Here is a 72,089-nt window from a genome sequence, read left to right as displayed (position 1 = left end):
TAGTGCATATGGTAGTACATTATACTGAAAGAGATATCTAAACATAAGTTGAATCCATTCCTTATAGTAATTTGGTGTCAAGTAGATCAAATATGACTCTTCCATGATGAACCAATCAAAGAAACCTCCAAAAAAATCAAGGTACCCCCCCCTGAAAAAGATGTTGTTGGCACTTGAAAGCCACTTGCCAATTTAGGGCCTATTTCTAAAAGTAGTATTTCTTTCTACAAAACCTATAATGTGATTGCAGATCTAGAAAGTAGACAAAAAAAATGCACTTTCAAAAAAATGGAACCTGGTTTGGAGTCTAGATGAGCCCGTACCAAGCATTTTAAGCGGCAAAATTTGAGATTTTGGAGTTGCAGAAAAATTTAGAAATAGAGATCTCAAACCACATGCACCAATGTGTAGATCATGAAATTCTACCCCAAAACAAAAAACTGGCTATAGATTTTGCCTCAAATGTCCAATTTGGATGAAACAAAATCTGATCTAGGGGTTTTTGGACCTTCTGAATGTGATACAAATATTAGATTTGTACCAACAAACTTTAATCTTCACCTGCAAAAAATCTCTCGAATGGCCCCATGGCCAATTTTTTTTGGAAAATGATGCAGATCCAAAAAATATAGTAGAGATGTAGATGAAAAAAAGTAAATTTGAGAATTAAATGTATAGATCTAAAATGATCATACTAATTCTGCAAATTGGTCCTTCGGGTGCCAGTTTGTAAAAAAAAATTTGCCTCACAATTGACTTTGGCCCAGGGTAGGTAGCTTTGTAGCCAATTTTCACTGAATTAGTGTTCTAGATGCAATGGTGAGGTTAGATCTGATGCTGGGCACTCCCAACTTTTGCGATACTTCAGAGTCAGGCTACGACGATGAAGCAAGATGATGGTCTCGAAATGGTTATGTGATGAGAAAATCTCCAAGTTTCTTTGATACCATGTAAGAATTTTCCTAAGGGAAAAATTCACCCAAGAACTAAGAACTCAAACACAAGCACACAGCAGACCAAAAATGGATATGATCAATTAATCAGAGTATGTCCGAATACATTGCTCTGTTCAGAATGTGATGTTCAAACACACTAGGAGTGCTTGTATATAAAGGCCTCTTAGGAAGCACCTAGAATGTATCATAATCAACACCATGATGTGTCATACAACCAAGCACATATCCACCAGATATGGTTATCCTCCATTAAGTAGGGAAGTAAGTGTGGTGATGAGAGGATAAGCCAACAAGGGTCTGACACACAAAATAGTGTTGTAGATACCATGTGCTTAAATAGAGTTTCGTACTCCTATGCTGTCTACATGACAACTCAAAAGGTGTACAAACTCCTAAGTGTCTCACAAATAAAAATAATAAAAAATAACTAAATAATGTATAAACCTAAGTAAACTTAAGTAAGTGTAATAAGTAAATACTTATTTACACCAACAAATAGTTCTCAAAATGGATAGAATACCCTTGCTAGAAGAAAAGTAGTGTGATTATCTTGACCTATTATGGAAACTTTTATTTTTGGTGTGATTGTTGGGGATGGTGTCAAACTAGGAACCTTCATGAGTTCTATGTTTTTAGATTACTTATAAACCACAAGATTGAGTGCTTCATTCACAAGTCACAAATTCAATTGCATGCATCGAAGAGGAAGACTACGAGATGAATATGGGAGATTTCTTCCACCGAAGCGTATTAATCTGAATGAAGAAATTGAATAAGAAGTTGAATTGCCTTTCTCAGAAGCAAGCCCTATTTTTCCTACAGAATTATCCTCAAGAGTAGAACCATTGGTTACAAGTGGCCTTGAACCTTTTGTTAAAATTTTGGCCAATTTTATTCATAGTACTACTCCAAATCCACTAGTTGTTAACAATCCAGTGCCCAATATCCCTTTTTAGCAGCAACCTCATAATCAAATACCTCCAGTAATGACACAATATACTTTTCCATTTCCTCTCCGAAGCCTTGTAACCAATGCTAATCTAAAAAATATACCACCAAATGTTCTTCAAAAGCTTTATGGCCTCACAACTCAAGATCCTGATACTTTATTATTTGAGTTTGACATACTCTATTGTAGCTTTGACTACAATATTAATTCCCATAAGTTCAAACTATTTCGAGCAACACTAAAAGAGTCAACTTTACAATGGTTCATGGGCTTAGGAGCCAATGTAATAGCTACTTGGGACAAAATGCAAAACTTTGTTTCTAGAAAAATATAAAGAGTATTGCAAAGAGAATGATTCAAGAGGAGATGATATGTTTAGAATATCACAAAAGGAGGAAGAAATATTAGAAGACTATGTTTCACATTTCTTGTAGACACTGTAGAAGGACCCTCAGGATGTGTTGTCCGAGGATTCACAAAAGCTAGTCTTTTTGAGAGGTGTGAATGATAGTTGTCTAGAAGCATTAGACTTGATGGTTGGAGGAGATGTGTATCAATCTTCTTGGGATGACCTCAAGAAAATTTGTCTTAATTACTCAAGATCAACTATGAAGAAAGGAAAAGGACACTAGACTACAACTATTAAAGGAATTAGTCAAGGCATTTCAAAGCTAGAGATATCTAATCTACTCTTAGATTTTAAGTAGGACATTATAAATGATGTCACTACACATCACGATACAATGAATGCAAAGAAGAAACACAAAAGTTGAAGTACAACTAGTTGAGTATTGCCTCCATTACTGGAAGCAAAAGAAAAATTGCTAATGTAAACTAGTCACTAGCATGGAAAACCAACATCTTCTACTTGAATACATCAAGATAGATGGAGAGAATGAGTGAGTATTCTTTGTTTCTCAATGTTGGCCATGGGCCCAACGTCAAGGTATTCCTTAGGGCCCTTTGCAAAATACAAATCTATTTGGTAATTAGTGGCAAAACTGTAATTCCCAAGGTCTTCCACAATATAGTCAACCTAATTGGAATAATGCTTGGCAAAATAATCCACAACAACCCTAACAACCTTAGGATCCCCAACATTTCTAGGCCAAACCAATAGAATAATCAATGGAAAAACCAATAGAACCAATGGCAACTACCTTGGGGGAATCGACAGTTTAGAAATCAATGGAGAGGACCTCAATAGTGGCCTAACCTAAAGACTGGTACTCCACAATTACCACCCCTAGTCCAACAACGTATACTAATGCCACCACCTATGAGTCTTGGACCTCAAAAGTAGACCTAGTTACCTACACAACCTCAGCCAAATCCAAATAACTAGTAGTCATAATAACCCATGTACTCTGTTGATGCTCAATAATATCCTGCTTATGCTCTGAATGTTGCAAGCATACATTTGAGATCTAGTACAACCATACCAACAACTAAACCACCTCTTATAACTAAAATACTAGATACTGCTACAGTATTAGAACCCCCAATTTCTAAAGAGGTTGACCTAACTAATGTCACTATTTGAGCTCAAGCCCAGCTAGTAGTTGAACCTCATTTTCTAGAGAAGCTCATACAAAGTAAACCTGTACAAACAAAGGAACAATCTTTAAATATTGTTGATCAGTTAAAGAATGTGCATGTCCAAATACCCCTATTCCAAGCTTTTAAAAATGTTCCCATATATGTAAAAGCCATTAGAGAAGCCTAATTAAAGAAGCCTGGGAGGAAGAAAAAGGACCCAACTACAATCCATGTTGTAAGACAATTGGCTGACACTATGTTAGGAAAATTGATCACTCCTAAATATTCTCATCTAGGTAGTCTAGTTGTGAATGTGATTATCGATGGTTAGTCTATTAAAAATGGTTTAATTAATCTTGGTGCTCCTATAAATGTGATGACCAAGGAGTTGAAAATAGAAGGATTAAGGGCTACTCCAACAATTTTGCAACTTGTAGATAGTTCTACTATCACTCATGATGGGATGATATAAAACATAGTTTTTGTTGAAAAATAATCAATAACCTCAAAACTTTTGATAAAATTCATAATCCCCTCTCATGATGGGATGAGAGGGGAGGGGTGAATCAATAACCTCAAAACTTTTGATAAAATTCAGCACTTAATAACATAATCCATTCACCATTAATAGATCTAATCTATTGCATGCATGAGAAACTAAAAAAATAAACATTCATGGTACATGAACACAATATTTGGTGACCTAGAAACCTTCCAAATAGAAAGTAAAATTGGGGTGGGAATGATACCCACAAAACTTCAATACTATAGTATAAAGTTGGCTTGTTAAGGCTTACAATGATCAATTCTGATGATCTTCCCTATTAGGAGCAATTAGGACTGCTAGGTCCACCTTGTTAGAGGTTTTACAAACATACAATGAAGTATGCACTTGGTTAACAGAGTTAAAGAAAAGACTGTTAAGTCTACCCTATTAAAGAATTTGAATTTGATTCACCTATTAGGATGAAATAGTAGATATGACTTACAACTAAATTTTTGATTTAGATCCTTGAAATGTTGATCACCTCTTTGTGATAGATGTAACTTGATTGCTCCTGATTTGACCTTATTGTATGCCTTACTCTATTTCTAATTCACATTCACATGTTGATCATAAAATTCACTTTTAATCTTCACAAAACATTACTTCATTCTTATAAAATTGACTATGATAAAATACATTACATATATACCATCCAAATTATCATACTTACATGGTCAGCCAAACATAAGTTAACAACAATATTATTGAGTCAGCTTAAATGTAGAAACTTGGGTTTTGAAAGATGACTTGGTGAAGTTTTGATACTTAGTGTCCACTACATTACTTGGCATCATCATGCATTCGGTAGAAGTAGAGGCTTAGTCCATACTAATCACTCAATGTAGCTTCAAACATGGTGAACACTGGAGACTCGGTAAATATAGTGTCACTTAGTAGAAACTAAATTCCATGTTTACCTTGCTTGCACTCGGTAAACACTACTCATTCCATCACTCAACACTAGCTTCATATCATAGGAACTAATGACTTGGTAGACACTGCAAAGCTCGATAAGAATTGAACTACTTAGTCTAAACTGGTAGACATTGTATTGTCTGTATTCACTTGGTAACCACTGGAATGCTTAGTATGAATTGTGAAACTTGGTAACCACTGAATTGCTCAATAAACACTGGAGATTGAATGATGAACTTTGTAATCATACAGAATCTGAATAAGTGTTGTCACTAATAACAAACACAACTTAATGCCAACAATCTCCCCCTTTGGCATTTGTGACAAAAATAATTATTTGCCAAAACTTCTATACAATGTAATGCTAATTTTTGATTTTTCAAAAATTTTCTTTGTAATTCTGCTATATATACACTTGCACATATCTCCCCCCTACAATGTATTTATCATATCATAATATCATGCAGATTGTATATACAAATATCTGTTCTTCTTAATTTCTCCCTCTTTATTATTATGCACAAGTCTCTCCCCCTTTTATTCTATACATAATGTCTCTCCCCCTTTTTGACAATAATACCAAACATTTATACACAACATACTTATATAGAGAAACTAAAATGTGAGAGAAACTCATAATGTACCTTAAGAATAAGAGCTAATGTCTTGTCCTAGTTTTCTTGAAAAATTTTGTAGGTTTGGAGTGCAAATTGGACTTCTACTGAGAGTTTAATCATATGATCTGTAATTGAATTTTTTTTGTCATGGATCAATGCTTTTGAATAAGCAACATTCTTCTGCATTGTATCCATGATAGGAAGGATCATGTTTTGGATGTCTATTAGTGTAGATCGGATCCTTGCTTTCTATCTCAATAGCTCAGCCTACATGTCTGATAGGAATTTGACCCTCATGTGATGTGCCAAGTTTGAGTTGGGGTCAAGCTACAACTTTTGATCACTTGCCTTTAGCCTCATCTATCTTATTCAATTGTTCCTTTATTTCCTTTGTATACTTAGTAACATCACATAGCTTAGAAAAAAGAGATGTTACATTCATGAAACCATTTTCAAGATTAGCCAAAATTGAGGAGAGCTCTACCTGATGAATAGCAATATACTGAGCAATGTGCTCAAGCACTTTATTGTCAAACTTTTTCTCTACCTTTTCTATCAACTTATCCTAGCCAATAGAATCCTCATTGAATTTATTTACTACTTCTTATAACTATAACAAAATATGTTGAGATGAATCAACATCAACACCTATAGCTTCTATAAAAATATTCTTGGCACTCTCTATAATTCTAAATTCTCTATCTCGTTCTTCTCTAAGTTGCTTCTACTTAGCCTTCTATTGAAGAAGTTGGCTAACCAATCTCATCTGTTCAACAATAGCATTATCAAAATCTAGCTTGGGTATCTCAATTTCCTTATCCAAATCAATATAGTCCTCAATTTGTTTTCCACTAATAAGAATTTTAAGTGGTTTCTTTGGTTCAACTTCTGACATTACTACTTTGGACTTTGAAATAGAAACAATGGTAGAAATAGTAGGACTTGCAGTAAAAACTTGAATGGTGCCTACTAATGAAATGCTAATTGGAGCACTAAAAGAATCCAAAATTGATGTACTATGAAAAATTGATGTAATTACAAGTGGAACACTAATAGAAGTACATAAACTAGGAGCACTTATTGGAATACACAAAATTGAAGTAGATAAAATTGTAGAATTGGATGCTGCACTTACTGTTGATGTTCCTGATTTAGGAGCTGAAGAAGTAGAAGGCTGCAACTTTTTAGATGAAGTGGTAGAAAATTCCATTAGAGATACCTAGAGCTGAGAGGGAGCATAAAGTGATTGAGCAGATCATGTATCTGTTGTGATTGCAATCACACTTGTTGAAGTTGTCTCCATGCCTGATGATGTTATAGTTTTTGGTGGAGAGTAAGGAAGGGAGGCTATGACTTCTACAACTATCTTGACTAGATCACTTTCTTCTTCTCCTTCTTCTCCCCTATCTTCATCCTCAACTTCATCCTCTTTCCCTTCCTCATCATCCTTCATCAATTCCTGATAATCTTCAGCATCAATAGTGACACAGGGAGTATTATCTTCTTCATTGTCTTCATCCTTCTCACTATCATCATCGTCATTGATTTCCACTAGATTCTCACTAGGTTTGTCCATATGATAAAAATTCTTCCACATGGATGTAGCATTCTTGACTACATGCTCAATATCCTTTATCAAAATTAAACAAGTGTGAAATTTGATTGTCACATTGTCTTCATTCTTCTTCATTGCTTCCTTTACCTCTGCATTGGTAAGACTTGGTAGCAATTGTCTCAAAGATTGGTCACATATGTCCTTTGTATTTTGCATAGTTGATTCCCATCTTGGTTTCAACCTTGCTAATAATTCATTGGAAATTTGAGGGGTAATTTGATCAGGGGAATATTTCCATTTTCCCATCTTTGTCAACACCAACACCTCAATTTGCATCTTCTCTACATTAGTTCTGGTTTGATATTTCAATGCTTTAAAACTTTTAATACCTACACCTTCTTCTAATTTCTTCAGTCTTTCTTGAAAGGTGAGAGGGGGCTTATTGAACACAACTTCACTGCCTCCTTTCTTCTTAGATCTTATGGTGAATACAACTATAGAGGCCTTGGCTGGCTTTGTGATAATCACCTTGCCTTTCTTTCTCACAGACTCTTTTTCTTTTTCTAATTCTTCTTCTTCATTCTTAGATTCTTCATCTTTGCCTTTTCCCTTGGTAAGCATAAGAGGGGCACTTACTATTTTCAATTTTGAAATCCTCCTCTTACCTTTATTTACTACCTATGGAAGCTTGATTTCAAGCTCTATTCAAGCTTTTGCTTCCCCATATGTTCCAAAGATAGGTACCTTTGGATCTACAAGATCATTCACCAGGGCTTCAATCATATCCTTTGTTTCATCAATATTTACCTCATAAGGAAGAGGTTTCACCCATACTATTCTGGGCCTAACTACCTAAATGTACACTCTGTCATAGTCAACCAAGAAAAAAAAATCATCCTTGTAGTCTTCAACCAATTTTGATGGAATTTGGAACTTTTTGTTCATCTTTTCCAAAAATTCTTGAAAATAGTTGTCCATTATGCTATCAAAATTCTCACCCATTTTTGCAATAAAATCATTAATTTGATACAAAATTGGAGTGTCCTTTCTCCATACCACTGTGCCTTTGGAGGGGAAAAACTTTTGAACATAAAAGAAAAAACAAGTCAATAGAGAATCAAAGTTACATGGGCTATTCTTGGAGGTTCTGATGCTTTCCATGTTCTTATTAAGTTGTTTCAACATTAAGTCTGCTAAATCATATTCCAAATTATTCTTAACAACCTTGTATGCTAGGTCCACAACCTCACATAACACACTATTCAGTTGACTAAAACTATATATCTTGTGAGTAATTATATGAGTGCCAAACCTAAGTTCCACATTAGATACATTGCTGATTTTCACATCTCTACCATCCCACTTGGATAGGGTTTTCTTTTGAAGCTCATCCTAACCTAGGGTTTTAGTAACTTTGACCTTGTTAAGCATAGAGAGACTCAATTCTATGAATCATCTTCTTCATAATAAAAAATAGCTTCTCTAACCACAACTAACCATTATGTATTTGGCTCAACATATACCTAATTCATTTTATTTGAAAGTTTCTTGGCAGGTACGAAATGTGGGTTAAGCCTTTCTCCTCTAGATGTTTATGCTTGGGCTTAAGAGTTCCATCTACACACAATTTAACTAGGGTACTATCCATTTCCAAGGTTCCTATTTATTGCACAACACATTTCAAATGAATATGAATACCTTTGGTGGAATTCATGACTAAGCTCCATTGGGGTTGAATGATTCTACAATTGTTGGCACTAGTTTGAAATTTGGAGCCTTCCATTCAATGTCTCATACCAACATCTATGATGATTTATTTGTCTTTCTCCTACTAGTGGATACCATGATTTCTCGGTAGACTGAGAAAATTTCTTTGAAAAAACTTTTCTGCAAACTCTACTCAAGATTGCTTGAATGCTTTGCAAACCGCTTTGCTCTAGATATATTGAATTCGTGGTGGAAATGAAATCAAAATTCTACCTTTTTGACAAAAATTTCCCGTTAATTCTTAGTATAATGAGAGCCATAATGACATGTACTTGATAGGCTATCGTCCACTATCTATGCAAATTGCTCGGTAGAACCTTGTAACTCAATGACCAAACACAAATTTGTTTCTCCTAACCTTGCTCGGTATGACCTAACCTCACTTGATGAATATTGATACTAGACTTTTGAGATCCCTCTATATCTGGAATACTAATTTGGATATTTTTCTTACTTCCATTGGAACTGCTTGAGATGTGACCTTGAGAATATACTTCCAATTCTTCCATAAGAACTTAATTGGAAATGGTGGAGTCACCCACTTTTTGAGTGACATGACCATCATCACTTGAACTAGCTTGCTTGGTAGATTTGGGAACCCACTACTATCTCATCTGCTTCCTAATTTTATCAACTTTTTCTTTCTTTTCATCTTGAACTCTACCTATATATTCATGCAATTCTTAGCTATATGACCAAGTTTAGTACATGTGTTACATCTTATTGTAGTATCCTTTCTTCTAAAGTGATGCCTAGCACAATTTATGCCAATGTGTCCATATTCTCCACAATAATGACATCTACACCAAGTATTGTAGTCCCAACCAAATATTGCCTTTACAAATTGTTCAACTAGATTGAATTGTTTAGATCTACATTCAAATGCCTTGTGACCTTGTTTCTTGCATTTGTGACATTTGCCTTCAAACTTTGCTTTCTCCTTGCATTCATTAGCTTTATGACCATGCTGACTACAATTCTAGCATTTTTCATTGAATTTTGCCTTTCCACTAGTCCAACATTTATTTTATGTATGACCTATCTTGCCACGGTGATTGCAAGTAGGTCTTTGATTCCTTTGAGCACCTTGTTTGGAGAATTCACCTTCTTCTTTGTATTCAAGTCCTACTTTGCTCATTTGCCTATAAAGATTTTGCTCATTTTGCTGATTCAATTGATTCATGTTTGTCTGGGATCTCATTATTCTTTGATTGAGTTGCTTCTTAGATTTTAGATCAACTTTCAACCTTTCATTGATTTTCCTTTCAGTGCTTAAATCATTCCTTAACCTTTCATTTTTAGATCTCAGACTCATGATTTCTTCATTTGAATTAGAGAGCTGATTGATAAGACTTCCTTATTGAAGGGATTGATTTTGAGTTTCATTTTTCCTTGTCTCCAAGTCTTCATTTGACTTATTTCTCTATTCTAAAATTTCATACAATCTTATTGACTAGATTTCTTGTTCTCTTTTCAATTTTCTTACCTCTTCTTGTAGGGAGCCATTCTTTTCTAGGACTTCTTTGATTGCATCTTTTGTTTCATCTAAACTGCTTGAAGGGAAAAATTCTTCAATCTTCTCTTCAACATATTGGTGATCATTCATTTGTTTTGCAAATTCCTTCCTTCCTTTTAGGGATTGGGAAAGATTCTCTTTTGCTTCCTTGAGTTGAGCTATGGCCATCTCTAGATCTAGCTTCTCATTATCAATAGATTTGCCAAGTTTGAATGTGTCCATTGTCCTTGATCTTTGCTCAAGCTATCAAAATTTATCCTAAGAATCACAATGCTCTTATACCAATTGTTAGAAATAATCAAGACTAGCTAGGTTAGTAAGAGGGGATAGATGAATTAGCAACCTCAAAACTTTTGACAAAATTCAACACTTAATAACATAATCCATCACCATTAATAGATCTAATCTACTACATGCATGAGAAATTAAAAACATAAAAATTCATAGTACATGAACACAATATTTGCTAACCCAGAAACCTTCCAAATAGCAAGTAAAACTGGGTTGGGGATGATACCCGCAAAACTTCAATACTGCAGTATAAAGTTTGCCTGTTAAGGCTTATAATGATCACTTCTAATGATTTTCTCTGTTAGGAGCAATTAGGACTATTAGGTCCACCTTGTTAGAGGTTTTACAAACATACAATGAAGTATGCACTCAGTCAAGAGATTTAAACAAAAAATTGTTAAGTCTACCCTATTAAAGGATTTGAATCTAATTCACCTATTAAGATGAAATAGTAGATCTGACTTACAATTGAATTGTTGATTTAGATCCTTGAAATGCTGATCACCTCTTTGTGATAGATGTAACTTGATTGCTCCTGATTTGACCCTACTGTATACCTTACTCTGTTGCTAATTCACATTTGCATGTTGATCATCAAATTTGCTTTCAATCTGCTCAAAACATTACTTCATTCTTACAAAATTGAGTATGATACAATACATTACATATATACCATCCCAATTTTCATAATTACAAGGTCAGCCAAAACACAAGTAAACAACAATATTATTGAGTCGGCCCAAATGTAGAAACTTGGGTTCTGAAAGCTGACTTGGTGAATTTTTGATACTCGACATCCACTACATTACTTGACATCATTATGTATTTGGTAGAAGTAGAGGCTCAGTCCATACTAATCACAAAATGTAGCTTTAAATGCGATGAACACTATAGAATTGGTAAATATAGTGTCACTCGGTAGAAATTGAATTCCATGTTTACATTACTTGCACTTGATAAACACTACTCATCCCATCACTTGGTTAACACTAGCTTTACATCACAAGAACTAATGACTTGATAGACACTGTGAAGCTCAATAACCATTGACTACTCAGTAAGAACTAAACTGCTCAGTCTCAAGTGTTGGACTTTGCACTATCTCTATTCACTTGGTAACCACTGAAATGCTCGATATGAACTATGAAACTTGGTAACCACTCAATTGCTTGGCAAAAACTATAGACTAAATGATGAACTTGGCAATCATACAAAATCTGAATAAGTTTTGTCACTAATAACAAACACAACTTAATGCCAACAGGTGTAACCCTAGATTCTTTAGAGTACCCTAGAAATTTCATGATTCTGTCTCCTGAAGTCAATTTATCTAGTTACCCTATCATTCTAGGATGACCATAGTTAGCTATAGCTGATGCAAATATAAGTTGTAGGTCAGGGAATATGACCATATCTAATGGTGAAGAAACAAAGAAATTTGATTTGTATCCTCTAGCACAACCACAACTAGATTTAAGCACATTTATCTAGCTAGATTTAGGGGATGAAGAAGAAGAGTTAAACTCTATAGCACAACTTATGATGTTACATAGAAAATCTTTCCTAAATCTATAGGAGGAGGATTTAATGATTTAGAGTATCCTTACAAACACTTTTGTTGTAGAAAAAGATGTATCTGATAGTTTCATGTTAGAGTTAACTACATACAAGGAATGTAATGAGAATTGTATTATGCTCAAAGAACTAGACATTATTCATCAACTCTTAGCATGTGAAATAGATAAAAGTCCAATCTCTAAAGTGCTATAATAGAGTCTACCACTACTATTGAGCTTTCAAAAGGTCATAATCTTCATGTAAATCCCAAATTATCTTGCACATAGATGAAACAATTCACAAGGCTACTTCAAAAACATGAAAAGGATTTTGCATGGGACTACAAGGATATGAGAAGGTTGAGTCCTAAATTATGTACCCATAGAATATAAATCAATTAAGGGTGGCTACCTTTCTATCAATGACAGAGAAGGATTAATCTAGGTCTTAGAGAAATAGTTAAAACTAAATTGCAAAAATTGCTTGATGTTGGTTTTATTTATCCTATATTTGATAGTAGATGGGTGTCACCCCTAGTCATAGTGCCTAAAAAGGGAGGGAAATAATGGATTTGTGTAGATTACAAAGAATTTAATAAAGCAACCAAAAAGGATCACTTTCCTTTATCATTCATAGATCAAGTTTCAGACATTCTACCTAGAAAGAAGTATTTCTCTTTTCTAGATGGGTACAATGGTTATAATCAAATAAGTATTACTCCTAAAGACTAAGAGAAAACCAAATTTACATGCCCATGGGTTACTTTTGCATATTTTTTTTTGCTATTTTGCCTGTGTAATGCTCCTACAACATTCCAACGAGCTATCATCAACATTTTTGTTGATATATCACATGATTGTATGGAAATATATATGGATGATTTCACAACATTTGGAGTCACCTTTGGAGAAGCCATGATGAATCTTGAAAATGTTCTTATCTGATGTAAAGAGCATAATCTGATAGTTAATAGCAAAAAGTGTTTCATGCTCATGTAGGAAGGAGTGGTACTTGGTCATTTCATATTAGCTATAGGAATACAAGTGGATCTAGCTAAGACAGAGGTAATTCTAACATTACTCATACCTACAAAACTAAAAGGTGTAAGATATTTTCTAGGTCATGTTGGATATTTTAGGCATTTCATAAAAGATTTCAGCAAAATAGCTAGTCCTTTGTACACATTGTTAACTAAGGAAGCTGAATTTATTTGGACACCTGAATGCAATGAAGGCTTCTTGTAGCTTAAAAAACTTCTCACCACTGCACCACTTTTATAAGGACTAGACTGGTCAATTTCATTTCATATTCATACTGATGCATTCGACTATGTCGTAGGAGCTGTATTAGGACAAAAGCTTGCTAATATTGAGAATGCCATCTACTATATTAGTAAAAGCCTTCATGGACCCAAGCTAAATTACACAAGAATATAAAATGAAATTTTAGCTATGTAGTCTATGTATTGAAAAAATTTAGACACTGGATATCCTATTTTTGTTCATACTGATCACTCAGCTATAAGGTATTTAATGAACAAATTAGCTATCACTGGCAGATTGGCAAGATGGCTCTTGTTGTTATAGGAATTTGATATTACCATTATTGATAAGCTAGGAAAATCCAACATAGTTGCAAATTATTTATGTAGATTGACCATTGCTAATGAAGATCCAAATCTTATTGAAGACACTATCCTGAATGAGCACTTATTCCATATAGCAACCCATGTACCATGGTATGCATACATTGCAAATTATCTTGCTGCAAGTAGACTACCCTCACACTTCTCTTATAAAGAAAAGAGAAAGTTAGTAGAGAAAAGTTTTCAATATTCTTATATAGATAGAAATCTCTTCTATGTAGGGCTAGATCAAGTCATGAGGAGGTGTGTTAGGGAAGATGAGATATATGATATACTGCATGCTTTTCATGATGAACCATGCAGAGGAAATTTTGTACAGAAAAGTTCAATACTAAAGATACTTATAATAGGATACTATTGGCCAACCCTACATAAGGATGTAATGACATATACAACTAATTGTGACAAATGCCAAAGGATGGGCTGACCAACCAAAACTGATGAAATGCCACTTACTCCACAAGTTGTGTTCACACCTTTTGATAAGTGGGGCATGGATCTCATAGGTCCAATTGACCCACCATCTAGTGATCTTAGTATGTATATATTATGCAACTAAATTGGTGGAAGTTAGAGCAATGAAAAATGGCAAAGATGAGAAAGTAGCTAAGTTCTTGTATGAAGAAATATTCACCCATTATGGAGTGCCCAGAGAAATTATCACAGATCAAGGAGCTCAATTTACATCAAATTTGATCACTAAAGTTATGAAGGAGTACAACATAAGGCACCATAAATCAAGTCCTTAAAATCCTCAAGAAAATGGCAAGTAGAGCTTACCAATAGAGAACTTGAAGCCATTATGAAAAAAATAGTACACATACACAAGAAGGATTGGACAAGTAGATTGAAAAAAATTGTTTAGGCATACTAGACCATGTGGAAGACAACAACTGGATTCACTCCATATGAGCTTGTCTATGGTAAAGCAATGACGTTACCCATTGAATTTGAACACAAGACACTACACACTACTTTAGAGTTGAACATTAATCTTCTTGCAGCACAATAAGAGAGACTCCTCCACTTGAATTTGTTGGATGAAATAAAAAAGAGAGCTTTAGAAAAAAACATAAATTATCCAACAGTAGTAAAAGTAGTGGCATGATGCACATATCAGGAATAAAAGATTTCAAGTAGGAGATTGGGCCCTCCTCTATGATTCTTGTTTCAAAGAGAATCTATGGAAATTGTAGACTCGATGGTTAGGGCCTTATGAAATTCAGCATGTATTTGACAATAGCATAGTGCAACTCACAACCATTGATCCTAGCCAATTTAAGTTACTTGTAAATGGCCATAGGATATGTCTATATCATAAACCACAGACTAAAGCATAGTTCCTATAGAAATTTCAACCAACTAGTGCACACAGTTCCTATAGTATAAGTTGAAAATCTTCTTCTTGCAGCCATGCAATGATAAAATTTTAGGATCCTTCATAATAAAACCTCATTTAAATATGAGGCCCCATTCTTCCATTCACTTTTCTCTTGTTTCATATCAGCCCATCTCATTCCTTTATCTACCATCCACCCACATTCCACCTCACCCACACTCTATTTTTATTGCTTTCTATAAACAAAATTGCCAAAACTTTCTACAATCATTAGCCTTCACCACCTCATCAAGTTGCATGCACATGTACAATCTCAAATTTTTAGGTACAACAATTTCTTTTCCTCTTTATTCATTTTTAAAATATAGGTTTGAATAATTATATCTAATACTGCATTATATATATCATATAAGACTTAAACTAGTTTCTCCTTCCCATGCCAAAAATTTTTAAGTGAGGACACTTGTCAAATTTTAGTGGTGGGGGTAGGAAAGTGTAGTAATTTCCAAATGTCACCTCCACATTATCCTAGTCATGTCTACATTAAAGAATGTACTTTGGCAGCAGTCTAATAGTTTTCATTTCATTAATTTTTAAAATCTTTCTATATCCATTGTACCTCTTATTGCAATTTTTGGGAAAGGATCTCTTACACTTGGCATGATTGAAAGGACTAAGAGCTATTATGGGAAAATTTTTAGTTAAAGCCTCAAATGTACTTCATCACTAATGCATCATTTTTCTACATGTCATAATCAAATGGGTCTTGATTATGAGAAGTGGTAATAACATACAGCATTTTTAAAAATTAGTTTTATAGTTCAGAGAAAAAGAAAATTTGCAGAGGTAAGAGGGACAAAAATTTGACATAGTAGCAAGACTGGAAGATGAAAATTTTGAAGATGGGAGGATAGCTAAATTGGTATGAGCCTGTCATTCATAATTTTTACTCATAGATATTGAAGCAGTTCAATGATTCCGTGCTTGTGGATGGCTTAGCTATTTCTTACAATTAGCAAAATTCAATGAGGAAGTGACAATAGAGTTCATGACAACATTTGATGAAGGAGAAGCCTCAATTTGGAGATTAAGAGTGGTTTCTACTAAGGTAAGGATAGAAGAGGTCACTAGGTTACCAGCAATTGGAGAACATTATCCAAATGAGCATGATGCTAGATCTTCAAGGGCATAGTTCACTTAGCAAGGTTACTCTCAATTGGACATCACAAAACAAGGATGTAAGAGACTTTCTCTTCCATCCCCATATCTGGAGCTAGTAACCCATATTATCAGATATTTAACCTGTGAAGGTAGGTTTTTGAACTTACATGCTCATCATTTTAAAATGCATAGTTGCATAAGGCATAACATGGAAGTTAATATTCACAACTTTCTTTACAATATGTTATGTATCGGTGCTGAGGAAACCCAAAAAGAAAACACAAATTTTGTTTCCCATCGTGTCCTCATTTAACTTCTAGTTGAAAGATCTCTTAGGGATTCTTCCCCTATTTCATGGGAAAAAATTGTTGAATCCAAAATCTTACAGCCACAAGCTAACCTTATTCCTTAAAAACCAAAAAATGAGGAAGAAACCATAGAGCCAATTCAAAATCCAAATGAGAAGGAAAAAGAACCCTCTCCTGATAAGTCTTCTAAGCCCAATTCAGAGGATGATATGTCGAGCTCTTCTAGGGGTAAAGAAAAGAGTAAGGTTAGCCCTAACCTTGAAAAGGAAGTGCGAAATCCCTCTAAGGTAACAAATAGAAGGAGGTATGTTCCTGTAGTTATTGATCCTATGGCATCTACTCTAGTCATGCCTAAACCTAAATGGACCCATAAAGTGGTTGAAGCTGAAGAAGTTCCTGTACATAAAAGCCCTCACATGCGAGGTCGAGTATCTCTAGCTTCTATTGAAAAACCAAATGGCCCAATTTCAAAATCTCAAATAGAGTCAGTAATTGAAAATGTCCCAGATGACTCTCTTGTGCAAGTAGAGCCCTAAAATGTAGAAATACATGAAGTTGAATCTATCAAGGAGACACTACAAGAGAATATGGAAATGTACAATTCAATTCCTACTGCTATTCTAAAGAAAGCACCTAGCAGTGAGCAACCTGCCATGCCATCAGTCTCTAAATATTCCAATGTCTCCCTTATACCTTATAAATCTTCTTGTTACACCCATTATTTCCAACAAGTTGCCAGAAAACAAAATATGAAATTTGAAAATTGAGAATGTTCATCATCAACAATTCAATCAATATTGTTTGGTCTATATAATCATTTTATTTTTTAGAAAGCCTTGTGGAAGCAAGAGAGAGACCAAATACAAAAGGCAATATTCAATAGAGACGAAGAAATTGAATCATTAAAGGAGCAACTAGAAAAGAAAAAACAACAAATGAATAAGGCTTTGAAGCTAGTTGATCAAGCTATAGCCTATAGACTACCCCCAAGAGTGTATGCTATGTGTTTGAAACAATAGTTTCTATTGTCCTAGTTGATGATGACAATGAAAAATATTGATTGTGAATTTAAGAATGCTTGAGATTTTTATAATATGTATCAAACTTTTCCCTCATGGAAAAAGAACTTGTTGTGTGAGCTCTATTTACATAATTTCATAATTCCACAAGAAATAGAGTGGAATATCTTTCTCTACATAGGGGATGTTCACTGAAGAGCTATAATGTCATGGATACACAATGAAACCAATTATGATAGATAGTTGGATACTGATAGAGACCTTGAAAAATTTGAGCCACTGCCACTTTGGGCTGAATCACATAAACCTTATGACATCCTGAGAGGTTGGTTCAAATTAACTTGTGGAAGGCCAAAATAAAAAATTAGAGAGAAAGTGTTTGAAGAGAGGGAAAACGTCTACAGAGAGTATCAGACACTTCCTAATTTTACTCAATAGAGAGTAATTGCAAAGATTAGAAATAGGTGGAATCGACAGCCAAAATCTTTTAGGAAGGCTAAACCACACAACCCTATTAATTTTGAGGCAATAGTGAATAGAGTGCCTAAATACATGTAATTGGGAAGGCAAATAAGGAAAGAATTATGGATGCCACTAACCTTCCAACCTTTGACCCTTCCCTAGCCCCTGTATGAAAGCAATGCTACTAGGTTAGATCCATTATTTGAGGAACACTTAGGTAAGCATTGGAGACAATCCAGAGGGAACTTCTACACCTTTACAAGTGGGAAACAAGGGAAGACAATAGTAGGAGATTTCAAAACAATGGTGAAGTGTAATGCTTGAGGAAAAGCATTGGCATAGTGGGGGGTAGATGATGAGCAAAATTAATTTCTCAAATTTGATATAGTTTTTATATAGTCTAAACTTACTCTTTGGGCCATGAGAAAAACATTTCCAAAAAAATTGTTTTAAATGTCTTATGCTAAATGCATCTAGAACCTATTTAACCTATGGATAGTGGGTATGATGTACCTTGCTTAATATTATATATAAAGTGTAGTATTTCATATAATTTTTTTAAACTATGTTTTAATATTTGAATGGCAATAGAAATGTTGTTGTATATGTTCGAATGCTGCTAATCTTTAGAAAATGTAGAAGTAGTGTGAAGAGTGGCAAGCACTGTATTAAAGGAGTAATGAAGACTGATCATAGCATGACAAGCATAGATTAGTTCTAGGTGATAGGCCGTGTCTATGAAAGGAGTTATTTCAGAAAGCCAACTTGTTACATTATCTGTAGACCATTATTCTATTACTCAATCAATGTTCTAAAAGTCATGGTTGACATCCTGCCCTTTTTCTACTAATGATGTTTGGTCATGAGTTTTTATGTTATGTTTTGTAATAAGTTCCAATCCTCTATATATATGGAAAGTTAGAGTTATTTTGGGGATTTGAAGATTTTGAAGTTGTTTTCTCTGTTCTTTATGAATTGTTTACTCATGTTAGAAAAGAAGAATTCTAATGAGAAAGTGATTTTAGATTATGTGTTGTTTTCTTAGTTGAAGCCAACTAAGGGGTCCCACTTGGGAGGTGGAATAGATTTAGGTAGAGTATATTTGTTTCTTGTAATTTCCTATTTAAGATAGATTTACTATATTAGTCCTATAGCATAGTTATTGTGAAAGTCCCTGCAGCACTTGTGTAAAATTGTCATAGTGGATATTTGAACTATTAACTAGTCTAGAATTCCTTTTTTTGTAGTTTCTACAATTCATTTTTGATAATATAAGTATGCTTATTATTCTATATTAGTGGTATATATTCCTTTCATGCATTTTACTTTCCTATAGTGTAGGTGTTCAGACTCTTAAATGAACTTGGTGCATATACTGTGCTGACCCATTTCAAGTCCTAAGTCCTTGGGTTGATAATTCATATGTATTTTAATAGTGGAATAGATAGTTCTCAAAATGGATAGAGTACTCTTATTAGAAAAAAAGTAGTGTGATTATCTTGATGTATTATGGAAACCTAGAATAATCATAAAAGAAATCTCCCCAAATGCCTCTAGTGTACATCCTAACTTGGCCAACTCAACAACCCACAAAGAAAAACTATCAAGAAAATAATCATCAAAAGACTATAAATAAAATATTAGAAAACACGTAGTTTTCAGCCACATGATTTAATTCCACCAATTTCTCTTGTTTAGTTTGGATCATAAGGGTGTGTTTAGAAATAAAGTAAGAATATACATATTAATATAAATTTTTATGCTAATATTCTGATTTAAAACAATAAATATATAAGTATCCAATCTTTTTGTGCATATTAAATATCATGCAATATTATCATGTTATTAATTTCAATAATCTTAAATCATAAATGATTTAAGTAATATCATAAATGTATACTACTAGAGTACATGCCAATATCAATTTCATTCCTAAAATATTAATTTTGCTTCTATTTAAGTCTAATCTTAATATTTACTTCTCCTTTAATTCATAATGCAACTAGAGATACAATTATAAATTTAATTTAATTATTTATATTTTTTCTCATAAAATTAGATAGTTATTAACTAAATGATTACAAAGTGAACTCTACTGCAACTTCTTTTAAAATATAATAAAATAATATTTTTTTATTTAATAGGTTCCCTTCTGCATTAATAATTATAAAATAATTTATATGCAACTAGGAGTTTAATTAAACTTAAATAATCACTAATACTAACATTCACTTTATAAAGGTATCTTAAACTTGTAACCACTCTGCAACCTGTTGCCACTCTTTTGAAGTTTGAATTTAAATTTGTCCATGGCAGGCCCTAAGCCTCTAGACCTCCATCTTGCCCTACTTTGTAGATGGTGTTAACCTTACATAGAGATCTAGAGGTAAAGAAAGAGTGGTGTGAGACTGACAAGGGGGTGGGGAGGAATCTTTCAGACCCTTCTCAGAAAAAGGTGAATCTACTGGTCGCCTCATGGAGAGTGGACAAAAGATGACAAATGGGACCCTAGGAGGTTGAAAGAATGCTCTTATGGGTTCCCAAGTGGTTAATGTTTCTAATGAGGAACCAAAGATTGCTCATAATTCTAATGGGCCAGTGATCTCCCTCCTAGATGCTTGGGTAGAGCGTGTTACCTCTGGTTTAAATATTTGTGTGGTGGGGAGATTTGTGGCCTTTAGACCCATGATAGAGATGGTGTGTAAGTGGGTTAGCCATTCCAAGTGGCCTATTCGATTTTAAATTCTATGAAAGGAGGATGCAATTTTTATACTCTCGAGAACTTGGTATTATGGGAAACATTGTCTTGCACTAACAATGTGGCACCCAAGATTTGATGCTAGTGTAGAACTTAACAAGCTAGCTCCTATCTAGGTAAGGCTACCTAGATTACTGCTCAAATTTTGGGATGAGAAGATCCTAAAGTGGATAGGAAATTCCTTTGGTCACTTTGTGACTACAGACAAAGTGACAATGTAAAAATCTTGATTGCTGTTTGCTAGATTCTATGTTAATGTGGCATTAAATCAAACTCCCCCAACTATGGCTACTCTAAAAGCTAAATGGGGAGAGAAATACAAACCCATAAAGTATAAGAATGCTACACTTTTTTTTCAGAAATGTGAGCAATTTGAACATCTTATTGTTGACTGCAAAGCCCAAATGAAAAAACAAAAACAAAAAGAAGGATCTCCTAGAATAGTGAAAGTGGTTACCAGGGAACCCTTGGAAGCCCAAAGACTAGAGGAAAGGGTTGTTTCTATCCAAATATGGAGGATAACATGATTTAGGATACCCCTACTAAGAGAGTCGAGGGGTAGAGTGTACCTGAAGTAAGGGAAGCTCTAGAGGAGAATAGGAAAATGGAAGAATATCCATTCAGATGTGACACAGAGGAATTAATAAGTTCACCTTGCTGGGGACTTAAGGAAGGAGAAATGATGGAGGAAGGTGAAATAGTGGCACACCACTCCCTTCCTAGTTTGCCCAAAAGTCTGGCTGACAGGTGCATGTAGAAGTAAATTGAGGCAGATAGTGGTACCTAGGAATGGGTGTGCACTCCTCTAATAGTGATAAAGGCCTCTGAATAAAGATTGCTGCAAAGGTGATCGCATGTTTGGAGAAGGCTGAAAAGGAACCAAGTTCTACTTCACTGCAAGAGGGTGATAATGGGGAATGGTAAGTTCAAAAAAGGAAGAAAAGGGGGGGAAGAAACTAGATGTAGGAACTTGTGGGATAGTTGGAAGACTGACTAGTAGAGCAACCAGGACAAAACAACCAGCAAGGGACGTGGCCAGTGGTAAGAAAATTACATTGGAGACTATAACAAGAGGTAAGAAATGAAATTCCATTCTTGGAACCTAAGGGGGTTAAACAACTGCTAGAAGCAATATGCTCTAAAGTACAGTATATTTTAGGAAAAAATTGATTGTGTGTTAATTTAAGAAACAAAAATGTCTAGTGCTAATTTTTTTAGACTAGTAAGTCATGTCTGGCCAGGGGCTAACATCATAAATATGGATGTTGATGGAGCCTCAGGGGTATTGCAACCATGTGGAACCTATGCTCTATGACTAGGACTGAGATATGGAAGGACAAATTTTTGGTACTAATTGAGTTCCAAACTAGTAATAAAAAATGGGGGCTTATAAACATTTATGCTTCTAACAACAAGGTAGGGAGGAATGAAACTTATAAAAATATAGAAAGGATTATAGAAACCATGAAGGATGAAAAATTAACGTGTACAGGAGATTTTAATACCACCCTCTATCACTCAGAAAAATTACAGGGAAATACAGACAACCCTTAAAGCTTGTAAGATCTTTAGGACTTTATGGGAATAATGGATTTTATTGATGTTGATTTAAGAGGAAACCCATTCATGTGGACTAATAATAGAAAAGGAAGAGATCTCATCCAAGTAAGATTGGATAAACTAATGGTGTTAGGGTATTGGGACCGATTAGCTAATTCCCTTTTGGAGAATCTCACAAGAACTACCTCTAGTAATTCCCCTTTAGTTTTTTATTGGGAGGATGGTTTAGGGGGAGGATCAAAACCATTTAGATATGAAATTGTGTGCAAATCCCACCTAGAATTCAAAGATTCAATCCAAGAATGGTAGAATATAAAGATAGATGGTACTACTGTGTACATACTAATGTAGAAGTTAGATAATATAAGGAGGAACGTTAAGGGTTGGGCTAAAAGTTCCTTTGGAGATGTGTTCAAGATTAAAAGTGAAGTGGATGAAAAACTTAAAAAATTGTAAAAAGAGATTGTTGAGGGTAATAATCTGGATACTATTACTCAGGAGGAGGAAGAATATAGAAAAAAAAGGAAGGACATCATTTTAAGGGAGGGAATTTTTTGAAAGCAAAGATTGAGGGTTCAATGGTTAACTGAGGGAGATAGGAGAACCACTTTCCTCCATAGGTTAGCTTCCAATCATAAAAGAAGAAACATGATGAAAAGGTTGGAAGGAGAAGGGGAAGAGAATATAAGGATCAAGAGGAGATGGGAAGACATGCAGTAGAATATTTTTGTAAGGCCTATAAAAAGGATAATAATATTGGAAATTGGGTTATCAGAAGAAGTTTGATAAACATGATCCCACGAGTGCTAGGAGATGGGAAAATAGTAGCATTCTAGGAAACATCATAAAAGAGGAAGTAAAAAGGGTTGTGTTTTCAATGAATGCCTACAAGGCCCTAGTACCTGATGGCTTCCCCCCAACATTTTCAATCAATTTTGGGAGATCGTTAAAGATGAACTAATATGGGCCACCATAGATTTCTTCAAAATAGGGAAGATGCTAAAAATGATAAATAAAACCTTTATTTCCTTGGTCCCCAAGACCCAACACCCTTGAGTCTACTAGACCTTAGACCTCTAAGCCTCTGTAACATAGTGTATAAGATATTTGCTAAAGTGTTAGTGAATAGGATTAAGCCTTTCCTTGAAAGTAGTACAGGAACACCACAAAAGGGGTTTGTATCAGGTAGACAAATCCTAGATGCTGAAATAGCTACTCATGAAATCATACATTCTTTGGAAAAGAATTAAAAACCTAGTATGGCTTTCAAGCTAGATATCTTTGGGGCATATGATAAGGTAAAGTGGGACTTCATTTATGATGTGCTTGAAAGAGTGGGGTTTAATGGTAGAGTCATAAATCTTATTAAGATGATGGTAGGGACAGTTTAGTATGCTATCCTTTTAAATGGCTCTCCTTGGGGTAATTTTTTTGTGGAAAGAGGACTAAGACAGGGTGACTCGGTATCTCCTTATCCTTTTACTATGGTAGAAGATGTGTTAGGGAGATCATTTTCTAAGTTGGTTAATATAGGATGTATGAAAGGAATAAAACCTACAACTACTACTGATACTGAAGTGTTACAACAATTTGTGGATGACACATTTTTTTTTGTTGAATCCTCTATAATGGAAGCCAAGGCATGGAAGAGTATTCTTAAAAATTATGAAGAAAGTTTAGCGAAGAAAATAAATTACTCCAAAAGTAAGCTATATTTTTTTAATACTAAGCCTATTATGCAGAGGAAGATAAAGAACATATTAGGTGTTTAGTTAGCCAACCTCCCAGACACATATCTTGGACTATCATTAACAACTAGGGAAGTGACCAATTAATTTTGGAACACTATTATTGAAAGAACCCAAAAGAAGCTAGCAGGTTGGAAAGGGAAGATTCTAAGTAATGCTAGTAAATTACAATTACTCTCTATGGCCCTCTAAGGCATCCCAATTTATTTTTTGTCCCTTTTTAAAATTAATCAAAACATGGCAGACAAAAATGAGAAAATATAGAAGAACTTTCTTTGGTCAGGAACAAAAGATAAGAACAAATTAAACCTTGTCAACTAGGAGGAGGTTTGTAAACCAAAGGAGAGGGGGGAATTGGAAGTTAGAAGACTTTGAGACTTAAATAATGCTCTCCTTATGAAAGTTGGATGGAGACTAGGAGAAGAAAATATAGATTGGAACAATATCATGAAAGCTAAATATGTCTCAAACTCCTTATTCACCCATAATCGTTTTAATAATGATCTCCTGGGAGGTTCCATAATTTGAATGAATATTATTAGAAGAAAGGGACTACTAAGGGAAAGGGTAAGATGGATTTTGGAAAATGGGCATAAAATTAGGTTCTGGGAGGATAATTGGTTGGGAGGGAAACTACTAGTTTACAGTAAATTTAGAAGACTAATGGAGAAATTGAAGGAGATGGGATAGAGAGTGGCAGACTATATTGAGTAGGGGAGAAGGTGGAAGAAATTGAAAAATGATACATATTCCCAAGAGGATATTCATCTTCTTAAAGAACTAGACAAATTGATGGAAGCATAATGAATTCCAATTCTAATTCATGAGGATAAAGTGGTATGGGACTTAACTCCTAGTGGTAATTTTATAGTCAAATTAGCTTACAAAAATCTATGGAGTAAAGACTTGCACTCCCTAACATGGCACAAAGTTTGGATAAGTAATCTCCTTCCCAAAATTATTTTTTTTGGTGAATTGTTCAGCATGGTAGAATTCTAACATTGGACGATCTAAAAAAAAAGGTCTTTATTTGTACCAAACATTTGTTATCTTTGCAAAGAAGAAGAAGAGAATATCTCCCACCTGTTTGTAAAATGTCCATATAGTTTAAAGATTTGGGACTTTGTTTGGGAGAAATAAGGATTATGTTGGGTGTTGAAGGATAACTTAAGTGAACTTGTGGAAATCTAAGACTTTCCCTTCTATCACCCTAAACTAATACTACTATCAAAAAGTGTTCCACCATATATTTGCTGGCATATTTGCAAAGAAAGAAACAATAGAATCATTTAGGAGGAGGAAAAACTGGAGGAGGTTGTTATGGGAATTATGCAAAAATTGCTGAAGGAAAATATAATGATTCCTAAATGCAAGCTACCAAAGGAAGAACCAGGTGGAAAAGAAATACAAATAGCAGAGAGATGGGCTATCCAAGAGGGTTTTAACCATTTTGACAACTCCAGGGTTTTAAAAGGACAAAAAAAAGGATGGAAACCACCAACCTTAACACAACTTAAGCTAAATTTTGACGGTGCTAAAAAAGGGGGTATACGAGCGGCGGGTGGAGTATTGATGGATGGAAATGGAGATGTGTTGCTAGTCTATTCTGGGAATGTTGGAGGAGGAAGTAATAATCTGGCTGAAGCAATAGCTTTGCTTTAGGGCCTGCAATTGTTAAGAGAAATGCATATAAAGGAAATAACCATTGAAGGTGACTCCAAATTAATCCTTGATTTGGTGAAGAGAGTTTCCAAACTAGGCTGGAATATCCTAAATGTTATCATGGATATAAGACATAATATAGATGAGATGGAGAAAGTCAAGTTGAGACATATTTATACAAATAAGGAAATATGGTGGTAGATGTTGTTACCACCATGGGATTTCAATTAAGGAAATTGACATGTTGGAGAAACGTAAGAAGTCTAAAGGAGGAAATCAAGGCCTTGATTGAAAAGGTAAAGGAGGGAAGAAAAAGTTAAGTATGAGTAGACAAATTAAGATAAGTACCAATTTTGGCAATATTATACCTAGGAAGATGAAATGTGCTAAATTTAATAGAAATTTTGAGGGGATACTAATAAGACAACACCATACTAATTAGATAATAAATGGAGGTGATTTGAGGTGGTAGTTATTTCTCCATAATGGTAACACAATGAAAAATTTTAATTACTTCCTTTTGGAAAGTACAAAAAAATTTAGTACCAAGGCTATCAGTAAATTGAGGGATGTGAGAATAATAATGCTAAGTATGTGTGAATCGCATTATAATTTTGATTAGGATTTCAAAGCATCCCAAAAACTAGTTTAGGAAAAGATTAAAACCCCTGTTAGTGTTATTTGTATAACTGTTGCAATATTGGTGATCAATATTTACAAGAATCCTAACAATAGAGAAGTTCAAATGTGAATTACTGAGGTTGGAGGGTCAAAAATTAGTGAGGAAGAGATGGGTAGAGATTTGAATAGACTAGAACCATCAAAGATTGAAAATTTAACAGACAAAATGACAACCTAGTTTCTGCTAAAAGAGGGGAGATTTCTTCCCTATATGCAACTGATGGTGGGATATGTTGAATATTGTGCACTCCAATTTGTGAATGGGTGGAATGAGTGCAAGGTCACTATAAATGGAATTAATTTTGAAGTAAACAAGGAAGTAATAGTGATGACTACTAGGTTGTCCATGAAAAGGAAAAAATGAAGGCCACAAAAATGGCAGACGAGGCTAGTATGATTAATTTTTTCAAAGAAAATGAAGAACCAATGCGTTATAGGGCAGGCTTCAAAAGGGATAAGCTACCAGCTTCATTGGATGATGTCTGCCTAGTGCTTATGAAATACCTTATGCTTGAAGGTAGGTTTGGAGTTTACTACTACTATCATTTTCCACTGCTTAATCATTTTAGAAAAAGGGATTTCATTTCTATTCCATTTTTTTTCTCTAAAGGATATGGTTAATGATAGAGAAAAAAGGACTAAGGGTCTAAATTTTGTCATTATCCACTAAGGCCTGATCTTTAGACTCTATCAGTTCCATCTTGCCCTTTGTCCCCCTAGGGTTATAATGGTTGACAACTAGTGCCACCATTAAAATTTCCCTCAAGTACCAGCATAGGTACCAAAATCAACAGGTGGAGATGAAAAGAAAAGGGAAAAATCAAAGTCAGCTTTTGAAAAAAAGGGTGGTAAAAAAATTACATTTGAAAAACTAGTGGAGGTGGAAATTCAAGAATCAAAAAATGAGGGAGGAGGAAAGGGTAGGAGAAGGTTGGGAAGGCTTGCTAAATCCTAGTCTAGTTATAAGAAAAAGTAAAAAAGATATAGGGTGGAAGAGGAGGAAGAGGAGAGTTCTAAGAGCAAGGAAAGGGAGTTGGAGGAGGAGAATTTCTCTAACTCCAAGAGAGAAAAAGAGGAAGGGAAAAAAGGAAAAAGTGAAAACTTGGTGGATAATACCTAGGTGTCTACTGGTAATACCTAGGCATCAGCTAGCAAAGAGTTTACCACTGAGACTCATGTGTCGTCTAGCTTCACCCTCTAACCCATTACTTTTTGTGAAGACAGTAACAAAGTGGACACTTCCCCCATCACAATTTCCTCACTGGTAAAGGAAAAATATCATGTTTTGACTAACCCTCAAGTTTTGCAAGATGAAAATCAATTGACAAAGACCGATGAGGGAACTAGAAAGGTTGATAAATGACGTAAGGAAAAAGAGAAGGAATGAAATGAAAAGATGGTATAGCTAGAAAAAATAGTCAAAACCTTGGAGGAGGGATTCTACACATTCTTTAAATTTGCACTGAAAGTCCTTCATGCAACTACTTCCACCCTTCAGTTGCTGGCACAAGAGAAGGATGAATCAGGGATGGACATGGAAGAAAATAAGCTCCTTTATAAGTTTCTTGCTGATGACTGGGCTCAGGTTCTTCTAGCCGGAAAAGGAGAAGAAAAATATGAGAAATAATATGTCTATTTATGAGGGATTTAATGATCCTAGTTTTTGTTTTCTAGTACTACGTAGTTTTTTGGTTCATAGCTATTACTAAGACTTGGGTTGGCCTGTTTGAGCAAAAAAAAATTTATTTGGAACTTTATAGTTTGTTTAGTACTATAGTTTTTTTGTTTCTGTTAATGGTTGTGTGCTATATGGGTTGGGTTGGCTTACTTTTACCTATTGTGTTTATCCAAAACATTAGCTGGTTGGATTGTTATAGACATTTGCTAGACTTTACTAGTGTTTTTTGGTTAGTATAGTTTATTGGGCCGTGTTGCCTCCTGTTACTTTTGTAGGTGTTTGTTGGTAGTGTGTTGGTTACCAACTTTGTTTTTGTATGGGCTAACCCCTTTGTTTTGGTTGCTTTATATTTCAAAATCATTCACTTTATAACTAAATGGATAATATTTATTTTATTTAATAATTAATAAATTATTATTATTATTATTATTTTTAAATGAATAAATTTGAAAATTAAATTATATTTTTATAAAATAAAAATAAAGATGCAATTAATATTTTCACATGTCTTTGATCTAGGTAAAAGCATAGATCCGTGTCATCGTTTGTGATACCAAAACCTGTTTTGGTCAAATCTCATTTCTCTATCAAAACTCAATTTTTTTCAAAAACTAAAAATACCCTTTTATAGATCTCAGATTCAATATCATCATTGTATAAATTTTGGAGTGTTTTGATTAGTTATAATATGTTATAATCTCAAAGTATTATAAGTCGATATTTCAACATTTCAGAAGATGCTCTCCCAAAAAAGAAAAATAAATAGTAAATCATATCAAAAAATTTAAAAATTATATTTATCTCTAGAGAAGAGAATCCTCTTCATGAATATGTAATTTTTTTTCAAGAAGGTATAGATTTGATAGGAAATTTTTGACGGGAGAAAAAAACTATTGGATTCTGATAAGGTCGAACTTGAGTACTTATAACAAAGAAAATATAAATAAAAAATAATTATTTCTTCTTTTGTGCACTAGCTATACATGTCATCTATAAGATCTTTTCAAATCAAAACAAAAAAAGATGATTTGCATATACTTGTTTAATGGGAACTACACCTTATATTTTTTATAGTTAAAAAAGGGACTTCAAAATAAAATAAAATGAATAAATTCTTACTCAAAAAAATTATAAAAATTATAGGCATAAAGTTCATCCAATTCTACACATTTCATCAGCTTACATCATCTTCATATTTTAAACACAAATACCATTTTTTTGTCACTAATGTTGAAATGTCACATTCTGATATCACGTTTCTTTATAAAAGGTGACACAGGTTTGTGCTTTTACCCATCTCTCAAATCATGCAAGCATACTATACTTTGTTTTCACATCCATGTAACCTTACTATACTCAGCTTTCTATTTTTAGCATATTTGTTTTCACATGCATGCAACCATACTATACTTAGTTTTCTATTTTTAGCTTATTTGTTTTCACATGCATTTAATTGTACTATACTTAGCTACCTATTTTTAGCATTTTTTTTTCACATGCATGTAATTGTACTATACTTAGCTTTCTATTTTTAGCATATTTGTTATCACATGCATGCAACCATATTATACTTACCTTTCTATTTTTTAGCATATTTATTTTCACATGCTTGCATAAGTTTAGTTACAACATGTTTTCCTCTCTTTTTTTTTCCTTTACTCAATAAATTTTGTGATTAAGTTATTTTAGATGTAAGAAGAATATTCATCTATATTTAGAAAATACTTAATAATCACATAGTTCTAACAACGAATTTAAAGTTGAAACCCTAACTGTTCAATTTATTGTTTTCTTCCAATTTTCAATAATCAAAATTTTATGATATTAGAAAGGGATTTATAAGAATACAATCACAATAATTTTCTACAGTATTTCTATAATTTTTTTCAATAAAGTTTTCTTGACTAATAAGTTTTCCTTTTTCAAAATCTACAACATAATTCTTTATTCAACAATCAATACAATAAATTAATAAGCAATATGCAAATGTCCAGGAAGACACAAAGTAGACAAATATTTCAATAAGATTCTAAAATGGGTTTTCAAACACTACCTCAAAACCACAACTAAAATCTAAGACAATCTATAAATGCATGCAAATCCAAACCCTCCAAAACTCTCAACAATTCTTTTTTATTCAATTCCGAATTTAGCTCCCCAAAACCTGTGTAATTTCAAAATGAGCTCTAGATCTCTGATAAAGAGTTCTCCCCTAAGTTACGGCTTTGATTGTGCAATCACGAGAGGGAACTCACTAATCAATTATTGTTTATTACTTTATTACCTTTACCTTTTCACACACAACTCTTTTAGATATTTAATTACAGAATATATTAATTTACATAATTAGCTCTATATTGAATTAATTTTTGAATTGTGTTTAATAATCTATTTATTAATTTAATTAATAACATTATTTAGAGTTTATTATTAAAATAAAACTCCCATATAATAATCATTGAATTAAATAAATATAACTAGGCCACAATTAAATCTATAATTTTATCTTTAAATTTCATTCTTTTATATTTCATTTTTCTCGAGTTTATTAATTAGTGCAAGCACTAATTAAATTATAGTTTATTATTTAAATTAATAGTAATAATCAAAGTTCATTGTTTAAATGAAACTCTAATTTAATTATTAAAAAAATTTATAATAAAGCAATATTAAATCTTTAATATTTTAATATTTTAATTCTCTTTTTGTTCAACTTCTTAAATTAAACTTTTAAATTGAAGTAAATATTTAGTTAATTTATAATTAATTAAATATTCTCATGCTTTAAAATGTTCTTTCTAATCGAATAATATTTAATTATATGATTAACCCAAATGTTATAAATAAATCATTTACCAAATAAATTACATAGCGAAATCCACATAAAAGCAACATTACCAAAACATACCAAAACTCAAAATCAAATAACACAAACAAAGATAAACTCACAGGTTTTCAAAAGGGTGGAAAGTCAGTTATGAGTCCTCCTTGTAAGACAAGTATTTAGGTTATGGTTGGGATAGGACCTGAACATTATATCCCCATTCTTATTATTGAGTTATTGTGATAGGGAACACTCATCCTGAAAATTTAGGGAAGTTGATGCCTAGTACCTACATTCAACATAAAAGATGAGCGCATTCATGTATATAAATATATCTATACTAAACAAGCAATGGCAAGGAGTGGTACATTATGTAGATCTTGACTAGCAAGTGACTATGACTCCCTCTGTTAACCACATCAAACATGATAAATAGACAAATAAAACAGACACATGCATCATACACATGCAAGTATGGGGTTGCTACCATAAAAATTATAAGTTAAACATCAAATGCTCAGATAAAATAATGCATCATTACGAATATGAAGTAATTATCATTAAAGCATCATTTGACACTATTATGAAAGGAATCACATTTATTAACTACAAATCATTAAAGTATCATTAATGCACTAGTAACCATAATCATCAATCAACATGTGAAATATAATCAACTAAGTAATTATCATTGATATATCTCTTGTCCAAGTTATGAAATAATATCCTTGAAACTAATAGATCCATGAAATAGGCATAAACATAGTTTGGTAAATATAATGGCAAAGAAAACTATAGGTGGGTAGTACAAGGAGTCACTAGCACTTCCATCCATATAACCTAATCAAGTTCATTCACAACTGGGTATGTGCAGGATTATGGTAAACCAAACTATGCTCTTAAGTGGCAATAAAAATTCAGTGAATTAGGGTTATGTCAACTTGACATACAATTTTCTACTTGTCGTAAAATTTCTATCAAAAAGTTGAGAGAAAAGAATCTCTAGGAAACTTAATTTAGTTTCTAAACTACTAGACTTTATCTGAAACAAAATAAAAATTCATTGGTCAAAATTTTGAATATTAATGCAATAGTACAAGAATTTTAGGACAAAAATAAGAAGTAGACATACGTCTAACCACCTTAGTCAAAATAAAATGATAATATTTTGAAATAATATTCTAGATAGAATAAGTAGACTCATGCCTAGATATAACACATATTTTTTGGGTTTTCCTATTCTAAATAAGTTATTAATTACTAATTTTCTACTTTAGTATTTTTGTTCTGAAAAAACTCTCTTGACTAACCACCTTAACTAATTCAAAACTCTACAAAATTTAAATTTTCTTTTACTTTTTCCTTATAGTAGAATAATCATATAATGTGGTTCATCATTTGGATTCAAATTTATATTGTACCATTTGAAAGTTATAGTATTTTTTCATGTAGTTTGTCAATCAACACTTTATACTTAACTCCATTAGAAAAAAAAAGTAATAAGTAATTAATGAACTCATAGTTTAATGAACCTTATATTTATGGAATGCTAAGAAAATTATTAAGAAATTCTTTTCATTTCTTCAAATTTTGGTGAAAAATAGTTGTTAGCTACATGTTTGAAGTAAAAAACACACAAGAATAGGCGAAAAACACATTTTTAGGACATTTTTAAAAAAAGGTTACAATATAGGGTTGGTATCAAAAGATATAGTAGGTCTTATAAAGGTATTAATTGTTTTCACTTAGTATTAGGATGGGTGTGAAAAATTTTGGAATAGATTTTGAAATGCTTTGAGGCATTTTAGAACTACATATTTTTTAGATTGCCACTTTTTGGCCCACCATGATCCTGCACATACCCAACTAGTAAAATATAGTACAGTTCAATCATCAAGGAAAAAAATATAGGATGAAGAACAATTTGATCCACCCATCTACCATTCTATTAATAGTCCAAAACCTAATAACCAATCCAAAGAATACATCTATCCTTGAAAGGTTCCAAACTTGCCATTGAATATATAAGTTCCTAAAAAATCCACTTTGTCACCTTAAAAATTTAACCTACTTTCATTGCCCACTATCCATATAGATCTAGATTTAATCATTTCTTTTCCTCGTTGGATACTATTCTAGATACTAGACCCATAAAATAGATTTATCAAAATTTGGAATTCCATAATGTTCATGTTGTTAACGAGATATTTACTCTTAAGAGTATGTAATCTAAGTTATCTTATGTGATTATAGTTATCCTTTTCTTACCATGCAATATATTTACATTATGGGAATTATTCAGCTAGGTAGTCATCAAGGGGAAGATGATATTATGTGAAAAACATCTACCTAGAATTCTTTATTTAAGAAATCATCCAATTGCAAGGTAATTATAAAATGCACTATGTGTCATTTTTGTCTCAAAAATTAGGTTTGATTGATTTGATTTTTTGTTAAATGTTCATGTTCATCTATTCATCTAAAAGTATCAAATTTAAACAAATTATGATGGCTTCTTACTTAGGTATTAAATGATTTATAATTGATGTATATTTCCCAATGAAAAATAATTTGACATTGATATAAAATTTCTCTTGTGCTAGCTCAATATAATTTCTCACTGAACTCAAACATTGATATTGTTGAGAAATGATGTGCGACTACTATGGACTTCCATTTTAGATTGTGTATTCTAATAGTTTTCCCAATGCTATTCTACATTGATGAAAATTTGTCATATAATAGCTTTATTTCCTCATTTATTGATCTAATGAAATAAAATTTACATGTTTTCCTTTTAGAAGATGAAAATAGAATGATAGAAATGAATAGTTTCAGACACACAAGAAAATATAAAATTGTACTATAAGAAGTGACAAAATATATTCTATAAATAAATTAATCTTAAAACACTTTTCAACTTGATGTTGTGCCTCTATATGTCAATTAAAACCAACAAGATTTTAATTTATGATCTCCATGTCACCAAAAATATTTTTGGGGCTATACTAGCACCTCTATTGTATTCCTTATATTTAGCATTTCTCTACAATTGATCCAGCTACCTCCTAACCTCTCCCACTCTTAGTTGGGATGCATATGCAAATTCAAATCCAACTCCTAAACAAGAAAGATTCTCATTGAAATAGCCCAAAAGGAATATTTACACATACATTGGATCATTAAATTGATGTCCAATACTCAATGTGACATTTCCAATAAAAAAATTAGGGTGTTGAATACCATCACTTCCATTCTGTATTATTGGTCCTCTTCTCGATTGCACTTAATTCTAGGAAACTACACTTGATATGTGCTCCTTGTAGCTTGTCCTTTTGCATTGTAACAAATAGAACTAAGAGAAAGTAACTCAAAAAAACCTAAAGTTTAACAAATAATAATTTGAATACATTGAATATGAGTTTGTCATATTTGTAATTATTTACAAATACTTAATAAAATAGATGAAAAATTTAGTGTCCTTAATTCTACATCTCTAGGAATTGGATGATTTATCAAATATGTGAAAGGTAAAATAAATATCAAATGACAAATATGTCCATGCAAACAATAGTTGACTTTCAATAATTTAATATTGAAAATTCAAACTATTTTATATGAAACTTTACTTTCAAGATAAAAATTCAAACCTTCATAATGTTGGTATAATGTGTCAAAGATATAAAATATGATTGTTGATTTATGACTGATTTTTATGGAGTATGATACTATCATTCAATAATGGTTTTATGAAACTCTTCAGCTAAAATCCATAAAGTATGAAAGTAGAGATTGATATAAATTATTGGATAAATGAAAAAAGAAATAAAGATGGAAATACAAATATGGAATCCCTAGATTTTATTTATATTTCACACAACCAATGTAATCATAATCTAGGAAAAATCAATAAATCCTCATAAATTATTCATATTGGGTTTGCAAGTAGTTTAAAGAAAAGATATAAATCTAGAGATTAGTGTATACAATATCAATATTTCATGCCTGTTGTACTACATTTCAACCAATGAGGTGTGTGCTAGAAGTAGGAATGACTTGAAAACAAAATTGGATAAAATAAATTCTACAATGCAAATGAAAGTTGATTTATGACCTATTCTTATGGACTATGTACTATCATTCAATAATGGTTTTATGAAACTCTTACACTAAAATCAACAAAATATGAAAGTAGAGCTCGATATAAATTATTGGCTAAGTGATAAAAGAAATAAACATGGAAACACAAATATAGAATCCCTAGATTTTATTTATATTTCACATAGCCAATGTAATCACAATATTAAAAAAGTTGTTAAATCCTCAAAAATTATTCACATTTGGTTCATGAGTAGTCTAGAGAAAAGATATAAATCTAGAGATTAGTGTATACAATGTCAATATTTCATGCTTGTTGTACTATATTTCAGCCAATGAGGTGAGTGCCAGAAGTATGAATGACTTGAAACCAAATATGGATAAAACAAATTCTACAATGCAAATGAGAAAAAAGAAGATACATATTGAGTAATAATAATGACATGAATAAAAGGGGAGAGATTATAAGTTAAATGCATAGTCAAATGATAGTTTTTAACACTATATAGTAAAAAAAAAAAAGTTCTTATTTTAGAAGAAAAATGAAAAACTTAGAATAACAAGGATTTTGTAAAATCTAGAAGGATGCACATAATGTATTTAATATTGATATAGTCTTGTCTTCCCTCCAAGACAATGTTTGAACCTTTCTTTTGCCTTATTTTATAATAATTTTTAGGTACAACCAACTTTTTAGGCAAGTTGATGTAGTGATCTATTTTCCTAATAACCTATTCCATTGAATACTCTTTTTGTTTTTAATTTCATTATCCATTGAATGCCTTGGTTTAACTAGGGACACATTCAATCTTCCAAGTTGGCTTCATCCTTTCGTAGGAGTACTTGTATCATCATTCTCTGTTAAAATCTGATTGAAAAGATCATTATTGCAAAGAAGGAGATTGTTGATAAAGAATGTTTTCAATCGTTGTTTTTTCACTGATGTCAAACTTGCTATTTTCTAGAATGACAATTGCTTATAAGATCCAAGTACTACCACTTAGTTGATTGATGAAGAGGATTTAATCAATAAGATGTAACAAAAGCACCTAAGGGAGAGGTTGAGTTATGGTTTTGTAATGAAGTACAAGGATCAGTTAAGAAAATGATAAAATGATGTATTGATAATATACTTGAAGATACAAAGGCTGGCTACACTTGAAACTCTGGAAGAATAAGTTGTAACAAAGTTGTCTACAAAGCTTGACTAATTTCATTAGTGGGTGCCAAGCAAGCTACTTCATGCCAAGAAAATTATCAGTAATTGCCAAGAAAATGCAAAATGTAGTGTGTGTCGAGTGAAACAAAAGGTGTTGAGCAAGTTTAGGTGCTGAGCGAGTAATAGGTGTTGAGCATCAATAAAACTTATTTGATATCAAGTGAATCCATAGTAGGTACCAAGCATTAATAAAATACAATAGGTGTTAAGTAACATAGTGTGTGTTGAGCATCAGAATTTCAATAATGCTGAGCTACTGCATTATTTGAAAAGTCAAAGATTCACCAAATCTGAGTCAACAAGTTTGTTACCTTGAAGTTTGTGAACCAGATGGAAGATAAGAATGATGAGCTAGTGGCACATAATTTTAGATAAACCATTTTTGGGAAAATACATGTGGATTCTTCATGATGTTTCTAGAAGAAACAAGATAAGGGGTAGGTACATTGTATATTACCTAATCCATTCAAACCAAAATTAAGACTGGAAAGATTAGAGTGGGATAATTATTCTAGACTTCTATTTAAGGAGTTATAAGTCAAGAAATAAGAGTTGTTGAGTGGTTGGTTGTGGTATCAAGAAGAAGGAATCAAGAGGGAGGAACAGAGTACAAAGACTCTACTTCAATAGGTAACCATAGAGATAATTGTATTGGCACAATGAGAATGGAGACTCAAGGAGACAAAGCTTGAAAGAAGAACAAGGGTATGTGCAAGATCATGGTCAACCAAACTATGCCCTTAAGTGGCAATAAAAAATCAAAAAATTAGGGTTATGTCAACTTAGCGTGCAATTATCTACTTGTTATTAACTTTATATCAAAAAGTTGAGAGAAAATAATCTCTAGAAATTTGAATCTAGTTTCTAAACTAGTAGGACCTATCTTAAAAAAATAAAAAATGATTGGAAAAAAATTTGAATTTTAATGCAATATTAAAAAAATTTAAGAACAAAAATAAGAAGTAGACGTATATTTGACCACCTTAATCAAAATCAAATGATAATTTTTTAATAATATTTTAGATATAAGTAGTAGACTCATACCTGGATGTGACACATATTTTTGGGTATTTTTATTCTAGATAAATAATAAATAATTAATTTTTGACTTTAGTATTTTTGGAATAAAAAACTCTCATGTTTGACCACCTTAACTAATTCAAAACTCTGTAAAATTCAAAATTTCAATTTTTTTCCTTATAGTAGAAGAAACATAGAATGTGATGCATCTTTTTGATTTATAAAATGTTTTACCATTTTAATGTTATAGGTTTTTTTTCAAGTAGTGTGTCAGTTAGCACTTTATAGGTAACTCCATTGGTAAATAAGTAATAATTACTTACTAGACTCATAATTTGACAAACCTTAGATTTATGGAAAGATAAGCACATTCTTAAGAAACTCTTTTCATTTCATCAAATTTTGGTGAGAAAAAAGTCACCAACTACATGTTTGAAGTAAAAATCACATAAACATAGGCAAAAAACACATTTTTAGGATGATTTTAAAGTTGACCATACATGTTTAGTATCAAAAAATATAGTAGACATTATAAAGATATTAATTGTTTTCATTTAGTATTAGGTTGGGTGGAGAAAAAGTTGGAATACATTTTGAAATGGTTTGAGATATTTCAGAACTATAGATTTTTTAGATCACCACTTTTTGACACACCATGATCGTGTACATACCCACAAGTTGTCAGAGTTGCAGAGACTGAAAGCCAAGAAAATTTGTGATTTGAATTGACATCTAAGATCTGCAAGTTATGTTGTGAGTTGTATTAGATCAAAAGCTCTCATTGTTACTCTCTAGCAATTACATTAGTTAGGGTAAAATCTTATGGACTTAGGTTGATTTAACAACCATTTTGTAAATCCTTTAATAGGGTAACAATCCAAGTGAATGTTCTAAGGTCCTTTAATTACGCCCACTTCTAACAAGATTGTTGAGATCCTTTAACCAAGTCGCATTTAACAGTGTGTTGTAGCCTTTAATAGTGCAGGCCTTTCATAGGACATCACTTTAGAAGAGTAAAAATTGAGTAGCATGTTACTGGTGGTTTCTCCCAAATTGGATTTCCACATAAATCATTGTATTATGTGTTGATTTTTATGTGTTTCTCTTGCATTTTGATTTATCACTAACTAGCTAAGAAGAATGTTTACCTTGTATGCATGATTAGTTTAAAGGGCTCACTATACTTAGTGAAAAAGTTTTATTAGGATATTTGGACCTTGAATAAGTAATACACCCATGCTCTTAGTTATCTAAAGAATTTCTAACAATTGGTATTAGAGCCAACTTCTGATTTGGTTTAAAGTTACTAGAAGTAGGAAAGATCAAGATGTCAAAGAGAGAAGTTCCCAAGATCAACAGAGATAACTTCACTACATGGTAAATTTTAATGAAGCTGCACCTTAGATCAATAGGTGATCATACAAGAACCTCAATTGAAGTGGAACATGTTGATCCAGCTGGTGTCCCTACTATGGAAGATATGAACAAAAAAAAGGAGCATAATTAGGCAATGTTGGAGATTGCCTCCGCCCTAAATTATGATGAATTTGATGACATTGGGGGATGTGACTCTACATTGAAGATGTGGAAAGCCTTGATAGATAGTTATGGAGGAGATCAAAATGTCCAAAGAGAAAAAAGAGAAAGCCTTAGAGGAAAGTTTAATGACATGAGAATGGAGGAAGGTGAGAACATTGCTCAATATGCCTCTAGAATAAAGGAAGTAGTAAGTACAATAAGAAGTTTGGGTGGTCATTTAGATGATGAAATTGTTAATAGAAAATTCTTAAGAACTTTAACCCCCATCTATGCTATTAGAGTATCAACCATCCAAGAGTTAAGATGTGTACCTGGAAACAAGCTAACTCTTGATGGTATAGTGGGAAGACTTACTGCATTGGAGTTATCCAACTTTGATAACTATAGACCTGAGAATCTTGAATCTTCTTTCAAAGCCAAGCTATTGTTAAAAAGAACTAAGGAGGTGAAATCAAAGAAGAAGAAGAGAAAGGTAAAATATGCATCCAATGATAGTAGCACATATGAAAAAGATGTGGAACAATTGGAAGCATTACTAGCTAGAAGATTTTAGAGAGGCAAAGGAAAATTCAAAGGTAAGCTACCTATCATTTGTTTTGATTGCAATGAAGTAGGACATATTGCTACAAGATGCACATAGAAAAAGAACTATAGAGAAGGAAACAAGCACAAGAACAAATGAGAAGATGATAAAAGAGATTACAAAGATAAAGGTAAAAAGTGCTACGTTGTTGAAAAAGAGGATTCTAATGAAAATGATGATGAGGTAGTCTATAAAGCTATGAACGATGAGTCAAATGAATATGAGGCAACAACACTAGTAACCTATGTAAACAAGAATGATAGGTGGATAATGGACAGTGAGTGCTCACATTACATGATAGGAGACAAAAGTAAGTTTGTTACCTTTACTCTATATGATGGAAATAGTGTTAGATTTGGAAATGATGCTCCATGTCTAATCAAAGGAAAAGGTTCTATTAAGATTATAGAGGAAATTTCATGTGATAATGCATATTATGTTGAATGATTGAACTACAATCTACTGACTATGTCATAGTTAGGCAATGTAGGATGCAAAGTACAATTTGGAAATAAGACTACAAAAATCTATGACATAGATGGAAATTTGATAGGAAAAGGAAACAAGACTAGGACTATTCTATTTTACCTAGATATGGAAGATGCAACCTATCTTGTTAGATTTAATGATGTGTGGCAATGGCATAAAAAGCTATGTATCATTTGTTTTGATTGCAATGAAGTAGGACATATTGCTACAAGATGCACATAGAAAAAGAACTATAGAGAAGGAAACAAGCACAAGAACAAATGAGAAGATGATAAAAGAGATTACAAAGATAAAGGTAAAAAGTGCTACATTGTTGAAAAAGAGGATTGTAATGAAAATGATGATGAGGTAGTCTATAAAGCTATGAAGGATGAGTCAAATGAATATGAGGCAACAACACTAGTAACCCGTGTAAACAAGAATGATAGGTGGATAATGGACAGTGAGTGCTCACATTACATGATAGGAGACAAAAGTAAGTTTGTTACCTTTACTCTATATGATGGAAATAGTGTTAGATTTGGAAATGATGCTCCATGTCTAATCAAAGGAAAAGGTTCTATTAAGCTTATAGAGGAAATTTCATGTGATAATGCATATTATGTTGAACGATTGAACTACAATCTACTGACTATGTCATAGTTAGGCAATGTAGGATGCAAAGTACAATTTGGAAATAAGACTACAAAAATCTATGACATAGATGGAAATTTGATAGGAAAATGAAACAAGACTAGGAGTAATATGTTTTACCTAGATATGGAAGATGCAACCTATCTTGTTAGATTTAATGATGTGTGGCAATGGCATAAAAAGCTATGTCATGTTAATTTTGATAATCTAATAAGCATCAAAAAAATGAAGAAGGTTAGAGGATTGCCTAAACTGAAGAAGCCTGACAATACAATGTGCAACTAGTGTTAGCTAGGAAAGATAACCAAGTCAAGTTTCAAACGCAAGACCTATACCTCTAAGAAGTATTAGAGTTATTCCATACAGATTTATGTGGGCCAATAGAAGTGCAAAGCTACAAAGGAGATAGATATATAATGGTGTTTTTCGATGACTACTCTAGGATGATGACTGTCATTTTCTTAAAGCAAAAATATGATGCATTTCAAATGTTTAAGTGGTATTTGGCCAAGGTTGAGAAGGAAACAGGAAAGAGTCTGAAGTGCCTAAGATCAGACAGAGGAGGAGAGTTCACATCAAAAGAATTTCAGAAATTTTGCAATGACAAAGAAATTAAAAGACAAACATTAGCACCTAGAACTCCCCCACAGAATGACATTGTAGAAGGAATGAATAGATCAATGATCAATTGTGCCAAAACATTAATGATGGAGAAGAATGTTGCTCTAAAGTACTAGATAGAAGCTGTAAGTATAGCTGTCTACATCTTAAATCAAGTACAAATCAGGAAATGTACAAATACAACACCTTTTGAGCTATGTTATGGTCACTCACCCATTGTAAAATATTTCAAAGTGTTTGGATGTAAATTCTATATTCTTAAAGATTCTAGAAATGGAAAGTTTGATGCAAAGAGTAATGAAGACATATTCCTTAGATACTCCATTAGAAGTAATGCATATAAGTGTTTGAATACTAACACTAACAAAATTGTGGAGAGTGCAAATGTAAATTTTGATAAGCATATAGTAGTTCAAGATGACGAATCCATCAAGAAAATAAAAGAGTATAGATCCTTTGTATACTTCTATGAAGGAATGCTTACTAAAGAAGAAATTGCCAATTAAGTTCAGAATCAACAACAAGTTTTAGAATATGTCGAGTCACAACCAATGAATGCCAAGTTGCATTCAGAAGCTAAGTTACCAAATGAAGATAATGCACATTCTGATTCTAAAATCAATACACATTAAAGAGATGCTAAAATACTAGAAAGAGATATTCATAGTGACTCTGAAGTTGAAAGGCCAAACACAAAAATAATGAAAGAACCAAGGCTATTTAAGTATGTGAGAAGACATCACCCTATAGAAAAAATTATTGGTGACAAGGAAGCTAGACCATTGACAAGAAACAAACTAAGGAATGAATCATGTTTGCTAAGAAAGATTGAACTCAAAACAGTGAAAGAGAAAGAAGAAAAAAACCTGAACTTTAGTTCCAAGACTAACTGATAAGAATGTGATTGGTACCAAGTGGGTATTTAGAAGCAAGGTAGATGATAATGGTGAGATCACAAGGAATAAGGCTAGACTAGTTTGTAAAGGTTATGCACAAGAGGAAGGACTAGACTATGGGGAAACATTTATCCCTATTGCAAGGATGGAAGGAGTAAAAACACTACTTGCATATGTTTCTTATAAAGGTTTTCAAGTCTACAAATGGATATAAAGTCTACTTTTCTAAATGATATATTGGACGAGGAAGTCTATATAGAACAACCAGAAGGATTTGTTGATGACAAAAACAAGGATATGGTTTTCATACTATATAAAGTACTCTATGGTTTCAAAAGAGTACCTAGAACATGGTATGCGAGACTATACAAATATCTTGTGAAGATAGGATTTGAAAGAATAGATGACAACAGTAACTTGTATATCAAGGTAGAGAAAGATAAAAGCATTCTAATATCTAGAATCTTTATTGATGATATAATATTTGGAGTAAAAGATGCACTATGCAAAGATTTTTTTGATTAGATGAAACATGAGTTTGAGATGTCAATTTTTGGATAAATTAAATTCTTTGTTGGATTGGAAGACCATCAATTGAAACATGGCATATTTGTGACCCAATAAAAATACATGAAGGAGATACTCAAAAAATTTGGCTTAGAGGATTCAAAACTAGTTAGTACACCAATGGTAATAGGACATATCTAAGAATGATGAATTAGCTAAAGTAAATCAGACAATGTATAGATCAATGACTGAAAAGTTGCAGTATGTTATGCATAGTAGATTAGACATTGCATTATCTATTGGAATAGTGGCAAGATTTTCTACAAACCCAAGAGAAAATCATCTTATGGAAATAAAAAGAATAATGAGGTACCTAAAAGGAATAGATGACTTTGGGTTATATTATAAGAGGAGTGAAAAGTTTGAGTTGAATTCCTACACTGATGCAGATTGGGGAGATAATATAGATGATAGAAAAAGAACCAGTGGAGGAGCAGCTTTTATAGGTAAAAGATTAGTCACTCGGACTACCAAAAAGAAAATTTGTACCTCACAATCCAAAGCTAAAGCTGACTGTGTTGTTGCTACTATTAGCTACACCAATATTGTATGGATAAAACACTTGTTGAAAGGTATGAAGGAAGAGATAAATGAACCTATGATACTCTATTGTGATAATATAAGTGTCATTAACATATCAAAGAATCATGTGATGCATGCTAAAACAAAGCACATTGCAATTAAGTATCACTATTTAAGAGAACTAGTGGAAGACAAACAAGTGAAGATGGAATATGTCAACTCAAAGGAACAAATTTCTGACATCTTCACAAAAGCATTACCTAAAGATGAATTTGAATATCTTAAAGATAAGTTAGGTGGGGTACCCCTATCTAAGGCTGTTTGAGTAATAGCAAGATTGCCCTACATTAAATGAGTTGATTGTTGAAATTTTATAAATTGATGTAGAGGATACTTACTTTAGGGTTTTCCTAAAGTAATTAAAGTACTGAAATTCCAAATTAGTCACAAGAAAGGTGATAGAGGGAAAAATTGGAGCTCTTACAAATGCTACACTTACATGATAAGATGTTGAAATAGTATGTTTTTGGCATTATTTTCAAAGAGGGAGAAATAAAAGAAACTGGTCAAACATGTAGAGGGAGAAATAAAAAATCTATATGATCAAAAGTGTAAGAGGGAGAAATAGCAGAAAGAAAGAGAAAAGAAAATAGTAGCTAAGAGGGAGAAAATAGCACAAGCAAAAATCAATCAGGATGACAAGATCAAAGAGGGAGCATAAAAAAAAGGAGAAGACTGTGTACCAACAAAAGATATATCCCTAGTACTTTGAAAGAGGGAGTTATTTATAGAATTCATATGGTGTTATTAGAAATTCAAAGTTTGATAGTATGAAATTTTTTGGATATAAAGTTATCTTTTTGGCATTTTATTTATTGTTTTTATAACATGGTTGATCATTTTGGTTTGCCATCAATGCCAAAGAGGAAGATTGTTGAAATCTAATTGAAAAGATCATTGTTGCAAATAAGGACATTGTTGATAAAGAATATTTTCAATCATTGTTTTATCACTGATGTCAAACCTGCTATTTGCTAGAATGACAATTACTTATAAGATCTAAGTTCTATCACTTAGTTGATTGATGAAGAGGATTTAATCAATATGATGTAACAAAAGAAACTAAGGGAGAGGTTGAGTTATGGTTTTTTAATGAAGCACACGGATTAGTTAAGACAATGATACATGTAACAAAGTTATCTACAAATATTGACTAAGTTCATTAGCGGGTGTCAAGGAAACTAGTTCATGTCGAGTAGATTATTAGTAAGTTCAGAGAAAATGCAAAATCTAGTGTTTTTCGAGTGAAATAGAAGGTGTCGAGCAAGTTTAGGTGCTGAGAAAGTAATAGATGTTGAGCATCAATAAAACTTAGTTGATTTCAAGTGAATCCATAGTGGCTTTCAAGAATTAGTAAAACGCTGTAGGTGTTGAGTAACATAGTGTGTGCCAAGCCTTAGAATTTTAATAATGGTAAGTTTGTTACCTTGAAGTTTGTGAACCAGATGGAAGATAAGAATGATGATCTAGTGGCATAGAGGGTTAGATAAACCATTTTTGGGCCAATACAAGTGGATTCTTCATGATGCTTCTAGAAGAAATAAGATAAGGGGTAAGTACATTGTATCTTACCTAATCCATTCAAACCAAAATTAAGAGGAAAAATATTAGAGTAGGAAAAGTATTCCAAACTTCCATTTAAGGTGTTACAGGTCAAGAAGCAAGAGTTGTTGAGTGGTTAGTTGTGGTGTCAAGAAGAAGGCATCAAGAGGGAGGAATAGAGTAGAGAGACTCTACTTCAATAGGTAACCACAAAGATAATTGCACTAGCACAATGAGCATGTAGACTCAAGGAGATGAAGCTTGAAAGGAGAACAAGCTGCCAGAGCTACAAAGACTAAAAGCTAGGAAAATTTGTGAGCCAAATTGAGATCTAAAAGCTGCAAGTTATGTTGTGAGTTGTATTAGATCAAAATTCCTCATTATTACTCTCTAGCAATAAGATTAGTTAGGGTATAATCCTATAGACTTAGGTTCATTTCACTAGTACATTTGAGGTCATTTTTTGACCTTATTGGTTGAAATTTCAACCTAGTTTTCAACCAAATTTGACCAACACATTGGTCAAAAAATTTCTTGTCAAAATTTCAACCAACCTATAGGCTGGTTGAAATTTTGACCAATACATTGATTGAAAACCTTCTAGAGCCATGGTGCAAGTTCTGCCAGCTAGTGGTTAAAATTTTTACCAATGATGGTAGAAAACACCCAGGCATTGGTCAAAATTTTGACCAAAGAAGGTAGAAATTTTTTACCAATGAAGGTTGAAATTTTGACCAATGAAGGTAGGAAACACCCAGAAATATGTTTAAGTTGTGATTTTCTTGGTAGAAATGTATGCAAATTTAACAATATTAGATTTCCACAATCCATTTGTAATGCAAGTTCATTTTGGAATTGATTGTGTGTGTTTTTTAGCATCATCTTTTTAGAATACTCTCCATAATCCATTATCAGCCAGATGAGAGAGTATAGGATGCATGCAAAATGTCAAATCATATGCAAGGCATGTGAACTATTTTATAGAATGCCTAAAAAACATTGACAGTAACAAATCAAACTATCTTAAACACTGACTAACTAATATGCTTCTTCATTAAGTGAACTTGGCAACTATGCACAACAAGTTATATGCTAAAGGAAATCATTTAGGAGATACATAATTTGAACAACCATATGTTAAGATTCTACATTTTTTATCACTTTCCTGAGTCTAGTAGTTGGGAATAAGTTCATCATCCCCCCTATAGTATGTTCTAATGGCCTGCACATCCACAAAAATTTAAGCATCTCAAATTTGTAGAATATGAATTGTTTGGTAGTGAATGAACATGATTGACAATAAATCATTATATAAAAACACTCCCATTTTGTGACCCAGATGAATAAATTCATTGTGAAAAGTCCATACATCCATGACTTCCCTATCTATCAACCTTCAGACAATGCCAAAGTAGGTCATTGTGAATTTTCCTAGACTGCAGCAGGAAACTTCAATGATGGTTATTGTGACTAAATTAGTCATCTATCACAAGCATATAAATAATTTTTCAGTTCAATTACAACTTATTACTATTACATTAGATGCTACAATCACATTGAGAAGGGAAAGCCAAATGGCGAGAGAAACCAACTGCAACATCTATGTTTACTTGAAATGCTTGTCTATGCAACATCTATGTTTACTAGAAATGCTTGTCTATACAACATCTATGTTTACTAGAAATTCTTATCCTGCAAATTCTTGTCTATGCACTAGGTACCTCTCCTATGGAAAGTATTTCAAGAGCCTCTTTATATTCTGACTTTTCAATTAAATTTCAACCTTTTTCTTGAAGCATTAGTCCCATCATAACAACCCTATTCAAGAAAAAGCATCATTCAATTCAATATGGTTCACAAGAAAAGACTTATACAAGTTTATACATTTAGAATGAAAAACATTAGTAAGGGACATTGATTGCGAGCACAACAAATATGTTGTCCATAGAAATGGCAGTGAAACTAACATTTGTATTTGTGCCAAGTACAATTAATTATGTTATGTATCACCACATGGGTACCATATGAAAAAGAAACATTAAAAGCCATCATAAAATACTATCTTTGATTAGTCTCTAAAATAGATGACATCTTTTCCCCATTTTGATTCTCAATTTTGATGCAAGGCCAATGATTCAATGCAAGATAGATACACATTGATGTATCCATAATGCATACAGATACAACAAAATAAATATTAGCATACCTAGACTTGTATCAATTTCATAGAGGAAAATAATAGGGTAACTAAATCATCTAGTAATTTAGCAAAATAAAATTACCAACCTTTTAATTTCACAAAGTGTAAAATTATCCTAACAATTTATCTTGGTGAGCTTCCTAACAATTTGCAAGAAACTAGTTGCCTCTCATATTATGATAGATATTGGTATTCATTCAATTTCAATATGATACAGTATAATGCCTACCTATGTAAAATACACGCCATAATTCAGAAAGGGTAGAGGACCGAAGAAAATTGGCATCACATCCAACTTAGGCTTGCATTTTCCTTCTTTCTTTATAGCAAGAGCACTACACAAATACATAGTTAGTGAACATCCTGATAAACCATATTTGCAAGGACTTAAATGACACTAATTTGCATTCATTTCACCAATTAGATAATTGATTTTTATTTTTTTTACATAAAATGAATATACCATCTTACCTTAGTTGGATCAATAATTCCTGTAGCCATCAAATCTTCATAACCACCTGTAGCAGTATTCTATCCATAATTGGGATTATCATTGGAAAGGACCTATAAAAAGACAAGGATAGGGCTGTCATTTTACTACCATGAAGGCTAGAAAGAGCTATTTTCATCTAGTATTCCATTTAGTTAAATTGAATAAGATTGTACACCTAGGCACAATGTCAATTTAATTAAATTTAGTAGCCTTCATAAGAACTAGAAAGAGCTGATTGGATTAGATAAGGTAGATATTTGTGATAGGGTTCCTTGGGTAATCATGAAAAGAGAAATATTGATTGGAAGAAATCAAAGAAAAGGAAAATACCATCAATAATAAAAAAGAACTAACCAAAGAAACACCTATCATATCATAGGCTTTATATCACAAACTCAAATATCATAACAAACAAAGGGAAAAGTCCAACTTTATAGGTAGGCAAGAGATGCACATAACTAAAGATGGGGATTGAGAAATATGCTAAAAATCCATATCACAAATAGTATTTTAATTGCTACAAGTGATTATAAATCAAATGATGCATTTGTGAAGTTGAATCGAGAATTGTTTAGTCAAAATTTGATTCTTAGAAATTATAATCTGACCTGGGCGGTGTTATGGTAGGCAATCTTTCTAATATTTACCTTGCTGAAGAAAAATAACAAGAGTTTCTCTCACACATTGTGGTATTTAAATAAATTTGGAAGTGAACTACATCCATTTACAAGTGGCTTAGCCATAAATATATTGTGTGGCATTGCCTATACTGAGAAAACCACAACAATCAAAGTACACCAAAAAACCATAAGTAAATCAAAAAATTAAGTATTCATATCACAAATAAATTATTTAGAGAATAGATCAAAAATAATTTTAGAAATAGGAGAGACACTACAATTTATAAGAATTACTAGTCAAGACTTTATCATTGACAAAAAATTTCTATTACTCAGAGAAGTATTTAATAGTGAAACATTACAAAAGACTAGAAATAGTTCAATAACTTCACCTATATAACTACAACTCCCCTAGATAGTTTACCAATCCTTTCATTCAATTTTTCTTTCTCATAATCTTCTTTAGAAACCTAGAAATAAAGAAAATATTCAATTGTCAAATATATTCTACAAGCTTGGTTGACAATAGCAGAATTCTCTAATGAGTTATTCTTCACCAATATATTAATATGCTCAAAAAAATATAGAGTGTTAACCATGATGAGATACTAGGTGCAGACAAAGGAGAAATAACATAAAGAATAAAACTAAAGTGCTCTAATTACAAAGCATAATATTGATAGTCCATGTTAAGGCCCGAAGAACACACACACACACACCCAAACAAGAAGGCATACCTCAATCATGCTCCTAATTTGATTAACTCTTCTCTCAATAGCCTCTTAAGTCATTCGATCACTAACTATTGTTGTTGAATCTTTTGTCAGCACTATCTTGGTAGCAGTTCCTACAACCCCATTCCCAATAGTGTCAAGGGCCAGCCCCACTTCATTTCTAATAAAATTTCTTGCATTAGAATACATGGTTCAAATGTTTATAGTTGACTATATTACTGAATAACATATTAGGAGAATGAACCCTAAAATGACATAATCCTAAGTTGATAACTTACTTTTTGCACTCAATTTAAACACATGTTCAAAATATTAAAAAGGCTACTTCATTATGGCCTATGGAAAACTAACCAACATAATTAACATTGGATAGAAAACTACCATGATAAATGATTAAGAGACAAAAATGTAGGGTTCACTTGATAATAATACTACTAAATAATACGTGTAGTCAACACAACAATGTCATCCAAATACTGACTTTTCCTTTCTCCAAATCTAGGAACTTTTAAAGCAACAATCTTTAGTGCACCTCAAAGCCTATTGATGACAAGGGTAGCTAGGGCTTCTTGCTCAATGTCTTCAACAATTATTAAGATAGGATAACCACCACAAATTGCATCTTCCAATATGTCCATTATATCTATTGCATTTGTTATTTTCTTATCAACCAACAAGAGTTGTAGGTTGTAAAGAAAAATAAATTCATTTCTACATAAAGTTGCCTGATACCTAATACATGTCCAACCACTCTCTTACAATACCTAAATGATAAGTGCTCATTTTCAAAACAGGCTAAAAAAGGAAAATATGTTTTCAATCCATATATTAGTCACCTTACAATTCTCATACTCTGTTGTCATCTTCTCAATGTCTATCACAAAATATGGGGAAATATATCCATGGTCGAATTGCATTCCCTCTATGACGTATAAATTATTTTCTACACTTTTTCCTTCTTCAAGGGTTACTATACCCTTCCTACCAACTTTACTCAAGGCCTCTACAATCATATTTCCAACTTCATAATTGTTCACAACACTTACTATGAAAATACAATTAAAGAGAGATCATTACTGACTAGGCATGCAATGGTCAAAATAAATGACCATAAAAAAATGGGAAAAGCAATTTACTTTGGCAAGTTTCAAGAATGGAAAAAAATACAACTATATCCAAGAATATATCTCAAACATGAAAATACATATCTCACATACAACCATTGGAACCACTGATAAGCAATGAGATCAAAATTATATGTAAGCCAAATAAAAAGGAGTAACTAAGGAATGTTTTCTTCCACAAATGCATAAGATAAAACATATTGTAGCAATCAAATAGCTCGCTCTAATTTTGATGAAATTTATAACATAATTCAATAAAATTTACAAGAAAATAAACATAGGTTTTAAATTCTAACCTTGTTCATAATATGAAGAATCTCTTCAGAAATTAACACAGATGTAAATGATCATAGGTAAAGGAAGGCATGTTCTTTTACCTTAATGTCTTTCTTGGCCTTTGGCTCCTCCTCACTTTCTTTTGAGCTCTCATCCTCCTTAGAGCTACTCCCCTCAACTTTTTTTAATTTACTGAATTTTAGTGACCTAAAAATATGAAACACCATGGTATTTATTAGGATTATGAAACATACAAGAATATACATAGAGAAAAAAACACAAGCTTTACCTTTCAAATATTTTTCATGTGAGATTATAGGCTATAAATTCAATGATAAAAAATGTGAAATATGTATTGAGGCAATTACATGTAAGATAAACTACATAGTAATTAATAGAATAACAGAAGTCCAAATGCACAAGAATTTATATAAATAGAAGAAAAAGCTTTATCTTTCACACTTAATCCTTATAATCTTATCATTTGGAGAAGCTAGAGCAGTTATAACTATGTGTGGTTCAAAATAGAAAACTAATATTATAAATTTTAAATCAAATTTGAAGGTGATGCATGTGTCTCATATGATATAAATTTTCGTTTTTATGATATTGAGTAGGTGAGATGAAACTTCAAAAAATTTCAGTTCATTGTTCAAAAAGATTAAAAATTGCAGGCACATGAATGTAGATTTTCAAGTGAACTTGTTACAAAGTGTTGTGTGTAAAATATCGAAGACCAAAATTCTAAAGAGTGTTTATGAAATACGATGCATATGTGTCAGGTGTAAGATTGAGAAACAAAATAAGTTTCAAAGGAAAAACACAGCAATGTTATTATTTCACTAGAATGATTGAATTGAAGGAGGGAATGATCATAGGGTTTCACAACCTTTAGCATAGTTAACAACAATATATAGGTATAGTGACATTAGTGGTATCAGTCATAATAATTGTTTCTTTGTTAAGTTTTATGAAACAATTTGATAATTTTGCAATCAAGTTTATGGATTATACAGTTCTTTAAATCTTCCAATTTCTTTGAAGATATGTTGCATGACTAATCAACATTATAAAATATAGTGATTTGATAATGATGTTATGAAAGGATTGAGTTTGGTTTACAAGGATTAAAAGGTAAGTTTAAAGTAAGTTATATTTGTTGATGATTCAAAGGAACATTTAATGATGAGACAGAAGACTTATATGAGATGGAAGTTGAGAAATCATAACATTATATGAGATAGGTGGAATATCACTTGGTTCTAGCATTGCACTTAAAAGAGAATAAATGGTATTAGCTTGGACAGATGACTTGGGCCACGAGTTGAAACATGAGTGCAAACTTGAGGGTGATACCATTTCACATCGTGGGATGATTAGTTACTCTCCAAGGACACCGCCACTTGTGATATATTAAATGAAGAGGTAGAATAAGAGTACATCATGCCTATTATGGAACTTGAGAATGTAGTTTCTTCATGTGATGTATTGATCTTGGGTCGATCAATCTTGGTTGGGTGTCAATGTTGGGATTTCTCAGCAAGAAGTAATGGAACTAGTTGGGATTCATTAGAGTGACCTTGGAAGATATAAGGATGAAATTTTTAGATATTTAAGTGTTATTCACAATTTAATTGGTCACTTTGTGTCTTTGTTTCATCTAGATATTGATTGGGACAAGATTCTCAATAAGAATTGGAGCATTGATCAAATTGGTACACTTGAGATTGTTGCTTGGCAATCATTGGCGAAGGAAGACTCATTCCTTTAATTGTGAAATTATTGGTTGGTTCCAGACTAGACACACCACTCTATGGTTTTACCTAATACTAGAGAGTTGGAAAATTATTCTTGGCCAAGGTAGGGAAAGTTCATAGTCTCAAACTCGTGCAGGCTTCTTCCAACCACTTCTGAGGCAATCTGGACTAATGCATTACTCAAAATTAGTTATACGACTATAGGCCACTCCTATTCTTTGAATAGAGTGTTGAAATTGGTGATATTAGAATGTATTTCAAAAATTCATGTTATGGGAAACACTAGTCCTAGATCATTTTAGACCTACCACATGCAAAGTGTCCATTTTATGTTAGTTTGTGCTTCACTTGGTTTCAAGAATACTATAACATTCTCTACTTAACAAGGTGAACCACATGAAGGTGGAAGCTCATTTGGCCTCACCCCCCTCCCCCTAACATCAATCTAAATTACCTATTTTCATCTAATTACACACTTCATTCATTCATTCATCCATTTATGAACTATAACATTCAATCAATACAATCACATAACATTCATTAATATGATATAAAATTCATTAATACACAACACTAATCAAGAATTAATTAGCACATAATAATATTCATTAACATAAAATAAAAATCAGTATTAATGCACATCATTCATAGATAATTACTTTAAAAAAAGTTCTTTCATTATCTAACAAGGTCTATCAAAGAGCATTTTTAAAACATCATTTTTTTTTCTTATCTCTCTTAAGAAAAGTGCACATAGGAGCATCCATAGCTACATCATTCTCCTCCTGTTCAGGCACATGTAGTGTCAAATTACGATAGCTCCTTCTCTTTGGAGGAGCAAGAGACTGCTACACTAAAGGGGGCTCTATTGTGAGAACAAGTAAATGAGATAAATTGGCATACTCTTTTTCTTTCTTTAAATGTTACAAGTATATAATAAGTTTGCAAGAGTCATTCTTTGAAAATTCCTACAAAAATAACAAAGTTCTAGATACAAGCAAATAGTAATGTGCTACTCATCTTGCATCCTATGCCTTCTCACACTCGAGATATTAATATGTTTAATTTATGAAACAGTAAATGTTTCCACCAGAATCTCTTCAAATTCTCAAGCTACCAACTAGCAGCTTGTGTAATATTTTTGCACTTTGATTCTCATTCAGCCACCTAAAGCTACAAGAGCCTCTTCTCATATAAAAATAATGTTGTCTTTTAAAAATTAAGTTATGCCTCTCAGAGCCTAATTCTATTCTAGCCTATGGTAGCCTCATGATCACATATTTGTATGCCATATAGATGTGTTAAGGAGACATCATACTAAGACAACTCTATAGTCTACTACTCAAACCCCACTAAGCTCTCACAAAGAAAAGATTAGAATTCACTATTAGAGACTAAAATTTTATAGTAGAAAATCTAACAATTATACTTATAGTTTAATAATAGAGTGAGCCACTGCCACCTAAGTATCCACCACCCATGCCACAACTCGAATACAAAGATGAGTAAGAACCTCCACCAGTTTGAATACAACATTAACTATTTAATATTATTACAAAATTAAACAAATAAAAACAAAAAGATATCAAGTTACATACATTAGCACCACTAGATTACAATGATCAAAGAATCAACATATGATATTTCCTAGAAGAATAGAATTTGTCGGCAACAATTGGTCAAAAATTCAAAATCACTTAGTTAACCTACAGTTGATAACTCTGATGCCTTTTCCATGAATTAATTTTCCCTCCATGGATTAGATGAGCTTGACTCACTAAAACAAAATCTAGCAAAAATACCTCAGCTAGGATCCAGACTACTAAATTGAAGCATCCTTTTAGCAGCCACTATATCTTTTCACGTCTCATTCAATCAATGTACCCAAGAAAACAAGAGTACATCAAATATCGCTAATTAGTAGCTCTCCAAAACTAAGGGCAAGGTTTTTGCTAACAAAATGTCAGTGGGCTTAGGTCCTCAAAGTACCTCTTAGGGGAAAAAGTTCTCTAATTGCTTCAAGGGATTATTTTTCTAACAAGAAATTAGTTCTATTGATTGTTTATTTGTTTGATTGAGTGCAAATTAATTTCAGTATTCATAAAAGTCAAAATTAGAAAATGCTAGTTTGAAATGAACCCTTGAAGTTATACATTGTAATTTTGTCTTGTAGAAGAATATTAAATGGGTTGATCGTAAGAAACTCTTTCAAGTTATTCCTAATTACATGTATGCTTGACTGCCCTCAATTGATTGGTGCAATTGATTGAACCTCCTATGAGGTCTTCATGATTCTAGTAATGTTTGGGCTAAGAGACAAGAATTTGGTCTAATTATCTACCTGAAAAGTCATTTTTACAGATAGTTTTGTTGCTTAATAAATTGGTTGTAGGAGATAACTCTTCTAAGTCTATCTAGATGCCTTATTATTTGTTGTTGTGAATAATCTGGAAATGGAGGTTCATAAAGGTAAAGATGATAGTAAGAAGTTCTATCCAGGTGGGACTCCTATTCTAGAGTTTAAAACCTTCGACATGGGGCCAGACTTGCATTTAGCCCTCAAAGATAATGTTAATAGTTAAGCTGACACAAATGATTATTGAAATTGTTTTGTCCTTGAAAGGATTCCTACAAATTTTGATGCTGCTCCAAATAGTGTCTCTCTTGTTCATCAGATGAATGTTGATGTAGTGTCAGGTAGTCATATGCCTATTGTATTAGAGCCAAGTTCTCATATCCCAATTGTTGCTGCAAAATAACTGAAGAATGTGGTTTTTTTGTTTCTGTGCCTAATGATGTATGTTCTAATGAGAAATCTTCTGACAATAAATGGTAATGATGTTCATTCTCTTTAACCTATTACACCTATGAGGCACTATCTAAACTATTGCCTTTAAGAATGTGTGGATTTTACGTACCAATCTCTAAGGAAGAATGTTGAAGGTTTTGTTGATCAACAAGAAGGAAAAAAGGGAAAAAGGAAAAATGATTAATGTGGCATTTGGTGATTTGGCTTTACTCCTATTATTTTGGATGGCAATTATGCTGATGTTTACTTTTGATTGCTCATGTGGATGGTTCAAATAGATGATTTCTTTCTCAATTTTTAGTGGGATGTGACCATAAAGATTTTCGTTTGATATTTCTTCTTTGGATCTATCTTGGACATGGCTAGGAGTCACAAAAAGGGCATAGATTTGATCTAATTGAGCTACTCATTTCGATGTTATAATGCATCTTCCCTGAATTCTATCAAGTGTTTTGTCGCTATGATTAGTTGGTGCTAAGATCTCTAGCATCTGTCCCTGGGTTAGAAGTAAGAAGTGCTAAAGGTTGTTATTTCAATAGTTGATTTAAGTACTATCTAATGGTTGACTTCTTGTAGGGTAGGGATAATTTTTTCTAGTGTGTTGGTGTCACTTTTCTATGATTATAAGTTGATCAGTTCTATGTAAGCTTTCAAAATTCATTCAAGCTGCATTTATGTACTAGTTCCAATATAAAATAAAAAAGTTGATATTACTAACCTGGACAACATTTGACAGTGTTTTTTCTCCATCTACCAATGAAGTAGCCATCATTAGAGTTTCTATAGCACCAATATTTGGATAGTCAAGATAAAATATACCCACAACCAGTCTCCTCCCATTGGCTGGATAGGCATCTACTTTACCTTTCCTAAAAGATTAAATCATTACACAGTTAGGTGGTACATGAGTTCAAAAGCAAGATGATGATATCTAGATAATCCTGCAAAAGAGTGTTCCAATGGAGTCAATTGGTGGTCATAAAGAATGGTACACAATATTTCTTGGTACTTCTTTTACAATTATAACAACAACCCAACTCGGGTTAGGATTGTCAAACAAAAAGCTGGTGGAACTGGCAAGAACTTTTTACATTTGGAAACAAATAGAAACCTTCATGAATTTCTTAAAATATTGATAAACAAGAAATATTATGATTTGAAAGCTAAACTTAATGTTATTGATAAAAATGGTGAAAAGGTTAATATGTGTTGAGAATGGTAACAAGACAATAGATTATTTGAAAACATTTCATTTGCAAAAATAGTTGTGCCTCAACCTAGAGTAGGAGATAAATCAGAAGTGAAGCTAACCATGGCTTTTTATAGTTGGAAGCAATCAACAGTCTTGTTTAGTTTCTTTGGATATTCAAGAATCAAGAAGTGAGAATTATAGATACTTCATGTCAATCAAAATAATATTTGAAACCCTATGTAGGACAATGGCTTATGGGTACAGAAATATCTAGCACCCGCAAGACAAAATGCTATATCAAATTTGCATTACAATCAACCATGCATAGGAACAAAAATAATCATTGTGGAGTCATTCATTTAGTTTCTATATCCTTAAATGATGTAGTAATTAACAAAAATGGAGAATACAATTTTTATAAAAAATTATGCCAATCATAAAGCAAGAAAAATAATAATTTTGTGGAATTAATGCAAATCAGTTGAAGAGATTTCTAGGCAATCATAAAGAAAGAAAAACAATAAGTTTATAGAATCAATGCAATTCATAATGGAATTAATGCAAACCAGTTGAAGAGATTTCTTAATGGAATTAATGCAAATAAAACTACTATAATTGGGTATAGCAAGAGAAAGGTTTTAGTTCTTGTGTACTACCACTTTGCTACTTGTTTTTCTCCCATATCTTGCTAATAAGAAAAGGAAATTCAATGCAAAAGAACCTATAAATATTTGTTCATAGAATTGTAACATTTAATGTAATATACTGCTTTAAACTTTTTTCTATCTAGCATCTTTTTTGCACATTTTTGTCAATAATTTGATGGTTAAATTGTAGAATTATACATTCAAATTCATATTAGAATGCTATTACTAAGTATTTAGGTTAGGGTGAGATCCCCTATACATAACATCACCAATTCAAGTGCAATCAAAAGTTCTTACCCACAAAATTTTAGAAAACTAGTGCATTTACTCTGAATTAAAGCTAGATTAATACAAATCTAGCATGTGATCTCTATGAACAAGAGGCAACCTAACAATGGAGTTGTTGAGACCTACTTTTGCATTCGTGATGTTGTTACTTTGGTAACCATACAATTTTTGAGTGGAATAAGATAATGATTTTCTTACTCATGATGTTAAACACATGCAATATCAACATGAGTGACTTAGTTGTGTACCATTTGAGTATTGGCGGGCTTTGATTGTCCATCAAAATAGGGTTGCAAGCACTTCTACCCATCTGAGCTATAGTATGCAGCTTTCCATGCAAAACAACTCAAACATTTATTTTTTATTAAAAGATGGATAAAGCTTATTCAAAATCAAAAGAGATTACAATCAAAGAGCACAAAAAAGAGAGCATTAAATGCAAAGTAATGTGTTTGAACTCTAAATCTTAAGAACACAAAGAAAAAGTTCAATTTAGACATCTTGTTAGTGCTAATAGATTATTAATCAATTTCTTTAGTAGATGACTAAATAGACCCTACCTGTTAGTGCTACTAGTTATGGATGCATAATTCTTCTAACTTTTGATTGATTCTGTTTAGATAAAAATGCTAAACTCAACTGGAGTTTAGATAGTGATTAGTGCAGAGTCTATTGGAGTATATGTAACAGGGTTCCATGACCTTGACTTTCACTGGGCAATAGATTCAGTAGCTCTCATCTACTTTACATCAGGTGCTCTACACTCTTTTAGAGATGATTTCCTCCATGTGCTTAGAATGTTAATGCTTTGTAATTTTTATTTCGTAGGTACAATAGCCAACCCAAAGGGAGTAGCAATCAGCCATGATGCACTCATTGTTTAGTCAAAAGCAAAGATTGCCATTATAGGCTACAATCATAATGAAGTAATCAATCTCTTGAATATTTATACTTAACTTATGATTTGTGTTGTGATATTGCTATCAAGATTTAACTATGTAGTCTTCAATTATTTTATGGTTAACTTATGAATTGTGTGCTAGAGCTCTACACTCTGTAGTTATTATGCTTCTCACAACACATGTCCCAGTTTATCAAATCAAAAATTTGTTAATTTAAAAAATAGTACAAAGAGTAAAACCCCTTAAGCTTCACATACTAAGGAAACATTAGGCTTGGAAAAAGTAAGTCAACTTTGACTATTTAATAGTTTAGCCTAGGAATCAAGCCTTAATGTGCGATGTTGAAGCCGTCAACTACAAAAAAAAATGTAAGAATTATTTTCAAGATGGGTCCAAATCATAGAATCTAGAAAATTCTCATTTGTTCTTCCTTATATCACATTTGACAAGTTTGTCTTCACACTTCTCCACTATGCCACATTAGTAGAATCTCTTTGGCATTGGCCATTATACTAGTAGAAGGATGCCATATCTATATACCCAAGTTTGAAGCAGCTTCTACTCTATTTGCAATACAAAGATACTTTGTATTAGTGATGATCACTGTACCAAGTATACTTGCTAATATAGTTACATTTTGCATCAATTTGAGGTATGCTAATAATTACTTTTACTTGTGTAACTAAATTCTCTTACTGAAAACATAAAAATTAAAATGTTTTATTTAGACCATTCCAAAGTTTAAACTCTCTTGGAAAAACATGGTTTCTTTTGTTTGTCAAAACCTAGTAGAAATAAGAGGTTTTATCAATATGTAGTAAAGCCATAGTAAGAAGAGATGTAGTCACTAGTAATCTTTTGGAAAATGTGGTTGCACACAAGTTAGAGGGTATGTGCAGGATCATGGTGTGCCAAAAAGTGGCAATATGAAAAATCTATAATTCTGAAATATCTTAAACCATTTCAAAATCTATTCCAACTCTTTTCCCACCTACCCTAATACTAAATGAAAAAAATTAATATCTTTATATGGTCTACTATATCTTTTGATACCAAACCTATATGGTCAACTTTAAAAAATCCTAAAAATGTGCTTTTGGCTTATTTTTATTAGATTTTTACTTCAAACATGTAGTTGGCGACTTTTTTTTCACCAAAATTTGATGAAATGAAAAGGGTTTCTTAAGAATATTCTTATCTCTCCATAATGTAAGATTTGTCAAATTATGAGTTTAGTAAGTAATTATTACTTATTTTCTAATGGAGTTATGTATAAAGTACTAACTAACACACTACTTGAAAAACATCTATAACTTTCAAATGGTACAACATTTTTTAAATCCAAAATATGCATCACATTCTATGTTTCTGCTACTATAAGGAGAAAGAATGAAAATTTGAATTTTGCAAAGTTTTGAACTAGTTAAGGTGTTCATACATGAGAGTTTTTTAATTCCAAAAATACTAAAGTCAAAAATTTATTATTTATTATTTATTTAGAATAAAAATACCCAAAAATATGTGTCACATCTAGGCATGAGTCTACGACTTATATCGAGAATATTATTAAAAAAATATTATCATTTGATTTTGATTAAGGTGGTCAGACATACGTCTACTTCTTATTTTTTTTCTAAAATGTTTGTAATATTGCATTAAAATTCAGAACTTTGATCAATCAATTTTTATTTTTTTGAGATAAGTCCTAGTAGTTCAGAAACTAGATTCAATTTTCTAGAGATTATTTTCTCTCAACTTTTTTGATATAAATTTAATAACAATTAGAAAATTGCACGTTAGGTTGACATAACCCTGATTTTTCTGATTTTTTATTGCCACTTAAGAGCATAGCTTGGTTGACCATGATCCTACACATATCCTAGAGCCAAACCCAAGTGTTGAGTAGAAGGAACATTTTTCAAGAAAATATTTTCCATGGAACAGAAATCTCATATATTGTCAATACGAAGATCAAATACTAACCACATAGCACTATAATGTTTATACTTGAAAAATTGCTTTCTATATTTGTTGCTTTTGTACAACTATAATGTTTGTAAAGGCTAAAAGTGAACTTGTGAGAATAAATCTAATTTGGACACTACTAATTGTATATCCCTCATGCTTTTGCAATAGAATAAAGAAAGGAGAATCAACACTATGCTTTTCAAGTCTTGAGAAGATACTTAATGGAACTGGAAGCCTATTGTCATAACTTATCAAGAAAGTCACTGAATTTTTTCCAAGAGCTCAGATATTTTTGGCTTATGGTTAGTTTATAGTCTACTTTAATAATAGGAAAGGAATATGACAAAATCATTGAAAACTCTCCCATTTAATGATTTCTATTACCCTTTACGTCATGTTATTTTCTTTCATGTAGTTGCATTCATTTACCTATTTTATATTACTTCCTTAGGAGACCTAATTCTACTTCTTTTTCTAAACTCTTATTTGTTATTATTTTTAAAAAGTTATGACAGAGGCTTATTCCTCAATGAATTTCACTCTTTCCTATGATCCAATCATTCGACAAGGTAGTTTTACCAAAATACAAGATTATTCCATGGATCTAGCTGATCAGAATAATTTTCAAGATCACTAAATAGGAGTTTTTGTGGGAAAGCCTACTCCTCATGTGGAAATATAGATAGAACATAGTGATGAATGTCTTGAAGCTAATAACTTATACAATGTGGGGACTATAATGACAAGAGGCCCACATGTTATACTGAAGTATTGGGGCCAAACTGATTCAACCACAACAACTTTGAGTGAAAATGGATCGCTAAATATAGGGGATCTTGGATGGATTGATGAAAAGGGAAAATTATGGCTTCTTGGCTGATCTAAAGACATGATTAAAAGTGGTGGAGAAAATATTTATCCTTCTGAGGTGAGTGTTTCTCTTCTACTTGAATGCCAACTTATAATAACATCATCTATTGTAAAATTGCACCCATAAAATCATCTTGTTCTATTGTGGCAGTTTATTCTATTATTGATCTGGATATGTTCACCTCTGCTCAATTACTTTTGGCACTTTTTGGTTCTTTTTAAAGTCTCTAATCTACAAAAAATTAAGGTTTTTCAAATGAAAGAACTTCAAATTTAGTTTCTGAGCATAATTTTCATTGATCATCAAGATGATACTCATCTATTTCATATATGCTAGTAAATAATTTTCTACTATCACAGGTGGAGAAGATCCTATTACAACATCTAGGGATTTTGGTAGCTGTCATTATCAGAATCCTAGATCCAAGGTTTATTGAAATTGTTACTACATGCATCTAACTAAGGGATGGTTGGCACTAGGAACATTAGAATTTTGCAATGCTAAACAATGTAGCTATGAATGAGCACAAAAAATTATCCCCAATGCTGCTACAATTGTTTTGTAAATAGCAAAGACTTTTTGGGTATGCCTCTCCTATCAGCCTATTTTAAAATTGTAGATTATTTGGCTATATTCTTTATAACATAGCCTTATATGTTGGAAAATATTCAATGGAGACACAATCAACAAGATTGTATCCGAAATCAACTGTGTATGTTTCGTAATTAATATTTCATATCATTTTCAAGAATTTATTATTGGATTTTCTTCCCACACCTTAAAAATGGAAAGAAATGGTTTGTGCTTTGTATAAATAGGTTTAAGTCACCCACAGAAAGAGCCATTTCCAAGAACCACAATAGGAAAAGTGAAGAGAGATGCACTAAAGAGTGAAATTATTTTGAGACTTCAACCTTATTTGGAATTGACAACAGCTAGAAGTAGCTTGTAGAATACAATATTGCTCTTAATTTTTAACGAACTCTCTTCTATTCATTTTCATGTGTTATGAATAAAATAGAAGATAAAATTTCCAAAAAAATTAGACTGTCAACATTTCTAATTGAACAACCAAATCTGAGATGATTTAGGGCCCACTTAGATTCAAACTAGGGAAGCTTGTATATTATATGTTTTTAGAAAATCATCCTAATTGGAGTGGTTCAAGTTAGATATGGTTGAAAGTTTAGAATTCTTGAGCAAGAGAATAATATGATATAGGCCATTTTTTTGGAGAAGTCAGCCATAGGATCGCTAGAACAAAGCATATATTCATCATGAAAATCATGGCATGGGTTACATCTCCCTAAAGCTTGCCAACATCATCCAATGATCATGGATATTATTCTCTTGTTCCACTCAACCACAAAATTGAAGCCGTCTACCATGCCACATAGGATAAATCTATCTCCAGGATCAAGATATAAGAGATGTAACTACCACATATCCAACTCTAGTAAAGAATAGCACATATAAGTTTGAAAAACTCCACTTACTCAAGGACTTGTATTAGCAACTTGGTAAACTTATCCCTCAAGCTTATTTTCAATATCAGGTTCACCAAAGCCACCAAAACCATGCCTAGTTTTGAACTAGGGACCACCTATTTACAACATTAAAGAGTCACAGTGAGTAACAAAAATAACATTAAAAAAAATTACCTTGGGTAGAAGAGACCCTTCTACATCTTTGACCTGATGTTGAAGCATGAAAGGCTCTAGTATATGATGTAGCCTGTGTATTATAATAACCTTTTTCATAGTTTCAAGCCAATTGTTTTCAAAAGACTAAGATTGCACATCCTTTAGAAAGGGTTTAGAAAACTAGTCATGAAAGGCGTTCTGATTATCAAACACTTCAGGTGGAAGAAAATTCAAAAGGAACCAAAGTTCTTGGAAATTGCTTGATCTACAATCAAATGCTCTACATTGACAAGAACCTAGATGCTCTCTACATCTTGCACACACTTTGTGTTTTGATCATTCACCAATTCTTGTGCTTATGCAATTCCCATGTGTGCTTTGTGTTAAAAATAAAAATGAAATAGGATGAAACCCTTTCTCATTAAAATTTTAAGCTAGTGTTGGTCAAAATTTTGACCAACACGAGCATGGATTTTTAAAAAAAGATGTTTTTCCTTACATATTCTGACCAATTTGACCCCATGTTAATAGATGGTAAAAAATTTTGGTCTAAAAATGGGGTCAAATGTACTAGTGTTTAACAACCATTTTGTAAATCCTTTAATAGGGTGACATTCCATGTGAATGTTCTAAAGTCTTTTAACCAAGCCCACTTCTAACAAGGTGGTTGAAATCCTTTAACTAGGTCACATTTAATAGTGTGTTGTACCTTTAATAGGGTAGACCTTTCATAGGGCATCACTTTTCAAGAGTGAGAATTTAGTAGTATGTTACTAGTGGTTTTTCCCAAATTAGGTTTCCACGTAAACCACTATGTTATGTGTTGCTCTTGCATGTTGATTTATCAATAACTTGCTAAGAAGAATTTTAAGCTTGGATGCATGATTAGTTTAAAGGGTTTGCTATACTTGATGAAAAAGTTGTATTAGGATGTTTGGACCTTGAATAACTTATTCACCCTCCCTCTCAATTATTCTAAAGCATTTCTAACAATTCTCAATCTACAACTTTTAATGCAATCATATAAATGTTCCAAATAGCCTAGTATACATAATTCATTTCTTCTTTAAATATCTAATGTTATAACCATTTCATTTATGTGTCTTAACTAACTAAAAATTTATAATTTATTAGATATTTATGCAACTCTTAATTATTTCATCTATACTATATAGTGTGTATGAAAATAAATACATAGTTTCAAACATTAGTGACAATTGCTTTTGCCTAGATAGATAAATAAACATAGACTTGAGATAGGTTATTGTATCTAATATGATCACAATCCTAAAAAAATTCTTAGTGTATACTTAAAACACCTAGGTCAAAATACATTAAAAACCACAGAAATTATTTAGTTCTCATCAACAACTTGCAAGAAAATATTTACTAGTGTTCCTAATTTTCCTATAAGTGACTTGGTTATTCCTATAGGTTGATTTATTTCATTATGAGTGAAGAAATCCATAACAATTGGGAATAATAATTTATCTTATTAATTTCTTTCATTATATTGCAAAGAACTATGAGGCAATTAATTTTTAGTCATGATGACCAAAACTCAAACACCAATCCAAGTTGACAAGGATACCTAAATAGAATCATGTTTGCAGAGAATTGAATACAATGAATCATGTACCAATTTGAGAAGGATAATTAAACTAGAATTAAACAAGATTCACAAGTGTTATAAACTATAAAAGTTAGTACTTTCTCTAAGATTAAAATACCCACCCAAAAGGATTTCCTAAGCAAGGATAAATAAAAAATTAAGAATTATAAATTCACATCTTCAATAATTTTATTGGTACAAATTTAAATACATAAAAAAATCATAATATGCTAAGAGTTTGATAAGAATTTTCCTTCAAAATGGAAAACTTTATCAACTTCCTAATTTAGATTATAAAATCTTTAAAAAAATTAAAATAAAAACTCGTAAGTAATAAACCACCAAATTTACTAGAGTTTGAGGTAAATGCTAGTTTGCACAAAGTAGCAAATTCTCTTATGGATGAAGATCCAAATGCTAGTGGACAAGTATTGAATGGTTAAGGACTTGGTATTTCTCCAAATATATCGGTGGAATCCACAGCACCTCCAAGAAAATTATTTACAATCTATGTACCAAAACGACAATTTTACTATCTTCTAGGAGTTGGATTTTTCTCTTTATCTTATTTTGTAAAATCATCTTTAAGCCTACATTCTAATAAAAATAAATTCAATTTTTGTTTCTAACTTTGAATGTAATCTAAGCCTAAAATTATAACTTATGCATAATAACAGTTTTGCTATCTTCTAGGACATCGATTTTTCTCTTTATCTTCATTTGTAAAATCATCTTTAAGCCTAAATTCTAATAAAAATAAATTGGATTTTTTTTTCTAACTTTGAATGCAATCTAAGCCTAAAATTATAACTTATGCTAGCCCAAAGTGGGAAAAAGCATTGTACACTAGGGATAACTTTAAGAAATGTCCTCCCCAAGAAAAACAAAATGTTGGAAAATTCATCATTATTTTTAGAGAAACAACATATTTTTCCTTGGTAGTTTTTTAATTTTGATGTACCAAAACTTTAATTTTATTGAATGTTTTTCAAATGTAGAAAAATATAATAAAATTGAGGTGATTAATACATTTATTTTGGGTATAATATATGATATATGAAGTGAGCTTTTCCTCTTATATGGAAAGAATATATAAATTCTAAGGTGATGTTTTCCCATTTGACGGAAAAAATTCATAATGTGTGAGGACAATTTTTACCTTAGCTAGAAAAGGTACACAATTAATGAGGCAATTTGGTTACTTTTAATGTAAAAAGCATGTATTGCATTGGAAAATATTGTACAACTTGTTTTCAAATCATGTGAAAAATGATGATTAATTTCCTTTTGGCATTAAATTCATGCTTTAAAAAACCAAGTTGCTAACGAAAATGATAATGTGTACTCAGAGCACAAGGTTTTCTCTAGATCAATAAGTGCAGTTAGAAAATTTGATGATCATGGGAATTCCTATTCAAGAGCATCCAACAAGACAAACACAAAACCTTATAGTGCACCTAGGGTGGGTTGGGGTTGAAGAATATCACTATGATATTATTATATAAATGATGAATAGTGGGTGGGATCTCCAGATATATTATTCTAGGAATAATAGCAATCAACATGAACTAGAGTAGGAGGCAGAAAGGGAGGAGTTGAACCAGGAAATTTGTGATTTGCAATGATAGAAGAGGCTCAATCTACATGCTAAAAACATAGAACAGACTGACAATTTATTAGCAATTTTTTAAGCTATGTTGTAGACACTTCATTAATTTTCTCTCTTTTTTCCCAAATATTTTCGTAATATTTTTTGGAAAATTAAAAAAATTAGTTTTTAATTCGCAAATAGTTTGACATTTACATACATCCCTTCATTTTATATAAGAAGGGGTGCAAAAACTTTTTGGGATTAAATTAAAGGATATACACCACATAATAGGTATACTTATATTTATTGTAGTATGTTGAATGTTCATAGAAAAAAATATTGTATACCTACAAACAAAGTACTTGATACCAAGATTCTGAGGATATGTATTGGTCTAAGGGTTAACTACATCCTATATTCAACTAAGAAATCTTCAGATCTGGATCCAACTTTAACAGAATCATAGGGACTCTCTACTCTTTAGGTTTTGCAAAACCAAGGTGGGTGTACCTTATAGATATGTGGATATATGACTAGGTTATCATTCTTGACTTCAACATATGCTTATTAATATTATCTTTCTCTTTGACTGCTATCCCTTACAGTAGAAAATGATCATAATTCTTCTAAAACTTTGCAAATAATTCTTGATACCAAGAGCTAACAATGATATAGAAGGAGTTATTACAAATATGTGTTGATGAACAATTTAACTCTTCATACATGAAAGTAAAAAATGATTTGATTTTGAATTTTTTGGTTCATTGCAACCTTATGATCTCTTCAATATGCAAGTGAATATATGATCAGTTTCCTATTCATTGGCATTCAAAGTCTACCCAACAAGTTTTTACCCACTTAATTTCCTTACAATAAATTATATCAATAATTTACCCTAATACCCAATTCTTATAAATATCCTTCTTATATAAGTGGAAATCCTACCAATTCATTGAAACATTTACTTAATTTCTTGAATTAAAAGCAATAGAAAATTGATATACAACCTATCCTAGTTGCATTAAATTGCATAAAACTTTCTCATACAATCTCAAAATACATAAAAGTACAAAATATCTGATACCAAGATTCTAAGGACAAGTCCTGGTCTAAGGGTTAACTACCTCATATATCCAACTAATAAATCTTCAAATCTAGATCTTGTTAATAATTGGATATATCCAGTGATGTAATTATTTTTATTAATTGCAACACATGATGTACATACTTGTGGTAATCCTCAAAAATAAAGATACTTAGCTTTTGGTACTCAGAAAATGTTTGTATAATATTGATTCACACCCCCCCTCCCCCGCCACCCCCTTCACCCCCCGCCCACCCTCTTAGTATTCCCTATTTCTAATAGATCCAACTTTAATAGAATCATAGGGACTCTCTACTCTTTAGGTTCTACAAAACCAAGGTGGGTATACCTTAGGGATAAGTAGATATATGACTAGTTTATAGTTCTTCACTTCAACATATGCTTATTAACATTATCTTTCTCTCAGTAAAACATGGTCACAATTCTTCTAAAACTTTGCAAATAATCCTTGATACCAGTAGCTAACAATGACATACAAGGAATTATTACAAGTGTTGACCAACAATTTAACTCTTCATACATGAAAGTAAAATTTCATTATTATTTTTTTTTTTTTTGGTTCATTGCATCCTTATGATCTCTTCAATATGAAATTGAATATATGATCAATACCTTATTCATTGGCATTTAAAGTCTACCCAACAAGTTTTGACATAATTAATTACCCTCTAATCAATTATTTGGTAATTAACCCTAAACCCTAATTCTTATAAATATCCTTCTTATATGATTGGAAATCTTACCAATTCATTGAAGCATTTACTTAATTGCTTGAATTAAAAGAAATAGAAAATTGATATATAACATATAGCAATTGCATTAAATTGCATTAACCTTTCTCAAACAATCTCAACATAACTAGGACATAACAATAGAGATAGAATTTAGAGAAAAATGTATAGTAGAACTTTTGTATTAATTCTCCTTGAAAATCATGCAATACTAATGTAAACTCAAAAATACTTAAAAAACATGAGAACTTATCATTCAACGTTCACTTGTATTCTCAGATATGTAGATAAATACACCACAAAATTGACACAAATACTAACTGGGTTGAATCCAAGACTAGCTTAACACTAAATGATACATCCAATTCAGACCTCAACTCCACATCATGGAAATCATTTTATAGAAGGATCACAACAAGCTTTAAATGGGAGGACTCTTGTCAAAAAACTATTGGAAAATAAATACAAAGACTTTTCCAATCACTTACATCATGAACATTCTTTGTACTTGATCACTATTCTAAAATGTAGTTAGAAGATTGGCAAGTGACATTTGTCAATGGGTGCCCCTTTAGAAAATTTGGTTTGTCTTCATCTCATGTCACTATCCATGCCATTTTCCTCTGTAATTTATACCTTTAACTACATACTAATTGGATTCTTTAGCTGCACTAGTCATTGTTAGTGGATGTCAAGGCTTTGATGTTTGTAATTAGTTCCCATATGGTAATGTGTGTATCCACATCTAGCCAAGTGACATTCTTGACTACTTCTAATTCATCTGAATGTTTGGTCTACATGGTGCCTATTATGAATTTATCTTTAGTAGTTACTTTAGACATTTCTATCTCCATCTTATAAATCATATCAACCATATCATAAACTATTGTAGCACTTGCTTCATTAATGCAATAAGACAAAAACCTAGGATGATCGAGAATGTTATCAAAAGAGGATGACCACTCTACCCAGTCTTTCATTTTACCTTCACTATAAAAAATTGTAGGTAAAAACTTAGGTATAAACACAATAATTTTCTTCATCCTATTTTGGATTAGTTGCATCTTACCACCAAAGAAGCCATTCAAATCTTTCACTTTATGAATCACTTTCCTAGTGTTTACAATAGTTTCTTTTAGAAAGTCTTTCTTCTTAGGTAGCAAAGGGACTAAACTAACAAAAAATTGCATCTAAGAACCCCATGTATTAAAAAGTGTAGATAATAGAGCAATAGCCTCTGAACATCTATACTCAAATCCTTCTAAGCCAGGTAACTGCTATGCAATTTTTGAGAGATTGTCTTTAATGCATATATCTTATGAATTATCAAGTTTTTCATTAATCTAATTTTTGCATCCTTTCTTGCTTCTAAGTAACCTTCATTAACTTCCATTGGATGACCTAATGTCTCCCCCATTTTAGGTGTTTTGCCTTCTTTCTACACGTCTTTGTTATGCAGTTCTATAACAATTCCAATAATTTTCTTCAATGATGTTACTTTCATTTCTAGCTTAATAGTCTTCTTCTCTTAGACATATATTTTCTTAATTTCCTCTTCATGGCTTCTTCTTGTCTCGATAAAAATTTCATATCTTTTTTTAGCCATGCATGAAGAGTATCCATCTTGTTCTTTCCCATTAATGCTAGTAAAGTATGCATCCCATATATTTGATCACTAGAAGTAGATTGTGCATGCCAGAAAATGGCATTCCTCATATAGGATTCTTTAATCTCCATGAGGGTAGGCTTATCGTGCTCTCAATCTAAACTCCATATTTCCATAGTTTGAGAATCTATGTTATATTGTTACCCTGTCATCTCTCAATATTGATTTTAATCTTCAAATGAGATTGATCTTTCCTATCTCCTCATTTGATCCAACAAAAAAGATGAGGTAATATCTCATCCTAGAAAAATGATCATTCTGCTCCTTGTCACCAAATCTCTTGCCTCTTCAACAATGAGGGGTTCACTAGCATGATCATATTTCTATAACTTCTTCCCTAATCTAGCAACTACTTCATCAAAATCTATTAGCTTCATTTGTAGGACTAGTTTATTCTACTTCATTTTAAACAAGAATTTTTTTAATTGATTAGATTTGATGAAATTATCATCACTCATAAACTCTTGAGCTTTAATAATCCTATCATCAACCATTTGAGTCTATAGTTGTAGTTTCTTCATTCTCTATGCATCCTATAATGCTTGAGATATTAGGAACCTCTTGCTAATGTCATCAAAGTATCTACTACACCTTGGAAAAATCTAGAGGGCCTTTTGTTGGGAGTTTTCTAGTAATTCCAACATCTTTTCCCTTTTATGCTATTGTTATACCCATTTAGAAATCTCGAGGATATCTTCCTCTAGTTGATGTTCTTTAGGCTGATCCTCATCACTAGAGACCTCAACCATAATCTCATCATTTCAATATTTAGGGTCAATCTTTTTCCTGATATCCTTAGTGACTTGAGATGCTAATTCATCAAAAATTTCCACACATTTCTCCAATTAGGATGATTAATCTTCATCAAGATAAAAGGCCTTGAATAATGGATCTTATTCTCTTATTTCATATGCAAACTTGACAATGTCTCAATACTTCAACATCCTTTCCCTATAGATATCATTATTTAACCTATCAGTAATAACATCTTCCTATAGGTTTTGTGGGAGGAAAATTTTATCCCCTTGTAATCTTTAGGGCTTGTCTAACTACATTGAATGGGTTAGAAGTTTTAGCTTGTGTAGTTGGAAATTTATATATATTTTTAAATGCATTCTTTTCCTTAATGGAATTTTTTCCAATTTCAAAGTTTCCTACTTTGGTGCATCTACACAGAAAGGTTCCCTTCTTGACACCCTTGCCCAAGTATTCTCTATTCAAAGAAATTATTTTCCTAAAAAATTCTACAAACCCTAACCTCTTAGGGATCTACATGGGAAGATATGGGGTGGCTGAGGGCATCCAAAGATTCTTACAATAGTATACTCCTCTTGAACAAGAAAACACTTCCCCAATCATGTGTCAATTTATTTCCAGCATCAAAGCACATTTTAGGTTTAACAACCTTTCTAACACTCCTAGGGATTCTTTCAATTAATAATTCTACAAATTTTAAAACTAGATAAATAAAATCATTATTAAAAGTAATGACATTACAATATGGGTAAAAAAATTTCCATGCCCTTGTCCATCTTTGTACATGAAGCCTTTCTCCTCACTCTTGTGTAGATTCAAAGAAACTCTGATCAAATATATCAACATTATTGAATAGGATTAGGTACATGATTAGGGAATAGTGAATGAATTTAAAATTCTTGAATTCTCCTTTTTGGGAAACAATAATCTCATTATGGATACTCTCAATGATATATTCAAAAAAAATATACCAAACATTATGATTTGGGTCTTAGATATTTAAATCCATGACATAATGTGCTCTTGAAGGATTCATAGTTTGATCTAAACCTAGGGCTTTGTTGATTCCAAACACAATATTTTGAAAGTATCTTTGGAAGAATTCTAAGGGCATAATTTTTTTAGTACCTTTCTTCTTTGGAATATCTCCCACGTTCTTCTTTATCGAAGGAATGTGTTCAGTAATATTCTTGCCCATGTAGAAACTCTTATGATTCTCTAAAATTTGCATTCAATTTCTCTATCTCAATTGGTAGTGACATAGGTAGATTGGGTAAAAGCACAAACCTGTGTCAGCCTTTTACAAAGAAAAAGGCTAAGAAATGTGTAGTTGTTCACATTCAATGACATAAAACTGGTATTATTATTTTTAATTTTAAAATGAAGTGAACTAATGAAATATGTAGAAATGGATGAATTTTTGGATTATAATTTTTAATAATTATTTGGAATAATAAATTATATATTTTCTTATTTTTTAAAGATAAATTTTAGTTGCTAAAAAATGTTGAAAATTAGGGGTCTAGTTATCACAAAAAACTATATGGAAAAAAACTTATTTCCCTTTGATCTTAGATTGTGTTATGAATAATATATGTAGCTAGAACAATCAAAAAGAAAAATGGGCTTTAGACCTATATTTTCTCTTCTATAATGATTCAAATTTCAACTTATTCAAATCGATAGTTTTCATCTCCCTGCACATTTTCAAAATAAATCTATTCCAACCAAAAGAAAAATTATATATTCTAGAAGAGGACTCTCTCCTCTAGAATTCAATATGATTTTATATATATTTTATATTATTTAATATTTTTTGCTTTCTCAAAATCGATATCTTCTCAAGTGTTAAAATATGTACTTGTAAATTTTTTGATTATAATATACTATATCTAATTAAAACACTATGAACTTTATATGAGAATATTCTTGACTTTCATCTCTATAAAATGGTGTTTTTATGCTTTAATACAAATATTATAATAAATAGTAAGAGTTACTGAAATGTCAATCTTCTTAAATAATTAAATATTTTTAGTAATTGGATACTAACTAGTATAAAACATGCATTTAAAAGACATTTCGAATTGGAAAAGTGTGAGGCCATATATAACTTAGATAGAATAATTTTATCAAGATCATATGTTTGAAAATATATATTTTTTAGATAGAAATACTCAAATTCAGTCATTCTGGTAGGTCAACCTGAAAGGTGACACATCTTTGTACGTTTACCTGTCTACCCAAGTTGAATTGCTCTA

General features: G+C 32.0%; 1 pseudogene; it reads left to right on the top strand.

Moving 5' to 3' along the window:
• The first annotated feature begins 26,927 nt into the window (after nucleotides 1-26,927).
• Nucleotides 26,928-61,676, top strand: LOC149547001 (2-succinylbenzoate--CoA ligase, chloroplastic/peroxisomal-like; annotated as a pseudogene).
• Nucleotides 61,677-72,089: the final 10,413 nt, after the last annotated feature.

This window comes from Cupressus sempervirens, chromosome 7, assembly GCF_028749045.1.
Source record: "Cupressus sempervirens isolate cs-2001-9-10 chromosome 7, ASM2874904v1, whole genome shotgun sequence".
Taxonomy (NCBI): domain Eukaryota; kingdom Viridiplantae; phylum Streptophyta; class Pinopsida; order Cupressales; family Cupressaceae; genus Cupressus; species Cupressus sempervirens.
The sequence above is the reverse complement of the archived record's forward strand: the minus strand, read 5'-3'. Positions and strand labels throughout refer to the sequence as shown.